A 72,089-nucleotide genomic window follows, 5' to 3' on the forward strand; every position below is an offset into this window, starting at 1 on the left:
GCTAGCCAGGGAGATGTCTCAGATTTACTAGGGTCTTTATTGTCCCTTTAAATAAATAGCAATTAATACTAAAACATTTAATTAAGGTTTAAGAGCCAGCGGAGGTATTTATCTCTCATGCATCACTGTGAAGACTCTCCGAATGCATTTTTAATGATGATGTGGCCATTTGCTGTTTCACCGTCCCTCGGCTTTTCACGCTGACCTGTGTGCACCTGTGGGACGGACTGTGACTGCGGCCAAGACCCTCCCCTGTGGGCAAGGCGTCTGCCACGCCCGCAGTTACTGGGCAGCCTTGCGCTGGCCTCTCCGGATCCAGCCCCCGAGGTGGATTCTAGCGAGCTCCTGCCTTAGGCTGCCACACGGCTCTGGACAGACGCTGAAGGACACACGTCTCCTCTGCTCCCACGAAGGGGCCTCCAGCTGCGCATCTGTCAACTGGCTTCTGGACCCATGGCTTCCCTGTCGTTTTTCGTAGAACCGAGAAAGCTCAGAGAACCTCGTTAGAACTCATTCTGCTCTTCCCATCCGCCAAAGTTGCCCCATCCTGCCCGGAGCCCCCTCAAAGCCATACAGGCGCTTGAATATGGAACAAGTGAGAAATAAACCACTGTTATTATTTTCAAACTCACACCGAAGGCATATCTAATAAAGAGGGGAAAAAAAAGAAAAAGAAATCCACCTGAGCCTTCCCACGTTTTTTTTTTTTTTAATGCAGCGATAGACTATCAAGCTTTTGTAATTCAAAGAAACACTTTTTCAAAGTAGCATACCGAGGCTTCTCAACTGACCCTGTGCTCTCTGAAATCCAGCACCAAGGAAAACTCAAGAGCAAAGTCACCCTTTCAGGCTGTAGAAGAACTTATAGTAAGAAAGGCCCCAGGGTGGCAGGGGGACATAGCTGTAGCACTCTTGTTCTCTGGATTCCACAGAACCAGATACCACCGAGTGTCACACCCCGCGAGCCTGGGGATATTTACTGCTCGAGTCTCCTTCCAGGCAGCAGAGGGCAGAATTTATCCCAGCTCTCCATCTGGAAGATGGCTTGGCTGCACCACCCAGCTTCCGTGCCCCTGCCGCCGGAGTTGGTTTTTGTTTGTTGTTTTTGTTTTGTTTTTTACCAGACAGAGCATCCAGGGTGCCTCCTGCATCCTTCCCACCTGGCTTGGTCTCCTCCTTCTCTGTCCTTCGTGCCAGGCTGAGAGGCTCTTGCATGGAGCCTTTTGAAAATTCCCAAGCATCCCTGGGAGCCAAATTTGGAGCAGCAGTTGGACAAGGACTTGGGGAAGGCCTGGGAGGTGCCAGTGGCAGACAGCTGGGAGGCTGTCTGTCCTTGCTGGAAACCCCTGACGGCCTGCAAGGAACTGCCACTGCCTTTAAAGGGGGCCGTTCCAGAAACAGGCTAAAGCCATCTCTCTCCTGTCTTTCTCTTTCTTTTCCACTCTCTCTTTTTCTTCATCCAGAGACACTAGGGTAGAGATGCCCGTGGATCTGGAAGGGACTCCCTTTCCCACGTGGCTGGAGATGCGAGGCACTTGGGGACCCTCGCTCCCCTGCGATGGGGCCCTCTATCAGCAGTCACCTGCACACAGCACCTGCAGGCTTCAGGCTGTGCGGAGTCTGTCTCGGGCACCCTGGCTCCGGCTCCTTTAGAGCCATGCCTCTTCTCTTAGCTTCTGCCTGTCGGCATTCTTTCCCACTTTGGCAAGTGCAGGGCTGGACCTTGAGGGAGCCAAAGACAACCTGGATGGAGATTGGGTTGTTCTCATGGAGCATCCAGCTAGCTGGGGACGCGCTGTCGGCTAAAAATCACCGCAGATCATCCCACGGCCCGGGAGTAACAGCACAGGGCATGAGCGCTCAGGAATGATATCAGAACTCTCAGGAAGGGAGAGGGGTCCCAGGAGGCCTCCCCAGGGAGGCTGGCTGGCCAGCGGGAAGCCAGGGACACCCGGTTGGGGATCTGCCATCTGAGGTCAGGGTACCAGGTGGGATGTGTCCAGCAGGGACCTGTGAGTTAGGAGAGCGCCGCATGTGTCCACCTGGGAAGGCTGCCTGGAGGAGGCTGGCCAGGGAAGCAGCGCAGCTCTTCCTCTGCCTTCACTTCTGGAAGGTCAGGATCCAGGACCAGGAAACCTCTCTCATGAAGGTGGATGACATAAGACTTAAGCCCTAACCCTAGAAACACAGCGCAGAAGGTTGTTGCTGTCAGTTATAACCCGGGGGGGCAGGGACGCCAGCCTCCACCATAACCCAGGGGGCAGGGACGCCAGCCTCCACCATAACCCGGGGAACAGGGACGCCAGCCTCCACCATAACCAGGGGGGCAGGGACGCCAGCCTCCACCATAACCAGGGGAACAGGGACACCAGCCTCCACCATAACCAGGGGACAGGGACGCCAGCCTCCACCATAACCAGGTGGGAAGGGATGCCAGCCTCCACCATAACCAAGGGGGCAGGGACAACAGCCTCCATCATAATCAGAGGACAGGGATGCCAGCCTCCACCATAACCCAGGGTGCAGGGACGCCAGCCTCCACCATAACCAGGGGGGCAGGGATGCCAGCCTCCAACATAACAAGGGGGCAGGGACGCCAGCCTCCACCATAACCAGGGGGGCAGGGACGCCAGCCTCCACCATAGACAGTCTTGGAGACACCTGTTAGTGACCCTATCTTTTGTTTTTTATTTTTGTATTGGGGACAGAACCCAGGGACGTTCTATCTTAAAGTTACACCCCTAGCCCTATTTTCTTTCTCTCTCTCTCTCTCTCTCTCTCTCTCTCTCTCTCTCTCTCTCTCTCTCTCTCTCTCTCTCTCTCCTCCCAGACCTATTTTATACTTTATTTGGAAACAGGTTCTCACTAAGTTGCTGAGAGCCTCACTAAGTAGCTGAGGCTGGCTTCGAACCTGTGGATCCTCTTGTCTCAGCCTCCCAAGGGCTGGGATTACAAGCGTGCGCCACCACGCCCGGCTTTATTCTTTATTTTAAAACAAGGTCTCACTAAGTTGCAGAGAGCCTCACTAAGTAGCTTTGGCTGGCTTTGAACCTGCGACCCTCCTGTCTCAGCCTTCCAAGTGCTGGGATTACAAGCATGTGCTACCACGTCCCGGCTAGCCATTTTCATCTTTTTAAAAAAATACTCCTAGTTACAGAAAATATGCATAACCCAAGGTTTGCCGTTTTATCCTTTTTTAGGGGCACAGCTCTGTGACCCTAGGGACTTTCTCACTTCTGTGCAGCCATTAGCACTGGCCTTCCGCAGAACTCCGTTCACCCCCATGTTAGAACGCACCACACTGGGTGCTCACTCCCCCACTGGCCCTGGCACCTCCACTCTCCTGTCTGTGACTGTGCACGTGGCCACTCCAGGTCCCTCACCTGAGCCGAATCACACAGTAGGTTTTGACTTTCAAAAAATTTGAATGAAGATAGGTACACAAGGGGGACATTTCTTTCTGTGTTAAATTACTTCATTTTTTGAAACACTTTTCCCAAATCCTCGAATTGTGGTGGAGGTGGGCAGGTGCGGGACCTAGCTAAAGTAAGGATGCCAGAGGGTCAAAGCTGCTCCCACTGGGCATTCTGTGTCTCTTCTGCCTTCTCTTCCCTTCCCCTTCCCTTCTTCCTTTCTTCTTCCTTCCCTCCTTTTCCTTCTTCCTTCCCTTCCTCCCTTCCTTCTTTTCTTTCTGGAACTGGATATTGAACACAGAGGCATTTTACCTCCAAACTATAACCCCAACTCTTTGTGTTTTTCTTTTCTTCTTCTTTTATTTTCTGTAACAGGCTCTAAGTTTCTGAGGGTCTTGCTAATTTGCTGAAGCTGGCCTCAAACCTGCAATCCTCCTGTTTCAGCCTCCCAATTACTATAGTGGGATTAGAGAGATGTCTAAAGCCTGGCCTCCTTTATGTAGATTAGTAGGGGTCCTAGGGAAGGAGCCAGTGCCCTCCCCACCCAATCCCCCTTGGCTAGCCCAGTGGGCTGAGGCTCTGGCCACAGGCAAGGAAGCTATGCTGAGCAGGAGCAGCTGTCCCGGGTCCTCCCGCCTCACCGGCCACTCTCAGTACATGTCCCGCATCCTGCAGGTGCATCTCACCTGGTACCCATCACCCCTCGGTCCTGCCAGAGTCACAGGAATGGGAGAAAGAACTCCAAACCCAAGTCCATTGAGGAGAAGCTGACAGCAGGTGTGCTGTCATTGAACCCACCTGGGGAGCTCTTAGAGACCCCTATCCACAGGGCTAGTGGTAGAACACTGGCTTAGTTAGCATCACATAAAGCCATAGCCACCAGCCCTTCCCAGATGACCTGCTTCTGGGCTTCCAGAGGTCGCCCAGGAATCAGTGTTTTGGCAAAATTCCATTGGGGGCAAAGACCAAGTGGGTCTGGCTCCCCACTGGGCAGGGAATTACTGGGAAAAATGCCAGGCGGCTGCTTTACCAACATCACCAGGGTTACTGAGGACCCCCAATGGTGTGTGTCATCTGCATAGACCCAGAGGCAGCAACTTCCCTTCCTGTCTGAGAGTCCTAATCGCCTGTGGGTGTAGGGGTGCTGGTGGGGGTTCTGAGTGACAGAGCACCCTCAGAACACAAATAGCACCCACACAAATAGCAGCCGCTCCGCTCCCTACAACAGAGCGGCAGCCGCCCGCGGCTTCTGCATTTCCTCCCACGTGTGGCTGGGCAGATAGTGCTGCTTTTTCATAGACCCGAGATTGACTGACTCTCCCGGGCTGGGAAGATTCGGCTGCCCACTTTCTGAAATGCAAAGGGAAGCTGGAATGGGTCTCCCCTCCCTTGACCACAGCCAGGCTGACTCACCTGCTTCCTCTTTCTGCAAGATCCCCTCTTGGAGAGGCCCGGGAGGGGTTTCTGATGAGATCCATTGGTCTCTGCTGAATCCTGGCTCAGCCTTTGGGGGGCAGGTTGAAAGGGACCCCATTTATCATCACAGGCCAGAGCTGGACAGGCTGTGATCACAAGGTGGGCCAATCACCATGGACACTTGGAATGTAGTGCCCCCCATGAGTTAGTGGAAGAAGTGGGTCCAGGGCCTTCCTAGGAATCCTAGAGCTGCCTAGACTATGTCATTAACTCAAGGGTGGGACCCTGGGGTCAGAGCCCCAGGACGGCCTGTATTTGTTGCAGTTCTTGATGACCTATTCTCATGAGACAGCCTTCACATCCTGAAGCTACTCTGGTGTCTGTGGACTGAGAACACAGCTGGGCTTTGCGTCGTGGTTGGGGGAGGGAGGATCCCCAGCCTCACCATGCCTGGGCCCGCTGTCATCTAATCTCTTCTTGTTTTTTTTTTCCCCCCACACAGGATTCCGTTGGTGAACCTGTAAAAACAAAACAAAACAAAACAAATTACAAAATCTAAAACTAAACTATCCAAGGGGGAGGGTCCCCGCACCTGCCACCTCTGTTTGCCGGTGGGAAACTCGCAGAGCAGGACGCTCAAGGCCAAATATATTTTTGTAAAAATTGCTCGTGCCTATGGGCGACCACCTTCTCCCAGAGTTTTCTTTGGAGAACAGAAAGAAGAAACGCAAGAAGAGGGACTGGAGACAGAGAGAAAAGGAGACCAAGCAAAATGGACAGGAGGAGGCATCCAACGCCTGGGAGTTGTACCACGATTCTGAACCTGTGCCAATAATACCATTATGTGCCAAGTACTGACCGAAGAGGCTCGGCTGCAGAGCCGGGGCCGTGCAAACCACGCGTAGAAATCTTACAGAAAACAGGGGTGGGAACCTTGTCCGATAGAGTCACTATTTCTGGTTAATATATATATATATATACATATATAAATATATAAATACCAACAGACACACACACACACACACACACACATACACACACACACTTTTTTGTACTGTAGCAATTTTTGAAGATCTTCAATGTTCCTTTTTAAAAAAAACAACACCAACAAAGAATTGTGTTATAGGTTACAGATTCTGATTTATTTAACATGCTTAGTATGAACAGAATAAACCAGTATTTTCTACTTGGGCAACCTCACACACCACACACATTCACATCCGCACACAAACACACACACACGCATATATATGCATATATTGGAAATACGGTTCCACAGGTGAGCATATTCTTTATTCTTCCTGGTCATCTGGTCTTACATCACTGTCCACCCCGGGGTGGGGGGCGAGGACAGCCTCAACCCAGACGACGAGGCCCTTACATGATGACAGCCTGCATTCCCCAGGTGTTTGCCGATTGGCGCCAATTGTGTGATTTGTTATCTTGGGCCAGAATCAAGACCGCCGTGGTTTTTTCTATATATATATGTATACACACGCGTGCATAAGCGTCATCTTTCTTCATCCGATTGTATGAAAAAGCTACCTAACAGCCGTGCGCCCGTCGACGTGGTGGCGACTGAGAAGAGGGGTGGACCAGCTTGGGCGGGTGGCTGATTCTCCGATGTGTGGGTTATACAAGCAGAGACTGAATTAAAGAGATTTTCCAGTTCCAAAATGCAAAGGGATATATCCTTACAACCCGTGCGCGTGTGTCAGCAGGGTGGCGTTCTGCAGTGTACCGGGGCTCCGGTGTGGAAATTAAACGCAGTCGCTCCCAGTGTGGGCAGCCCGTGAGTCCTGCATTCCCTCCTGCGCCTGGCTGGGCAAACGTTGCTACTTTTGCTCGGGCTCACCGGTGACTGAATGGCCACGGAAACTGTACGAAGACACAGCTCTGTTGTTGGGCTCCCATGGGCCCACCATTGGGTTTTGTGGTTAAGAATCCTACTATGCAGTTTCCCAGGGGCTATAAGGATCCCAGATGTCACCTCATTACAGAGAATGCCCGCCGCACCCACTGTGTTAGAAATACCAAGCCCCATACCAAAGGTTCCCTGTGCCCCAGACTTGCTGGCATTCGGGGCTCAGTGCGGCATCTGGGATCCATCTCTAGGCCCCACACTTAGAGGAAGAAACGGGATCAGAAGCGAGGGGTCTGTCATCAGAGAAGGTTTCCTACACACATGGCTGAAGTGTGACTTTACTGTCCCTAGTAGAGCTTGTTGACCAGTGGAGGGAAGCCTGACCATCAGGTGAAAAGCCAGACAACTGAGCTCGCCCCCCACTTGCTGGCCAGGCTGCCCAGCCTCTGATCTGATTCTTCCCTGGCTCGGTTTCCCTCTGAAACACCTTGGGACGTGCTTGAAAAGTTTCTCTTTGTACCTGTGGAGCTATTGGCCGTAGAAGGGGCTGCCTGGGAGGGGCGTGTTTCTGTGCCACCCTCATGTGACAGTTGTATCCATGGCCCTGCTCAAAAATTAGGGGCAGTCTTTTGTGTTTGTTTTTGTTCTGTCCTTTCCCCCGGAGGCTTTGGCCCATACAGAGACAACACAAGCATCTGCCCCTGACATTTGAACGTCTCCGCGTGGTCTCATCTGCGTGGTCCTCGACCCATGCCCCTCTCTGTATCATGAGCCTCATCTATCCCATTGCCCTGGAACCCCTCTGTCGCTGGGGCCTCCCTGACTCCAGGTGAGCACAACTAGGTGTGAGTGCAGGTGAGGATCTGGAAGAGGGTGGCAGGTGTGTATTTGGGGAGGGGTTGATCTGGACTTGGATGTTTTGTGCTCCAGAGCCAGCCTGTTTGGGAAAGTGAAGGCCATGACTGGGGGCTTATTTATTCAGGTGCCCACCCTGTCCTTTCTGACTGCTGCTTGGCCTCGTGCTGTACTCTGGAGACCTGAACTCTTTGCAAAGTTCCTAGACGTTGAAGTCTGAAGGGAAGGTTAAGATAAAACCCTTCCCCACCATGGCAGCAGCTGTGAGGGCCACACAGATGCAAGCCCTGGGTGTAAATGCATGCACAGTCCATGCCAGAGTCTATAGACACCCTTGCTAGGGTCCCTCACCCCATCGAGGCTGCTGTTTGCTGCTGATGGAAGGAGAGAATGGAAAGATGCTTTATTTTTAAATGGTTACCTTATCTCTCTGACCCCTTGACTGGAAACGTCTGTGGGCGAGGAGATACACATGGAAATGTTCAGCCCTGCTGGGTCCAGTAAAGCACACATGGCTGACGCTCAGTGGCTGCGTCCTCGGGCCATGTGGGCTCACCCCAGAGTTTCCTTAAATGGTGAGGTGGGTTAGAGTGGAGCTTCTGCAGCCCGGGGCAATGCTCTGAGTCCTGGGTCCCCTCTGCTTGCCTTGAACTCTAGAACTCAGGGTTCACAAGCAGACACCCTCCCCCAAGACCTTGCCTTTGCTCAATCTCTCTTTTCTCATAAAAAAGACCTGAAAGACTGAGACATGGTTCCGGCGAGCTTCCCAATCTTTTGGTTCACTATGTTGTATCCCTTTATGGTGTGGCCACGTGGAGACACATTGGGGTCATGGGGCTGTTGGTGTTCCCATTTGGTATTGTCCTGCGAGGGAAAGCAGGAGCTCTGGATTCCTCTCCTTTGTTTATGGTCCTTCCAAGTCTTGAGTCTGAGCAGATTTCTGAGCTTCTGAGTTCAGATCTCAGATGTGTCCTCCTTCTTCCCAGAGCATTTTACTCTTGAAAACTGTACTTACCAGAAACTCACCACCTCCCTGAATTGAACTACCAGGAAATCAGCCATTACTACTGTGATCTTAAGTGCTTCTCAAAACTGTACCATCTCCTTGCAGCCATATTTCAGCATTAGGCAGAGTCTTCCCTGTAGGTTTCAGTCTTTAGGCATCTTGTGTGTGGCCATCTGGTCTGCCAGTCAAGTCATAAAATGAACACCTTCTCCTTGGATGGTCTCTATTTTGACTCTTAGGTCCATGGAGTGAGATTCCATCCTTTTGTTTCTTATCTCACATGACTCAGGTTCTTGCAAAGCTCAAGAAACTGACTCCAGTCTCTTGGAAGACAAGACAGGGAAACGGCTGAAGTTGGGACCCACAGCTCTCTCATGGCCAGGCTGGGTCTTCGCAATCCTCCATTTCAAAATGGCACCAGAATGCATCTTTTCTTTTGAAACTCACTGGGGCCACCACTTCCTTTTACTAAAAAGATCTCAGTGTAAACAGGTCACTGGGCTGCCCTGGCCTGTCTCTTACATAAACACCTCCCTCCGGTCATGATGGGGAAACATATCCAGACTCTTGCTGTCTGGAGCCACTCTTGTTTTGGCTTGTGGGTTCCTTGAGATGATGTCACTCACATAAACAAAAGGAAGGGGAATGAGTTTCTGTCTTACCACAATTGGTGGTTGGACATCCATCTGCTTATCCAACAAGTCCCTGTGTTGGCCACAAAGTTGAAAGCAACAGGAAGCTGGGCCTGCCTCTGTGGGTGAATTCTACTGTGGGATGTCATATAACCATCAGAGAAATATACACACCGAGATAGAACTGGTAGAGGAGAGTGGAAGAGGGTGATAGGAGAGAGCAAGTAGGTGGCGGTGCCTCTTCCTTCTGTCATCTTCTCCTGGGAAATCACTCTCCACTGAGGGTTGGTCTAGGATTGGATGGGGCAAGAAAGCTTAGTCTTACATCTTGGGTAAGAATGCAATGCCAAGGGTAAGATGTCTAACAGTCACGGGCTCTGCCTGGCTCTCTACCCAGGTCCTCGATAGTTCCAGCTAGGGTGGTACTGCAGGGGAAGCAGAGAGGCAGGACCAGGATGAGCGATATTGCCCTGGTGATGAACTTGCCCTCATCCCTGAGCACCATCTGTCCTGCACCCCTCCTCATGCATCCTACCTGCCAAGACACCATCAGGTCCACCAGGTCTCAAGGGAGACAAGGAGCTGAATGACAGACTCAGCCTACAGGGAGCATCTCTCCTGGTACCAGAAAGCAGCTGCCTTTTTGAAGACTCCCCCCAACACGAAGCCCACTTAACTTCATCCTTCTTAAACGACATCTGCCTTTAAGTATAAGCAGTTATTCCCAAAACATGCCGTGATTCATGTAATTCTGAAATGGTTACTTGGGTGCAGTTTGTCAATTTGCTCTGCCATACTGTTTTCTGATTGTTTGTTTGTTTTCCTGTGCAAATAGCACAGCCCACATAAATGAGCCAAACTCTCATCATCCGAGAATCTTGGATTATTCTTCTCTCTTATTTTACACTGATGCGCCGCCTATGATGAAGATTGGCCCCTTCTTTTCTCTGAGCAAGATTTGTGCGTTAGTTACTCTCAGCATAATCTTCGAGGTGTTCAGGGAGGTCTTAAATGATTGTTTGGCATTTAGAAATATGCTAGCAGCCCTTCCTTCCAACGAGTATGAAGCACGGCTGTGTGCAGTTGCATATTTCCTGGTTTAGAGCTTGCATTCAGGAGTAAGGAGTGGGTGAAGAGGCTTAGACAGGGCGACATCTTCTTTTCAGCTACCCTGGCCATCAAATAAATAAAAGAATGGACTTCTGCTGCCCTCAAATCATTTCAGAGAGTTCTCAGCTAGCAAGCTTGCAGGAGCCCATCTGCAGAGTTCACATCGGTCACTGAATGCCCAGGCAATCCTGAACTAGGAAGTTTGACTCTGTGCACAGCTCACAAAGGAGCAACATCACTCCACCCTCTCACTGGAAACACAGCAGCCCCAGCAGAACAGCCAGCCAGGTGTGAAAGATCTTTGGTTGCAGGGGGCTGGACATGGGGCCTAGAGTTGACTCAGAAAGCTGTGTGACTGTAGCATCCAGATGTAGAACAAGCTGGGAGCTGGTCCTGAGTTGTTGCTTTTTTAAGTCACTAATGCATGGACAGCAGTAGGCAGGGGCTTCTCTCCATGGATGATAAGCACTCCAGTGACAGATTCATGGTCCACACCTGTAAAAGCACAGCCACACCTAGGGATAAAAGCAGCCCAAGAGAGCAGTCGAATAGTGTGAAAGTGTGTTTGTGTCATTGCTTACGCTGGAAATTAATCTTTCCAGTATCTTCATTGTCTTCTTCTATTGATGGTTCCCTCCTCAATGTTCTAAGGGTTGTTCTGTATAGAGTCAAGAGAGTCATCTTGAATGAACCTGTGAATCTAAGTCACATATGGGACACAGGGAATAAACAGGGTTGCATTGTCCGTCCACATCACTTAAGATGGAGAGTTTAAGCCATTGGTGAGAAGAAAATGCATAATAAGAGTGAATGAATAATTAGCCGTGTTATGTTTTCTCCTGCAGGTTGGAATCAGAACACACATGTGCCACAGATAATATTCAATTAAATGGGTTAATAAACTGAGCCAAGAGAGTTGTTGTGACATTCCTGTGGGGCCGAGCTTGCTCTTGTCAGTAACTTGAATTCCACAGTCCCACATCTGTCGAGGAACATGTGGCAGGTGTGGAAGCAGATAGCATCAGATTTCAGGAAATTTCCCTTTTATAAAGTTAATTAGTTCTGTCTCAGGTGGTCTTTTCTTTAAAAGCAAAATCCCCTAGAGACTTGAGTTTCCATGTAGAATTTTAGATACCCTCAGATATGAGCCACACTAAAGAACAGCTTCCTAGAAATTTTATCCTGATGTGACCTAACCTAGCCGATCGCACAGTTAGCCTTTGCCCTATTCCTGAAATTCTGCAGTGGAATTCTTTAGTGGTGATGTTTACAGCTTTGGGTTGGTGTGTCAGTTATTACTGAATCGGGCAACTTATTGCTTCCAGAGATAGGGAGAGATTTGGCCATGGGAGAAGAAAGAGCTCTGCAGTCCTGAGTTCTACTTTTTGGCACCAATATTTTCTATGAAATAGGAGAGAGAGAGAGAGAGAGGGTTTTTTTTTTCTTCTGAAGTCTTAGGCTGTTAAAAAAAATCACCTAAGGTATCATCAAGGCAGTAGCACTGGACAATGTTTGTAACATGGCAGTAGCCACGTCCAGAGAGAGGGAAAAGGAACTCTCCCTCTGCCTCCAACGTCTATGTTGGTTGAGAATTCTACTCTGTCATTTCTCCTGCATGCAGATAGATTCCTAATATAGAGTCATGCGACCACCTACAACTTAGGGTCTGCAAAGCAGCATGGGAACTTTTCACGAGTGAACAGCAAGTCAGCATGATCCTAGAACGTTCTAGAGAGGCAAATCCTCTATGGTGCTCCTAGATACCATGTCAATTCCACATGCAAGCACAATAATTCTCAGTTAAGGGCCTTGAAGATGAGAAGCGGGCACTGCTTGGGAAAGTCGGAGGGAGCGACAGCTCAGGCATGAGACACATCCTCCTTGAACTTCACGGGCAACATCTACAGGCAGGTTCTGATGTACTCTCTGTATTACATTCACTCACATCTGCATCTGGATTACTCCCTCTGATGCCAGAGAGGGAAAGGGCCCTAGGAAGGTTATTTCTCAGGCAAGTGATGATAGATAACTCGGTTCTTAAAGATGGACTTCCAACCTGGGTGATACACAAAGCTTTCGTAGATGTCCCAAGGTCTGTCACCTGTCCCAGTGGTTGGTATGAAGTCAGAGGGTACAGTCCATGGTACCTGAAACAGGGTGGTAAAAGAGAGAGGAGGACGTTGGAGAAGCTTTATCAGGAAACATTAAGATTTGGAAGAAACATAGGACCCACTTTTGATGTCAGGTACTTGTTATTTTAAAACACTGGAGAGTTTTAGTGTTCTGAACTTCCTCTCCTCTGGCAGACCCATTAGGACAACTTATCCTTAATTTTCTCAAGAAGCAGGATGGTGGGTATTGGAGGCCGGGGCAGGGTTATCCTCCAATTAAAAGAATAGAGAGGAGACCAGCAACCACAACGCCTCACATGAACTTTAGTGACCTTGTTGATTATGTTGGGTTAACTTATTGATACTTGGATCAGCGAGAAATGAATGGGTGTAAAACTGAATTTGCTGTCACTCCACACCGCTTCAGTGTTATCTCTAGAAAGTGTTGAATTGGATGTTGGAGAAAGCACATGAATGATATTTTCTAAGTCTTTATGTATGTTTATTTAAAAAATCAGAAAATGCCAGTAACTAGACAGAAGGGAAACATCTGAAACCCTTACATTATTGTTTATTAATAATTGCATTATTGTTTAACTGTTTGTTAAATGCTGAAAACGTGGGGACAAATCCCAGAGCTCTCTCCGTGGTTAGCACAGCTGACTCTGTACACTGAATCTGGCTCCAAGGAATGTTTTTCAGAAGGATTCCAATGAGCCTTCAAGCGCATCTTGGCTGGTTAAACTTGTCACTGACTACCCTTGTCATTGATTCTGAGTGTGTCCCTGTGATTTGGTTGGAAAGGCCACCATTCTGATGTTTGGCTTTCAAATTGCCAGGCATTGGCCATAGAGCACATCTGGGCATTGGGCTGGAATAAAGAGAATGTTTAGAGAAACATCTCAGTTATCATCTGGGCTTTTCAGAGGGGCCATCTATCTGAGAATGACAGATGAGGAGCAGGAGATCCAGGTCCATTCCTACCCTCCTGGTGTGTTTGAGTGATGCTTGGATTCGCTAGGTCATACTCCATAAATCTCAAGCCAGAGCCACTGTCCCCACCTCCCCAGCTCACCATGGAACTAGAAACCCACAGACCATGAACCTCAACCGCAGGACAAGAAGCTGAGTAGTGATGGTCACCGGGGTCACCGGGACCGTTTCCACAGGTTTTCAGTCGGATATGTCAGGGCTTTATTTTCTCTCCTCTGTTCATGTACAGCAAAACTGGGTTTATTTTGATTTTCCTAAATTATTTTCTGATACAATAAACTGTTAACTGTTTATTTATACTTTGACATGGCGCACTGTTCTTTTTCGAAAGAAAAACAAGCCCCTCTGTTTCCATGCCCTTCGTACATCTATATCACGGCTGTCTCTCTCTCGACCTGTTTACATGTCATTTTCTCAAAAGGGTTAAACTCTGTGGTTTAATGTTGTGTTTTTCCTTAAATGCATATCATGATCATGTTAATAAACAGAAGTGACACAATGGGTGGTGGGGGGGGAACGGGCTGGGTGAACTTTTATTCCAGATTTTTTTAAGTTGTTTCTGTATTTCAAATCTATGTATTTGGAAAACATTGTAAATGCAACACATATATATTAACTTTCCTGTGTATATTTAGTACTCTGATATTGCTATTAAAAACATAATATAAAAAAAGAAAAATGAATCACCATGAGTTCAGGCCATGACCTCAAAAAGATTTTTTAAATGATACTTGTTTACTTGATTTTTAATGATATTATTGAATACTTCCTCTAAGAATTCCTGTTTCTACACTCTGGATTACAATCTAAGATTTCCTCCCTATAGGTGAATTGCTTATAAACCAGTGCTCTTCCCACTTAAACAACTAGGCTAAAATTCCCAAGCCTTGCTTTTGGGGCCCTAGGGTTGGTTCTAATAGGATCATTGGGTCAATGAGAAGTTTCTTCAATGTCCTACTTTAGACCAGGAGCATCCCCAGACGCAGGGCTAGGGAGCTCCTATGGTTCTGTTATGAACAATGTGAAGTCAGATTGTGCCCACAAAAATCTTTGCTGAGGAAATCACTCCCGGGGGGAAAGGTTATCCCCAGGTTTAAAAGTGTGCACTAGCTCCTGGGCAAGCAATCCCAAAAGGCCTACATTATCAGAGTCAGGAGACAGGTTGTGCTCATACAGAATTTGCAGAGGGCTCTGGCCACTTCCACATTGCTCAGATCATGAGGATCCTGTGTGAGTGAGGTCTTTGCCTCTGGATCAGTGGTGTTCAATGGGATGTGATCCACCCCTGCCCCCCCCACACCCAGTCAATAGCTGGCACTGCCTGAGACATTGATGGTCGTTTCAACTGGGCAAAGGGTATGACTGCCATTGAGTAGGTAGGGATGCTGCTAAATATCCCCATGGCACAGGATGATCCCCACCAAAGAATTAACCAGTGGAAAGGGGACAGGGCCAAGAATGAGAACTGCTCTAGACCCTGAAGGGCTGCCATGTTTCTTTCTGCTGTGGCTGGGAGGCAGGATTTCTACCCTAATGTGGATGCTAAGGGCAACGCTCACCTGAGCTGCAAAGGATCTCTGCCCCTGGCCAGTGGGAGCTAAGTTTTAGTCTAAGAGCTCAGAACTGATGGGGAAGCCATGCTGCCTAGCTTAGGTGGGTTCTACCTCTGCTAAATACCTTTTCATGTGGCTGAGACAACAGATCTCCAAGGTCAGGATCTCCATTGTCCCATTTGCTGAAGAGACACACCAAGATACAAAGAGATCACCTGGCTCCTGAAGGCCCCATCACCAGGAAGGGGGATACCGAGCAGGACCCAGAACCTCTTCAAATGTGCCCCAACTCCAGCCACGGGGCACACACCTCTAGGGACATCGTCCCGGAGTGATTCACCTGATACTGGGTTTGCAAGCTCTTCTTTCTTAGCCGGGCTGAGGACCACGGGGACTGGAGGGCAGTGCCACAGTCAAAGAGTCAGCCACACACGTGAGGAAGGACCCAAAGCAAAGGTCCGCAGAGCCGCGCAGGTGCGGCCACAGCCATCTTCCCTCTCTCTTTCTAAAATTTGTCTTGATACCTATTTTTTGTACTTTTATTGGTGCACTGTAACGTTACATCATAGTAAGATTCAAAGTGACACAGCAATAGATGCACACAGGACTCGACTCTGCCACCCCCAGGCCACACCAACCTCTGGTAAAAGGAAAACACATGAAAGAATACAGAAGTGCGGGCAACCGGAAGCCGCGGGTAGAGCCTTTGTAAGAACTTGGATGGCCCATCATTTTCTTCTAATTAGCTCATGGGAGGCGCATCTGTCCCTGGCCCCACCTCACATCCTCTACAGAATCGACAGACATTGTGCTTGGTGCCTCTTCCCACTAGGGCCCTGACTCAGGTCCAGCTCCCGTGCCCACTGGCCCCGCTTCCTGCGGCGTTCTTGTCTGGCTTTGTATACACCCGCCCAGAGCTCCATGTGTCGGTGAGGCTTTGAGCTGGCAGATGGCTTCAGTGACCACTGGCTCCCCGGGGAAAGCTCTCCTGCGTCAGAGAGGGGCTTAATGCCCCCAGACACGTTGATGAATGGGATACATAACTGCCTTTAACAAGCTGAAAAAACAATGCCACTTTGGTCATTTAACTGATTTAAACAAATCAACAGCCTGGATGCCATTAAAATAAACTCAATTTGCTCACCAGTGAGAGGGGGAAATTGGGTTTCTAGTATCCATTTGCCAGTGCATAGTGCTCTTGCCTTTGAACCGAAGCCAAGAAAATAAACACGGGGGCCCGATATGGCAGAGGACATTTGGAAGAGTGGCCCATAGCGGGTTTCCAAACATGTGAGCATAGCCAAAACACTGAGGCCCAGGTGATAACCAAGAAGACAATCCCCATGCAAGAAAGAGATGGTTGCATGTTGTAGAGTCTCCTAACAAGAGTCCCTACCATTCACAGGAAGCAAAGAAGGCAGGGAAGTATGCTTTCCTGGAGCAAGGAACTCCCCACACCCCTTCCCTAGAGAGAAAACCATTCAAGAATTGAAAAATCAAAGTACATTTTGGGTCAGCTACAAAAACCAGCAAGCTGGGCTGAAGTCAAGCTAGAAAGGACCCAGGATCCCAGACGCTGCAAGTGTACAGGTGCATTCCGCTCTGTGAGCTCACCAGCCGTTCCTGGGAGGTGGTGATCTTTCTGATCCATCTTCTGCTGGGATTTACTGGTGGTGTTCACTTCAGAGCCAAGCCCTTGGGTTCCAAGATGATACGATGATATGAAGGCAGATTCTCTTAGGACAGTGGTTTTGAAGGTTGATTCTATACCCCCAATACTCCTCCCATTCCTGCAGAAACATCTGGCACCGTCTGGAGACAGTTTTCATTAATGCGACTGCTGTGGGAATGTAAAAATTCAAGGCTGGCTGAGAGTGCTGCTCAACATTCTAGTGTGCATGACACAGCCCCGCTGCAGAAATCTCCAGCCCCAAATGCCACGGTGCTGCATTTAAGGGAAGTTGAGGCTCATCCGTTTCCTGCAGAGGCCGTTGTGAGGGGCAGAATGCTTCTCCAAGGCATCCAGTCAGACATTGGCCGCTTCCAGGACTGACCATGGCGTCCCCTGCAGCCAGCAGTCCCATCGGGAGACAGGGGTGGCACCCCAGGAACAAAGTGTGCACCCTGCTTTCTCAGTTTTGTTTCATTTTAGCCTGGGTTTATTAGTGTGCCAGGGTTGCTGTAGCACAGTGCCACAAAATGGGTGGCTTAGTGGCACACATTTACCACTCCTCAGTTCTGTAGGCAGAGTCTGCGAGAGGCTGTCGCAGGGCCCTGGGCCCTCTGACGGGTGCAGAGGAGGATCTGTCCCAGGCTCTCTCCCAACTTCTGTCTTGTGATAGCAGCATTCCAAACGGCACACAGTATTTCCCCTGTGTGCACCCGGGTCCAATTTTCCTCTTTGTATAAGGACACAGTTGTATTGGATCGGGTCCCACTGTATTCTGATATAATTTTTCTGAAATTGTTATATCTGCAATGATCTGACTTTCCAATAAGGTCATGTCAGGGGCACTGGAGGTGAAAACTTCCACACTTAAAGGGTGGGCTGAATTGCAAACCCTGGGGGTCTGAATGCGGGCCTGCCACTAGTCCTGGAACCTACCTGAGGGTTTTTTTTTTTGGGGGGGGCTATATATTCTGAGAAAAAGTGGGCAAACTGGGAGTGGAAGAGCCCCAAAGAGAGAGGTTCAAGCTTCTCTCTGAAGACAGGGACCATCCCAGGAAATGCTGGAGACAGCAGCGGTCTCACCTCAACCCCAGGGTACCTGGGTTTCTGGTTGGAGGTCCAGCTGGGCTTTGAAAGGGTAAACGGCTTCCTTTACAGGACTATCCCTAGGATAGTGTTTGTGCTGTGGCTTCAGGTTATCAATTAAAGGGAAGCAGCTGCTGTGGCTATGTTCTGCAATAAAACCTGGGGAGGGGAGAGGGTGCTGAGTACGTAACTCCTCGCACAGAAAGCAGCTGCAAACGCAGAGATGTTGCCGCTTTAATTTTTTTCTTTATTTGCATCTGTGATTTCTTATTTCTGTTCCCCATCCTCTCTGAATTTCCAGGCTTCCTGTCTGGTTGTGCCTTGCAGCGAGGCGATACATACTCTATGGGGTAGGAGGGGGGGGTCGCGCTGCTGAGACACACTTAGCAACTTCGCTGTGTGTCCTGGTGGTCTCTTCCCCACCCGCTCACCTCTGATAAGATGTTCTGGCCTGGAAAGGGGCCCCTCTGTTTGTCCTGACCCATTTCTCCACGCTCCCTCCTCTCCGAAGCTCTCCGTGGGTTTCCTAACTCTTCAACCTAGAACTTGGTGGAAATGATACAGCAGAATCCCTGGCCTCCAGAGAGGCTGTGCTTTCCCAGATTTGCAGCATTTCTGGGAGGGAGGTTGGTGCTGCCAGAGCTGGAGGCAAGGGTGAGGGGAAGTCAGGCCGCAGGAGCTGGCCACAGCCCAGAGGGCTGGGGGCCCAGAGCTCTCCATGGTGCTGGAGATGGGAGGCTCTCTTCGCTTGTTCTCTTCAGAACCAATATGTAGACATCCTGCTGATAGTTTTATACACCATCACCCAGAGCACAGTGGCTGAGAATCATTCCACACAAGCAATAGCTTCTGGAAAGCTACAAGATAATGAGGTTTTGATAACGACGTTGAATGAGCCCTGGACACAGGCTAGACCTTCCCAGGGCCACGAACCATCTCCGATGGACTGGTCCCGTTAATACCAGCAGGCTTCTGAAGGCTTGTCATCACCAGAGACAGCTGAGCACACCCCAAAAGTTATGGGAATGAGTCCCCTGTATTTTGTTACAGTCATGTATCATGGTGGTTCAAAGGCCTGAGTTAGCTCGATTCCTCTCCAAGTCAGCAAGAGAGTACTCATTATACTGGGTTTCTCTGGATCATGGAGGAAAAACAATGATAAAACATTGTTTGTGGGGATCTGGCTGAGCTTTGTTCTTCCCCTGAGAAGGAGATCATACTACAGTTGCTCCAGGAATGAGGCAGACACCTGATCCCCCAAACCAGACTCTCGCTGGGCTTAGAGACCATCCCCTGTGGTTGATAACGGTTGGGGTGTGTGCGTCTCTCGGCCCACATCCTTACGCATGATAGCATTATGCAGAAAAGTAATGAGAACCATTGAAAGATGCGGTTCACTTTGAGATTGAATTACCACTTAAATCAAACTGACAGTGGGCAGGGGGCTTGTGGAATGAAATTAAGCAGGAAGCAGTATTTCAATTGGGAAGCCCTGGGTGCTTTCCAGGAGAGCAGGGGCTCCTCTAAATGAAATATAACCCTGAGCTTCCATTCCACCCTCTGTGATTTATCTGAGCTGAAGAGACTCATCTCAATGGTTCCGAATGTTATTTTCAAAGAGCTAATGAACATCTCATTCTGGAGTCAGTGGCACAGGAAACCAACTCGGAAGGCTCTGCGCTGGAGAGAGGCAGGAGACAGCTTTGACTTCTGCGGTCTTCTATATTTAAACTCCAGTTCGAGGCAGACTGGAGGGGCACGTGGAGGAGGGAGACCCAGGGGCCTTGATGCAGTGGGAAATGTGAGTCCTGATGCTTTTCCTACCAACAATGCCCGTTGTCAGAATGGGGTGGGGAAAGTGACCAGGGACTGGCAGACGAAGGAGACACACCCACAGTAATACAAGAGACACCAGCTCAACTCAGCAGCATCCTTCCCAGATGGGCTGCACTGGCCCCCAGGCCCTCTCCTTCCTGCCTGTCCAATTGTGGGTGCCAGACACTCCTGAAAACAAATTAGAATCCTCCCCTTGTTCTTCAAAGCAGAGCAAAGCTGATACTGTTTAGTTCTATCTACTGGAGGCTCTTTTATGCATGTGGTACTGGGGACTGAACCTTGAGACATTCTACCTCTGAGCTACACCTTCAGCCATTTTTCACTTTTTATTTGGCGGGGGGGGGGTACTGGGGTTCCTGGAAACCTTTCTACTTCTGGGCTACACTCCAAGACCTATTTTTTATACTATTTTATTTGGAAACAGGGTCTCTTAAGCCAGCGCGGCTGGCTTCGAACCTGCATGATCCTCTTGTCTCTGCCTCCCAAGCACAAGGGTTACAAGCATGTGCCACCATGCCCGGCTTTCACTTTTTATTTTGAAACAGGGTCTCATTAAGTTGCTGGGAGAGGGGAGTCTCGCTATATTGTGAAAGCTGGCCTCAAACCTGAACTGTGACCTTCCTGTCTCAGCCTTCCAAGTACTGAGATTAAGGGTGTGTACCACCACCCATGGCCTGGGGGTTGTTTTCGACTGGTTCATTCAAGTTTCTGCCAATACTCTGAAGACTATTGCTCCCAACATTGGCAGCATCTTTCAGGGTATTCGTTAACTTTTATCATATAATATTGCCTCTAAAGACCCAGGATGAGGGAAATCCACACAGGTACCAGCCACCACTCATCCACCCTGTGTCACTCTGAGCCCATCTTGATAGCTGCAGAAATACAGATCTCTTTGGAGCAGTGGCTGACAGGTTTGCTCCAGAATAGTCGCATGATTATTGTAACTTTTCCACCATTGACAGTGAATTGCAACACAACTATTTTGCTGGAATAAGAGTTCATCTCCTGTCCTGAAGAAAGGACAGATCAAGAGTCTGAGATGCAGCTTCCAGCTCCACTTGGTGCCTAGATCAGGAGCACCAGGTGATTCTCATCCATGGACCATTCACATCCAAAACTGGAGTGGGTGGGGGGGCTTCCTCCAAATACACTTCCTGCATGCACTTCCTCCATTCCCTCTCCTCTCTTCTTCCCACCCCTCACTGACCAGCATGCTGTTTTCCTTGGCTTGCAAGGTGTCTGCCTTTTGCAGCTTAAGAAAGAGGAACTTTCATCCCTCCTTGGGTTGAACCTTTCTTCTTCCCTTCTGGGCTTTCCAAAGAAGGCGAAATGTCCCCCAGGACCACCTGCTTTAGATAAGAAGAAATACATGAATGCCTTGAAGCCAAAGCACCTGCAACTCTTCAAGAACTGTGAGCCTCTTCTTCCTGCCTCCCGATGGATGACGAGTGGTCCAGAGTCTTCCTCTCCAAGCTCTCTGTGCCCAGTACACCTCTCCATTGCCCTCCTGCCATGTTATGAAGCAAGCTTTGGTGTCATCTCAGCTTCACAGACAAGGGAACAGAGGCAGAGGGAGGTTGAGTGACACACCCAAGGTCACACAGCCTGACTTAGACTAAAATGGCCCAATTCCAGCACCTGTGCGCTCCACGCTCCACTAAACCACCCGCCCACAGGCCACGCTTGCTTTCCCACCTTTATCCATGTGAGCTCACAGCACACTGGCCCTCACTGGACAACAGATTCCAGTGCCTGACCCCGGATTCTCAGCCTCCAGACACTTCGTCTGTCCACTCTGTCACTTCTTCTTTATCCCCTTCCCTCTCGCCTCCTCTACTACCTGGCCAGCACAAATGTGACCTTCAAGATTTTCAACACAACATTCTCCGGTTGGCCCACATGCTATGATATAGCCTCTGAACAATTCATTTCCTGTCTTTATGGCAATCCTGGGGGCGATCTGGGTCTTTATTTTACCTGGTTTCTTAGGAGATGGATATCTTTGCCTAGAAAAAGCAGTCCCTTGGAAGTTGACAACTAGGAAAGGTTTTATTTTATTTGATGAGAGATAAAGCAAAATTCTACTTGACAGTAGATTCTGACTTCTCGGTTCCAATCAGGGCTCTGGGGCCACTTCAGTTATGGTTAAGCCAAGGGCTTTCTCCCAGGGCTCCACTCTGTATATCCCCTGTCATCTAGGCACAGTTTAAGAACTAACCAGGATGAAACCCATCTTTCAAAGGGCTTTCTTATTTCTTCTATTACCATTTGGGTTCTGCTTTATGATGGGTTTAAGAATATCAAACACCACAGGAAGTATGCAAATCAGACCCCAGAGGCATTGTGAGGCCCTTTACGGGTTCCTGAGAGAGGGTTCCTTGTCCCTCCCCAGCTGCATTCCAGAAACCCAGACGTGTACTTATAGCACCTTACCCAAAGTCAGGGATGTAGCTGAGCACAGAAGAGCTGGAGGGGCGCCTGCCCAAGCAACACCTCCCAATTGCGAGTCCCAGAAATATAAATGGCCAAATCAGGATCATGTCTTTTATAATCACAGACCTTCTGTTAGATCTAATATATCCTTGATCACTCCTGAGATAGGATGGCAGGACTATTATTCTTGTTTTCGACACCTGGGTAAGATAACCTGCACTGGCTAGGACACCAGAGGATGGAGACAGAATTTCCTAGAGCCTGGCTGGTTTCTGCCATGGGAGGTTACCTTCCCTCTCAAATGACATCAGTTTGAATGGGGTCCTCCCCTCCCATTCTTCTTGGCCCTTATACCCACACATCCCACATTTCAAATGAAGGACCAGAGGACTGGTCCCCAGATATGGCTTGTTCTTTGGGGCCCACACTTGAGATGTTTGCTTAGCCTGAATTGTCCTTCCTTCTTTAGGCAAAGTATTTCATATGCCAGCTTCAACGTGACTTGCTTTTTTCTCCTTCCAGAATGCTTATTTCTAACCTCTCGAATGTCCTGATACTTGGGGGTCACTCAGCCAAGCTCTGTGTTGGTTACATCTGTAGCACAGTGCCCACCATGGTGGCTGCCCTATGGAAGTTAGTGGTAGCAATGGCCATGGCCAGCAGTCTTTACCTCATAAATATCCAGAGCACTGTCTTCCTGAACTTTGGCCCAAATGGACAGTAGGAATTGAGGTTAGTGGTCTCATTACTGTGAGGCAAAGCTGTCACAAATTAAGTGCTGTAAAATAAAAGTAAACATTTTTTTTTTAAATCTCCAACTCAGCCGGGCGTGGTGGCGCATGCTTGTAATCCCAGCATTTGGGAGGCTGAGACCAGAGGTTCGCGGTTCGCAGACAGCCTCAGCTACTTAGAGAGGCCCTTTGCAACTCAATGAGACTCAGTTTCAAAATAAATAATGAAAAATAGGGCAGGGGGTGTAGCTCGGAGGTCGAATATCCCTGGGTTCCATCCCCAGACCCGCAAAAATAAATAAATAAATAAATAAATAAATAAACAAACAAACAATCTCCACCTCTTCTGTTGCTGTCTGGGCTCAGCTGTCTCTCTCAGGGTCTCTCCTGTGGTTACAGTAGAATAGTGGTTGGAATTCGATGGTGGCTGAAATCCATGTCTGGGCTGTATAGGCACAAAAACTCAAGATTCCTCAGGCTTTTCTCTTTATTCCTAGGTGCTGCCCCTGTGAGCTTCCGTTTCCTCATCTCTAGGATAGTGATGAGAATATCAGCTCTCTCACAGGACTGTTGTAAAATTCAAGTGAGCAGATAATCTTGCGCATGTTAGCTGACATGGTGACAGCTGCTTTCAGGATAAGGAAGACTCAGGTTCTTCAGACAGTACTCAGACACTTAAGAGCTGTCATTGGGATAAAGGGCAGTACTCGTCTACATGGGTTCAGAGAAAAGACAAAGGGATGCAAGTCGTGCAGTGTCTAGTGACTAAATAGTTTAGAAAAGCAACAGTTGGCTGTGACAAGGAGTAAGTGTCTAATTATTGAGTGAACTGAACATAGTCCAGTTGCCTTTGACTGTGGAGCCAAGAAGAGGATGGACTCTTAGACCAAGTGAGCTGTAGGTCTTTTCTGGCTTCACACGAGTCTCTGATTCTGTTTTGCATTTATTAATAGGACCACGTACCTGCAATGTACCCACCTCTCTTACTTCTTTATCCAGACACTCAGTGTTGGATGACTACTTGTGCGCACGAGGCGCTGGTGATAGGGTGGTGACTGGTAGCACCTGGGGAGCAGGGACCTCAGGAATCTGGTGGTGGACATAGACAGCCACAAGCCATGTGATATGAGAAGCGCTCCACTGAATCCCAAGGGAGGCCATTCCACTCACATATAGAAAAAATAAAGAAAGGGAACTTTTTCAGAAAGAAGGGACTATTTAATTTAAGAACTGGACGATTAGTAGACATTTGGAGACAAGTGTGGTGAGGAGATGGGAAAGACAGTGAGTTCGGAAGAGGGAATACTATGCAGAAAGATTCGGAGGGAAAGCGATTCTGGTGTGAGGTTAATATAGCCTTTAAAGTGCTCAAGTACAGGATATGGAGCGGACTGAGTATGTTTGAGAGAGCCTTGTTGATCACTGAGAGGCATTCTCCAGTCTGTCATGTATATACCATCAGCCAGCCTCCCCCACTCTCTCCTATTTAGAAAGCTATTATTGAATTTATGAGGCCTTGTCCCCATAAAGTTACAGTAAAAATATAGAGAAGGGAGTAAAAATTGGTTAAAAAATAGGAAATGGACAATTACGTTAATGTTTAAAGATGATCGAGATTGTGAGCTTGTCAGACGCCGCCGAGGAGCTGGAAGGAAGAGTTGATGGCCAGGGAAAGGTAAGAAATTCACTCTGGAACATAGTGCCTCAGAGATAATGACAGGGCAAGAAATGTCCTCCAGGTAATTACAGATGCGAGGCCAGACAGTGAGTGAAAGGCCGGGCTGTATTTACTACTCAGGAGCCATCAGGGAGATAGATCTCTGCTTCTCTTCTCACAGAATAAATGGTACCAGACTTGTACCACCATCATAATCAACCAGGAAACTGGGTAAAACATAAAAAACACACCAGCCATCTGGAAATAGAGGACTGTAATGTCTAGGAACAGGGGAATAAGTTAGACAATTGCCTTCTGTACTGTGGTGTGGAGAGAGGAAGCCCAAGGAGACAACAGCAGTCTCACTGAGCTGAGAAACTGAGTGAAAAGGCTGAAACTGGAAGCTCCAGAATCTAATCCTAAATAGAAGAGGGTCCGGTTGAAGAACAAGGGCTCTAGAAAGGTTCTCAGGAGGCTGTAGCTAAATGCTAAGCAAAAATCACATATGACAAAACTTCTTAACAGTTCATAAAGAGCCACCAAGGAGCCGGAAGATGATCCAAATGGGATTCCTGGAGTCCTGAGTTGTGACCACCCATAGTGGATATCCTTTGTTCAATACCTTGTTCAATACCTGCCACAAGTAGGGGAACCAATGGGTGTGTTCTTTGGCAATAACGTTAAATCACCATAGCTTAAAGGCCTCTTTAGACTTCCCTGGGGTATGAAAAACAGGTCTCAAACTAAGCAACCTGGTCTTCAATAATATAACTGCAGCTAGAACAAAACTCAATGTAATCTAAGAGATAACAAAATGTGGAGACTGAACAATGTAATATTAAAATGATGGAATGTTCAACAATATTGAAAATGTCTAGCATCAAATAAAAAATTACTATAAATGAAAAAGACAATGTGACCAGTTATATGAAGAAAACTTACTTAATAGAAATAAACCCACACATCAGAGAGATGACGGAATTAACAGACAAGGTCTTAAAACTGCAACAGTGATGTGTACATGTCTATACACACAAGTTTTTTACCCCGATACAATGTATGAATATAAAACACCAATAAAAATTTAAAAAAATAAAGAAAATATTTGTTCAAGTATAAAAAAACTGCAACAATAAGTATATTCAATGCTTTCAGGAAAAATATGACAATGATGATAAAATAGAGGATATTAAAAATCCTGTAAGTTTCAATAGAACTTCTACACTTGAAAAATAGAAGTATCTGAGATGAAAATTCCCTGATCAGTTTAACAGCAGATTGAAATGCTTAAGAAGAAAAAAAAATCAGTGAACTTGGAGGTATAGAAATATAAGTTAAGCAACTGAAACATTGAAAAAAAAGAGCAAAATATATATATAAAGCTTTAGTTACCTATAGGGAAAAATCAAGCAGTATAACATATGTGCAATTGGAGGTTCAAAAAGGAGGAAAGTACAAAAAATACTTGAATAAATAATAAACTTCCCAATTTGATAAAACGAAAACACACAAATACAAGAGGAAACTTAATAAATCCTATCAGGATAAACACGAAGAAATCCACACAAAGGTACAACATGATCCCTAAATGCTGAAAAATGGTGATAAGGAACAAAGCTTAAAAATATTCAGAATAAGAAAAGGTACCTCCTATGTAGTGAACAAGAAAAAAACTTGGTAGAGATGTCTTATCAAAACCATTTAAGACATAAGACAATAAAATGATATCTCTAACATTAAAGAAAAAGGCTCTCATCTAAAAACCATACTCAGAAAAAAATGTTCTTAAAAAGACAATGAGGTTGTTGAACATGGTGGCCCAGGCTCTCATATCAGTTCTTGGGAGGCTGCGGCAGGAGGATCACAAGTTCAAGGACAACGTGTACTAACTTAATGAGCTCCTGTTTCCAAAAAGTAAATAAAAAATAAGCATGAAAAGTGTGAGAGTGTAGCTCAGAGGTAGGACATCCTGGGTTTAACCCCCCATTATCCTCTGACTCTAAATAAAACAGAGAGGGCAGTAAATACTTTGAAAGATAACAAAAGCTGAGAGAATGCTTGGCCCATAAATTACAAAGAAATCAAAGAAATGCTTAAACTTTTCTGGCTGAAAGAAAATGATACCAGAAGGAAATTGAAAAGCACCAGAAATGACCAATGTGTCAATAAATGTAAATTTTTTTCGTCCTTGCTTTCTTTTTTTTTTTTTTTTTTTGGTGGTACTGGGGTTCCTGGAAGCCCTTCTACCTCTGGGCTACACTCCCAGACCTATTTTATATTTTTGAAACAGGGTCTCTTACGCCAGCGCAGCTGGCTTCAAACCTGCGCAATCCTCCTGTCTCCGCCTCCCAAGCGCGGGGATTACAAGCGTGCGCCACCATGCCCGGCTAAATAATTCTTTCTAAATTATACCTTATCCTGCATAAGCTATGCCATCTGCACAGATCAAACACATGAGTGTCTTTCCAAAATGCCAGAGTTTTTTTTTTTTTTTGTGGTACATCCCCAGTCCTATTTTTTATTTTTATTTTTAAAATTTAATTTAATTTTTAATTTTTATTTTGAAACAGGGTCCCACTAAGTTACAGAACTTATTAAATAACAACACATTCACAATTTACACCACTTTCCCAGGTTGCAATTCACCGAGTACTGAAAGGTCATCTCTCAGTCACAAGCAAGGCAGTCCCACGTTCTTTCACCCCATTCCAACTTAAATTTGTCCTATGTATAAAATTCAGGTTGCACACCATGCTCCTGCAGTGCTACATATAGGTTATAGACAGGCTAAGAAAAAGTGGAGGTGGTCCTGGGGTCCCAGTGTCTGACCACAGAGCAAAGGCAGAGAGCAGAACGGATGCAGCCAAGAATCACTGCAGGTGGCGAGCTAAAATTTTTACTAGAAGAACTGACTGGAGTTATAGTTCTGTCAGAGCCTGGGACTTTTCCTTGGCCAAAGTCCAGATGACCGGAAGTTTCAAAGTGGGCATCTCAGCTGGCAATTAAGAGCCAGGCCATAGCCCTTGCATGCTTATGAAGGAAGGGTTTCAGCCAAGGACTCACCTATGGAGACTTGTTTTCTGTACTCAAGTTTGACACTTAGATGGCCTCGTCCACACAGCAGAGGGACCTTCTTTTCCCACTATAGCATCACAAGACTCTACAGGCTGCAGGTGTCCCTGGGGCTTCAGGGATGTGCCATCTGCTTCTGAGGCTTGTCTTTGGAATACCAGGCAAAAATTGAACAGTGACTTTGCAAATGGCTCCTTGAGGACAGAGCAACCAATCAAGTATTGATTGTTCAACCACTTTGCAACAGAGTTGAGCATGCCTATTCCTTGCGACCTGTTGGTTTCCCTCCCGGTATCACCTCCGGGTCACCCACCTGGACATGTGCACAAATGTATTCACAGCAATATCAACCAGGGCAGCCCTGGACTAAGGCACACCAGAGTTGTGCCATCACTGGTAGAAAAGATTCGTGAATTACGGTGGAGTCTTATAGTGAAATATGCGTGCAGCAATGGAGAGGAATGAAGGACGTCTACACACATGGGTGACTCTCACAAACGTAATGTTGAGTGAGAGAGAAGCCTGATGCAAAATAAGGCACATGATACGATTTGACATCTATTAAGTTCTGCAGTAGGTGCAGCTAGCATATGGTGATTGGGGACACACACTGGAGCGGCAATGAAAGCAATGACATGGTCACCATGAAGCCCAAGGCAGGGGCCACCTCTGAGAAAGTTCCCCGAGGTCCTTGTGCAGTGGTGGTAATAGTCTATGTCTCCACTGAAGTGTTGGTTACATGGGTATGTGTTTTCATGTGATTTATCAATGAGAGAAGTGTACTTCAGGCAATCTCTTTTTGGGGGGGCACTGGGGATGAAACCCAGGGGCATTCTACCTCTGAGCTAATTTTTATTAATTTTACCCCCAGCCCTAATTTTTATACTTTACTTTGAAACAGGGTCTCACTGAGTTGCAAAGGGCCTCACTAAGTAGCTAAGGCTGCCTGTGAACCGCGATCCTCCTGTCTCAGCCTCCCAAATGCTGAGATTGTAAGCGTGCACCAGCACGCCCGGCTTTCACACAATTTTTTTTATGCATGGTACTCTTCACAACTCAAAAGTCCCCCAAAGATCAGCAGAACATGTGTGTTTGTAGAAGGCCACGTGCGTTGCCCACAAGGCCAGGAGGCGCCACTCAAGGATACCGCTGATCCTAAAAAGGAGTCAAAAGAGAAATCAGCCCCTCGCCTGGCGCTTGGACTCCTGCTTAGCAGAAGAAGAATGAAAAGTTGGGGGGAGACCAAGAAGGATGACCCAGAGGCAGGTGGCCAAGCGGAGAAGTGCAGAGATGGAGAGAAGGCCCTGAAGGAGCATCTCTCCTCCGCAGGAACCGCCCGGCTCTGTGGCCCCCTAAGGGCCCCCAGCTTCCCAAGAAACCATCTGGCTTTCCCAAGGACCCTCTCAGGGGCAGCCATATTCAAAGCTGCAGGGAGCTGGAGCTCAGGCCCCTCCCAGAGGGGGAGGATTTGCTGCATAAAAGACCAGAGCTTAAGAGGTGAGCAGCGCCTTGTCCCACCAAAGGCCACGCTGGCCAGCAGGGTTCTCCCATGCTAACCTGTTCATTTTGTGGACCTGAAAGCGGGGGCCTTAAATAAACACACTCCACTCACAGTGAAGAGACAGCTTGAGGGCTAAGAGGAAGGTGGAGGCTTTCTCCACTTAGAAGCCAAGCCATTCCCAGGATCCAGGTTCCCGTAGATGATTCCTGATGGGAGGAAATGTTACTTTATTAACCTATTTGCATATAACATAAGGTCAGGGTATTAATAGGGATGACACCCAGGGCTTTCTACCTCTGAGCTACAACCCTAGCCCTATTATTTATTCTTTTATTTTTGAAACAGGGTCTCACTGTATTGCAGAGGGCCTCAATAATTAGCTGAGGCTGTCTGCAAACCTTGATCCTCCTGTCTCAGCCTCCCAAATGCTGGGGTTACCCTGCTTCTAGGAAGGCGGTGGGACAGGGGCTGGCCAGTCTTTGGAAGGGTCTTACTCTGTTAATTTGAGAAAAGTCCTGGTCCCCTTCTTCAGAGAAGGTGACCTGGGTCAGATGAATCCTCTCAGGTCCAGAGGGTCTCAGACTCCTCTGCCCTGCCATGCCCCTGTGGCTCATCCTGCTGGAGGCAGCCTGCCCTGGCTTTGGCCCCAGTGACAGGGCAGGGTTGAAAGGAACCTTTCTAGAGTGCAGAGGTGCTTTTCTGACACTGATTAATAACAATAACGCCATTTGCTTGCAAGCATATGCTTGCAGCCATGAGCCAGGCCCTGTTCTCAGCCCAGAGCAGAAAACAACCGACAATCAGGTGTTCACGTGAGGGGCCCCCGAGGGCTCTCCTAGTAGACACTGTGGCATTGGCGCCCACAGTCCTCAGGCTAGGACAGACGTTAGCCTCAGCACCTCTGGCCAGGTGGGCTCGAGGCATTCCACTTGGCTACAGCCCAGACAAAAAGTAAACAGTAAAAACGTTCATTCTACATGGCTATTACTTCAGATGAGCGGCTGTCTTTAGGAGAGGGGGTGCCTGGGATATTTTGCCAGGGCAGCACAATCTTCCTTATCTCTCCTTCAGCCCCCTTGCAATCATACCCTCTGGCCACTCAATCCCCAGATCAGCTGCAAGTCCTTTTTCTGTGTGGCAAGCCCGATGCCACACCAGCGTTTCTTTCTGAAGGTTGCACAGGATGCCCGGCAGGACCAGGGCGCTGTGGAGCCTGCCATCCCTCGCCCCAGCCCCCCTGTAGGCCAGTTCTACCTTGGTCTGACATCTAGGGTCACACAGGAAACCAAGCTGAGCTGTTCCGAGCAGGTTCTGCACACCTCCTGAAGCTCTCGGTCACACACTTGCCCGCTCCATACACACAGGAGACGCTGGGCTGTACTGTGTTGACTCAGAAGGGAGCCCCACCCCGCAGCACGCATCACACAGGCTGGACAACCAGACCTGCCCAGGATGCACCCTCAACTCCCCCCCCCAGTACCCACCCAGCACTCAGCCTCCTGCTACCCACCCACAGCCCACAGGTGGGCTCAACCGTTAGCTCAGGAGCCGGGCGACACCGGGTGACACCCCTGGGCCCCTTTCACGTAGGAGCTGGGGTCCTCAAGTTGCCGCCTGCTTTTCAGTGCACCCTGCTCATGCACCTTTGCTACAGCAGGGGCTGGGGAGGGGGACTCACGTCCCAAGGGGCCTCTGCCAGCCAGGAGCAGATAACATCGGCCTGACACCTACTGGGCAAAGAACGTCAGTGCAGAGATGCTAAGGGCTGGACTGCGCCTGCTCCTAGCTCCCAAAGAAGCTGCCATTTGGGGTGAGACTGTGGGGAAGAAAAGGGAGTTAGTTAGTTAGTTAGTTAGCCACAGCAAGTAGGTCTCCCGTGAGCCGGGAGGGTGCGCCCAGCATGTGTGGGTGTGCGAGGTGTGGGGTGGGCGGGAGGGCAGCGGCGGGTCCATGTGCAGCTGTCCTTGTGGGTGTGTGGGAGAGAGTGGCAGAGACTTCTGTCTGAGACACGGTGTCTAGCGCAGTTGCCTGGGGCCTCGGGACATCTGTGTCTATCACTAACGAGCAGGTCTGTGGGTGGCAGCACCGGGAGCGCGTCTCCCTGGGGAATCGCCTGTGTGATGTGTGACAGGCGGCCAGCGTTCCCGGTCGGAATGTTGGGAGGGTCGTCATGTTTTCACTGGGAGTCCTTTCTAGAACTTGAACTCTCTCGACCCTTGCCTTCTGTCAGCCAGATAGACATCACACACACACACACACACACACACACACACACACACACACACACTCCTTTTACAGTTCAGACTTAAAGAGAAAACCAACTCCAGGGTGTCCAGGGAAAAGCCCTGGGGGGACAGGGATCTGAGGAAGCCTCCCCTCTTCCTCTCCACACCGGGCGTTAGCATGATGAGCGATCCACGTGTCTTTCTGGTTCTGGGCTTTATTTGCAAAGAGTGTTCATTAGGGTTTTCTCTAACGCAATGGTGCTAGAGAAAGATGCTGGTGGGGAAGACACGGCAGGGCAGCGGGCGCCGTGCTCAGAGTCCTGCGTGGGTGAGCTTGCCTCAGCCTTTTATTTTTTACTTACTTATTTTTGAGTTGGGGATCAAACCTAGGGACATTCTACCTCCGAGCTACACCGACTGACCCTTTCTATGTTTTATTTTGAAACAGGATCTCGCTACATTGCTGAGGCTGGCCTTGAATCTGTGATGCTCCCGTCTCAGCCTCCCAAGCACCAGGATTGCAGGTGTGCACCGCCATGCCCAGCTGCGCTCAGCTAATCTTCACACAGCCCTTAGTTTGTGCTGCTCTCGCCTGGAGGGAAGAGACAGGGAGACCGCAGGCAAAACAGAGGGCTACCAAACGCCCTTATGCTGAGAGCAAAACTGCCTCCCGGCCCCAGCTTGGGTGTCCTGAAAGCCCAAACTGGTGTGTCCCCTAGGAGGCAGTGTAGCCTGGCCAAGTCTGGGTGCAAATACACCTGGAAGCTGAGTGTGGTGGCGCACGCTTGTAATCCTAGCATTTGGGAGGCGGAGACAGGAGGACTCCAGTTCACAGACAGCCTCGGCTACTTAGTGAGACCCTTTGCAACTCAATGAGACCCTGTATCAAAATAAAGAATTAGAAAAAAAAATAAGGCCGAGGGTGTAGCTCAGAGGTAGAATGCCCTGGATTCCATCCCCAGTACGGTTAAAAAAAAAAAAAAATCACCTGGCTATGGTTTCTCCAAACCGTAATGTCTTTTGCAGGACCGGAAGAGAACCCGTTCTCCCTGTGGTTTGATGCCCCAGTTTATTAAACTGCACACAATCCATTTCCCTTCTACCTCATCTGCCCAGTTCTTATCTGGGTGGCTGGGATCCAGGCGAGGTCCCCGGCTTAGCTGCTGGTAACAAGGAGAGGAGACAGGACTCACCTGCGACACCTGGGAAGACTGCTGCCAACTCCCCCCTCTCGGCGCCTGGTCTTCCTCAGGAGGGGATTCTGCCGGGCAGGTGGAGGCTGCACCGGTGGTGCCAAGGTCACATGGCTTTAGTTCAGGACAAGGTGCGTGAGAGCCAGGCCTGCTACTTACAGGGGGGTCTTCCTTCCCCAGGACCAGCTGCCCTTCCACTAGCAGCGAGCTGGCTGGAGCTGACACATGCCCAGGGCCACAGGAAATGAGCTAAGCTTGGATGGCACCCTGCCGTCCAGGGGCAGCTGGGTCTGAGCCAGGACAGGAGAGAGGACGCTCTGTCATGGTGCACCTGGGCCCCTGGTGACAGCGCTGCAGGCTCTTCTCTCATTGAAGAAGGAGCAGGTCGCAAAACTGGGAACTGCCATGCTGAAAGAGAAGGAATGCAGGACCTGGCCGGCAGTGGGCTGCGAGGACTGTGGCCACTGCTGGGAGCCTGGCTCCTTCAACACACCTGGGTGCAATTCCAAGATGCAGAAACTCCAGTGAGCCTTGGGCACACGTTGGAGAAAAACTCTTTTTTTTTTCCTTTCTTTTTGGTGGTACTGGGAATGGAACCCTTTTACCTCCGGGCTACACTCCCAGACCTACTTTTATATTTTTTATTTGGAAACAGGATCTCTTAAGACAGTGAGGCTGGCTTCGAACCTGCACGATCCTCCTGTCTCCGCCTCCCAAGCGTGGGGATTACAAGCGTGCGCCACCACATCTGGCTTGGAGAAGAACTCTTGGCAGCCTCTTGGTGGTGGCACCAGAGTGTCGAGCACAGAGCGCACTGCTAGCAGGTGGCTGAAGGGAGAGGATGGCTCTGTTCAGGGAAGCTCTCTCTGCCGATGCCCAAGCCCAGTGGATGGAGGGCTCGGAAGTCAAGGCCCTGCAGCTCGAGACAGTCAGCTTTTTGTGAGCACTGGTGTATAAGCCTGGGGGGCTCAGCCTTGCACAAGTGCCCCACGAAGACCCCTGGACTGGCAGCAGAACCAGTACTAGGGAGGCTGAGACAGGAGGATCGCAGGTTTGAGTCCAGCCTCAGCAACTAAGGGAGACTCTCGGTACCTAACTCTCAGAAACCCAAAAGCAAGGCGCTCTTAACGTACAAAAAGAAGTAAGAAATTAGATTCTGGGAAGAATATTTATAGAATAAAGAAAACATTTGCAACTGCCTCAAAGTTTAACAAGCTACTGGGTATAAGCATTTTTTTTTTTTTGGTTGGTTTATATTTTTGGCTTCCATTAGGATACTTCTTCCCTTTGTATTTGAATTTGGCTATGATCCATAATTCTGAAAGATTCTTTTTCTTAAAAAAAAGGTCAGAAATCAATGCATTTTAGAGGTGGCTGTGTTGTATCGAGCTATAGCCCTATATAATCAAATTATTCCCTCACACCACGGATTAACTTGTGGGTAAATGTGTGTAGTTTTGTCACTGAAATATTTACTTCTTCAAGTTCTGTCTCTACGTGGGTGGCCACACGTGCTACTCCAGCTGAGATGCGATCCTTGGGACGAGACACTGTCCACACCCGAGGCTCTCTCTAGAGCGCTGGGTCCTTCCCACCTGGATTGCACAGGCAGAGATTCCACACAGCTCTCTTTCCTGCCACTGCCACTCTGAACAAGTCCACTTTGCAATTTCCACCATGACGAGGAGGCAGAGTGAATTTATTTCTGTCCACAGGACCGAGGAGCAGATTCCTGGCAGCTCTTGTCCTCACTGGGGCCGGTAAGCGCCTCCTCTTTCCTATGACTAGACTAGCCCATCCCACTCGCTAGCCTCGCTTCTGTGAGCTTCAACCTAGTTCTCCTCCCTACACACATAATTCCAGTGCTGGGCATGCGGAGACGTCTGCGTGTTAGGACATAGGCACTGCTTCTGCAAGCGTAGGTCTCTGCTCCTGCTGATTTAGGGGCACAGAGTTCCCAGAAACCACTGGGGTATCCTATAGCCAGGGAAGACCTGCACACAAAAGCACACCCCACTACTTATACCAATTTAGCCAGTGGTGCTCCAGTGGCCCTGGACAGGAGACCAATGTAATGGGGGAACACTGGACTAGAAGACACAGAGGTCTAGAAATCACAGTCACGACGCCCTCTGGATTGTTAAAAGAGCCCATCTCAACACAGGCTTCATGAAACCCAGGCCTGTCATTTTGTTTCATTTGATTTTTAGTACTTGTGATGGAACCTAGTGCCTCATACATGCTAGGCAAGCACTCCACCACTGAGCCTCACTCTTAGTCCTACTCAAAAATTATTTAAGACTGGAGACAGAAGAGTAAGAAACACCTTGATGTCACAGTGGTGGCTGTAGCTGTCACTTTGGTTGCCAGAGGAGGTGTCTACTGATGTGGTGGCTGTGGTCATTGTGGCTGATGCTATTGTCATTGTGTCTGGGATCCAGGTGGTGTTTATTGATGTTGTCACAGTGGTGGCTGTGCCTGTCACTTTGGTTGTCATGGTGGCTGTGGTTTGGGTGGTGGTTACTGTAGCTGTGGTAGTTGATGTTTTGTTGGCTTTTGTTACTGTGGCTGTTGAGAATGCCCCTGTGGTTTCAGTTGAGGTAGTTAATGATGTCACTGTGGTTGTGATTGAGCTGCTGAATGAGGTTGTCATGGCGACCGTTGTTACTGTGGTTATGTTGATAATGTAACTGTGGCTGTCACCGAGGTGTCTGATATTTTAGTTGTGCGAAGTGGTGGTGTCACAGTGGTTGGTTTTAATGATGTCGTGGTGGTGGTGGTGGCTATCGGTGGTTGGCATTAAGTTGATGATGATGTCACTGTGGCTGTTGTGAGGTGTCTGAGGTTTCAGCTGTGCTGGGCGGTGTTGGTTGTTGTCACTGGGATTATTGCTGCTGCTGATGTGGTTGTGGTTGTGGTGCTGGCTGTTGGGTGACTGTCACTGTAGTGGATGATGATGTCACTCTGGCTGTTGTGAGGTGTCTGAGGTTTCAGCTGTGCTGGGCGGTGTCGTCAGGGTGGTTGTCGTCATTGTGGTGTTGCTGCTGATGTGGCTGTGGTCGTTACTCTTGGCAGATGAGCCTTATCTGTCTTCCCACAGATGCCCACGATGGTCCTTTTTCCCCTCTCTTAGTCATTAATTGTGAAGTTGATTACAACAAGGGAATTCCAGAGCTGCTGTCAATGCTCAGTTCTTGTCATTTACCAAGACCCTCTGTTTACACACAGCGATCCAGACTTCAAACTTGGTGACAATGTTCCAATTCCAGCCAATTTAAATAATCCTGCCAGTAAATATTCCATGAGACGCTATCAAACATTTTATAGTCTAAATATACAGCACCAAAATTGTATCTAATAATCTTTGTTTTTTTTTTTTCTTTTTAATTCCCACTGGGAGGAAAAAAGCAATAAAGAGTGTCTGGCATGATATGTTCTCATGAGCCCCCTCTTATTAGTGTGTGGGATCCCAGAATCTTCCATTTCCTCTTCTCATTTTTCCATTATTTTATTTACTCGACAATACTCTGTGAGTAATTTCTGAGCCCAGCTCTGTTCCACATTGCAGAAGCTGGAGAATCTTTCCTTCTGGTACTTTTCTTTTTTTTTTTTTTAACCAGCCAGCGTGGGCTTGTGGAACCTGTCCTCTCAGCCTTGAGGACCACACCAGGAGGTGCTGCAGCTGCTGACTCATGTTCCGGTATGGCTCTCAGCCACTTGTCCTTGGGCTGGGGGCGTAATTGCCGATTTTCAGTTCCTCCATCAATAACATGGTGATCATAATAACAACCTACAAGGCCACTCTAAGGATCAAGAACAGCCCATCCAAGGAGGCACAATCTCTGCTATGACAGCCCAAGTGGCCACTCTGCAAGCATGCTTGCCAACTGGCTCCTGCAGCTAACTCTTCAGCACATCTGTTTGGACCAGGCACCAGTTGGGATATCCTCTGGGCACGTGTGTGATTTCTTCCCTCCTTATTCATTCCTAGGGTCTTGGTTGCTCAGGCCCTGACAAGTTAGAAACTTGAACAATGAGGGTATACACAATGGCCACAAGACAATTCTTCCTCAGAGGAAAAGAGAGGAGAGAGAGAGAGGGAGAGAGAGAGAGAGAGAGGGCCCATTTTCAGGAGAAAAAAACAGGACTGGCTAGGTTAATCATTTTCAGGGTCCAATGTAGAAGGCAAAGACCTGATGGCATTACCTCAGGAGCAGGTTTAACCTAGAAAATTGAAGGAAATCACAAGCCTCAGACCACAGAAGCCCTACAGCCCCCAGGCTCTTGTCCCATAGTCCCCATGGCATGGGATGATTTCAAGACGAAGGCTGCAGATCACAGGTCACAAGCCTGGGGTTGTCGCAGATCCCGGGGGGTGATTTTGCTATCTTCTCCTCAGGCTTCTTCATGAACACATGCTTTTATGGACTCTGAGTTTGGTAGGGGAAGAACTGACTATTATTTTCTTTCTCTAATTCTGGATCTGGTGTGCGATGTGGCTCACATTGCTGGAGGGACGTTGAGTTGGGAGGGAAGAAGTGTGGGCTGAATTTTGTCCCCCAAAGACGTATTCAAGTCCTAGCCCCCTGTACCTATGGATGTGACCTTATTGGGAAATAGGATCTGTACGGAGGTGGCCGAGTTAGGATGGCGCTGCAGGCAGCCCCTAGTGTTGTTACAAAAAGGGAGATTGGAACTGTTATTGTTTAGACTTGTAATATTCCCCGCAAAAGCTCGTGTGTGGTAAACATGATCTCCAGTACAGCAACATTCACAGGTGAAAAGACTGGGTCCTGAGGGCCCTGACTTTGTGAATGGATTAATCCACTTGATGGGTTGATTTGAAAGGACTTACTGGGAAGCAGCTGGAAGTGATAGACAGTTAGGGTTGTACCTGTTAATGTCAATCAACAATTCCACTGGCCTAGACTAAGAACATGCACACACGCACAGCACACACATGCACACCTGTGTATTGCACTATTACATGTGTGCTTGCTTTTCTGTACGTGCATGCATACACATCTGTGAGTGTGCACGTAGGTGAGCAGTGGTCCACATCACTGATCCGGAGCCCTCTTTGAGAGCCGCCGGCCCACCTGCGTGTGCCCGGGGACCAGTGCGTGCACGGGTTCACGCAGCCTGGAGTTGCTGAGTCTGAGGGATGGTGGGTGTCTACGTGGAGGCAGCGCTCTCCCGCTCTGGATCCGAAGAGCTGCTCACCTGGGGCCGAGGTGAGCACCTCAGAGAGAGCTAATGTTGTGAGAGAGTGGATGTCAAGGTAATTTGTTGTAATAAGCCTTTCCCACCCGCAATCTCCCTTAGCTGAGGCTTAAAATATGGCAGGATCTCATTTAAGACAGAAAGATGATAACAGGCCCAGCGCTCAAGAAACCAGCTACTTAGGAGCAAAATCAGTCTTCATCAGAACCAACCCATTTTTTAAATAAAAAGTATGACTGGTTTTATACAGACCATTTGCATATTTTCAAGTTCCTAACAGAGAAAAATTTCAAGGTGTCAGGATGGGAAACCTCCAGACGGCTCTTATTCCCTTCAAAATAAACGAGAGGTGTCATTTTTAATGAAGGAAGAGAAGGGATGCCTTTAATCCCCTAGCCACTCTTCCTTCCCCTCCCAAAGATAGGGAACCCTCTCGGCAAGCTTCAAGGGGAAAAGGAAAATGTAAACGAGCCAGGGAGGTCTGAGTGGGGCTTATTAGTCTTTTCAACTCAAGCACCAATTGTCTCTTGAACTCCAGCTTGTGTGGCTGGCCGGCACGATTTTACGGGTGGTGGCAGGTGCACCTCAGTAGGAATCCCAGGGGGTCAGAGGCTCTTTCAAATATTCCCACACCAGCCTGCACCCTTGAAAGCCCACAGTATAATGGCAGAGCGAGCTGTCACTCCCCTGGGATGGGGCGGGGGGTTGGCAGGTGCCCCCATCTGCCTGCTGCAGGAGGTCTTTGGAATCTTCCCGAAGGTGTGGAGCTTGGGAACTGGAGTCTGCACAGGGCTGATTCTGCATATCTGTTCACAAAGGACGGTGCTGGGCTGTCCTTGATCAGAGTCTGCAGATGAGGACCCAGGGAGCTGAGTGCCAAGCTGCAAGTTTGTGCAGATCCCACCCTTCCTACAACCAACCTGACTTCAAGTGCCCGTGCTCCATCATGACTCACCCAGAAAGCTTCCTCTGAGTGGGGCTCCTTTATGGAAAGAAAAACAAGAAAACAGTTAATTTTAAGCCACAATCCATTCACCAGCTTCCCGTGGTATACAGGGTCATGGCAGGCAGCATTGAAAGACGGCCTTTAAGATTCCTCACCCTGGCTCACATGCCCCGGGCAACTGTTCCCCTCGAGTATAGCAGGCCTGACCTAATCAGGAAAACTCTTTATAAGTGTCCAGGGAGGAAGTTGGGGAGATACAAAGCCACTGTCATGATGGTCGTGAAAGGAGCAAACTGCTGTGTCAGGGGGCCACGTGGACCCGCAGGTGGCCTCTAGGAGCTGAGCCTACCACCACTGTCAGTCATCAAGAAAGCAGGGCCCTTGGCTCACACTGCGAGGACGTGAGTTCTGGTCCCAACTGAGGCTCAGAAAAGGACCTTGAGCTCTCAAAAGGCTGCAGCCTGCTCTGCACCTGACGCGGCTGTGAGACCCTGAAGGAGAACCCAGCTCTGTGCTGCCTCACCCCTGACCTATGGAAACAGAGGAGAAGGGAAACCGGTGTTTCAAGCCACTGAGAGTGTATGTTGCACACCACACACAGCTGACCTGGACTGACACGGACAGTCCACTTAGAACTGGTGGGGGGCACATATCTATACTTCTCAGGAGCCACAGACTCACAGTCCCCAACTGGAGGCTCTTGTCAAGGCTTATGCATGACCTTGTGTTTCCTGTAAGAAGACAGTTTGTCACCCAGGAAGCTGGGGGACTGGGTCCATCCCAGCACCCAGGTTTCGTCCAGCAGGGTGACACAGCTGTAACACTCGAAAAGTTCAAGCAATGGAAAATAATAGTATAACTCACCACTCAAAAAACCAGTTAGGAAGCCGGGCGTGGTGGCGCACGCTTGTAATCCCTGCGCTTGGGAGGCAGAGACAGGAGGATCGCGCAGGTTCGAAGCCAGCCGCGCACCCTGGCTTAGGAGACCCTGTTTCCAAATAAAAATGTAAAAATAGGTCTGGGAGTGTAGCCCGTAGGTAAAAGGGCTTCCAGGAACCCCAGTACCAAAAAAAAAAAAAAAACCAGTTAGGAGTTAAAGAATAAAATACATGTGTCGGCACTACCAGTGGATCAGGTAGCAAAGGTGAAAGGATTTTGTTGGAGCAATGAAATCCCCTTATGACTTGCCTTGAGATAAACAAATGGGAGATTAAGTTGGGTATCCACAGAGGAATAAATATGGATGGATGAATAAATGGGCAGATGGATATATAAATAAATGAAGATGCAGATGAGTAGATGGATGTCTGTATCTTTTATCTATCATCTATATGATATATCCATCCATCCATCCACCCATCCACTTATGTACACAACTATGTATATATTTCTGCATCTATCTATCCATCCATCCCATCCATCCACCCATTTATCCATTTATCTATGAAACTATGTATCTATCTTTGTATTTATCTATCCATCCATCATCCATTCATCATGCGAACACCCAACATATCCTCCCTTTTGATTCGCCCCTCTCAAGTGATAAGTGACCTTCACTGCCCTTGCGGAGTCCCTTCACCTTTGCCATCCAATGGAACCAGTCCTGGGTGTGGTTGCTGCCATACTGTCATATTCTTATGAAGTGGCTGTTTAGGCATCTCCAGTGACTGGCTTATGCTAGACCCTCTCTCCCCACACACTGGCCCCTGGGGTTCTAAACAGCCTCGACAACTGCTCCTTGTCTTATTTTTACAGATGGGGTCACTGACACTCAAGATTATGTGACTTGCTAATGTGTCAAGGCCAGATTCCACATGTGCCACCTTGAACTCTAGTTCTTTCGTTAACGGAAGAGAAGCCAGCAGCGCAGTTGAGAGAAAGCCAGGGCGGCTTGAGTTCTGGCTTGGTTATGGGATTTGGACTGAGTGGCATTAGCCTCCTGTGCTCTGCTTCCCCCACAGTCAGGAGGAGAGATTTGTTGTAAGGATTAAAGCTGATATTAGGTGTGACGTGCCCAGAATGCAGCCCGGCGTGAGCTGGTCAGTCATGGTCCCTTCTTTCGATTAGTCTTGCTGTGATTGCCACCACTGCTGACACTGTCCACGGGTCACGGGCAGGTGCACAGGAGGACGCTGTGGCAGCCCGGCAAGCTGATGAACCTGGCCGGCCCCGACTTCCCTACTTCCTTCTACTTCCTGTTTCCTTCCAAACCTTTCTGAAATTGTAAACATCACGGGGCTCATGTCACTCTATCTGTGTGTCCCAACCCCCAAAGCTAGGTCTAACTAGCTAGTCGTAATTGGTACTAAGATAAATAACTTTTCAAATTATTTTTCACTGTGAAATTGAGACTTATTGGTGGGCAGCCGTCTCTAATTTAAATCAATGAATTAAAACAAATGTGATTTAGTGGTGGCTGAAAGGAGAGGGAAAATGTTAATGTGCTAATCAACTCATCCGTGTTGATAGTTGGGGGAAAATTCTCAAACGCATTAATCAGCTGTGGATTAAACACTTCAGAGACAGCGTCGTGTTGTCAGGGGAATAAATAAGCAGTGACGATTTAAGGACAAGCGGCACTGGGCTTTTAGTCCTGCAGGAAGGGCTCTCTCTCCACCACCACTTCATTATCTCTCACAGTTGAAAAGGCTGGGCTTCAAGCATGGTGCCCAGGCTATAAAAAGTGCACTTTGATGCTTATTTTTTTAATTTTTATTTATTTATTTTATTTTTTTTAATGGTACTGGGGTTCCTGGAAGCCCTTCTACCTCCGGGCTACACTCCCAGACCTATTTTTACATTTTTATTTGGAAGCAGGGTCTCCTAAGCCAGCGCGCGCGGCTGGCTTCGAACCTGCGTGATCCTTCTGTCTCTCCCTCCCAAGCGCGGGGATTACAAGCGTGCGCCACCACGCCCGGCCTTTATTTTTATTTTTATTTTGCTGCCTGTTTCTCATTCATCCTATCTCTTTTCTTGTTTCAGACCCCTGCTGACCTCCACATCTCAAGTTCTAAAATATATCCAAGAGATTTTTTTACCCCACATTTGTTTGAGCAGTGATACCGGAGGTCACAGACTCCGACATGGGGATGAGAACATGAGAATGGCAGCTCACATCCGGCACACTGGCTTGTCCCAAAGCTGACACCAGAGGCAAAGGCATAGCACAAATCCCAGGCTGTGGGCAGGGGCCACACGACCTGCCCCTGCGGTTGTAAAGGCTGCTCGGAAATGCCGCACGTGATCTTCCTTCCTTTTCATTGGTGTTTTGTTTTGCTCTCAGCTTCTGTCTTCATTTTGTAAATGCTAACTTTATCTTTAGATTTCATGTTCGACGCGCGTTGTGGAAAATGAGGAAGTAAGGAATCAGTTATGATTCTTTCTATTGAAAGTGACAAAACTTGACACAAACTGTCTTAAGCAAAAAATAAGAATTTATTGGCTCATGCGATTGCAAATCTTGGAATGGATTCAGCTTAAGGCAGAACTGTAACCAGTAGCGCAAACCAAGCTTTCAGAACTTTGGGCCCTTAGCTTTGAAAAGACCACCCCACTACATCTGCATAGCCTTCCTCTGTGGGCTCCAGCCGGCACCTCTGCCTCTCCCCTCACAGCGGCAGGGGAATGAGCCAGCTACAGCCTTGCACCATCTCACACTGAGCAAGAGGAACAGGATCTCCTCTAGGACTCTGCCTTTCACTGCTTCCTGGAGCCTGGGGAAACTGCCCTGGAGCGCGGTATGGTAAAGAGCTCAAATGCTAAATAATTTCCTGGTGCAACCTCTCTGGACTTCATCAGTAGAGATAGTCCTATGCCTAGGGATACTGTGAGGCTGCCACGGGCTCCTGCCAACCAGGGCAGAGAGCACTGTATTTGTCTCAGAGCAGAAGCTCAGCAGATGTTAACCACTGCTGCTAGAGCCTGCCTTGAGTCAGTCCGGGGCCAGAGGAATGGTGTAGAATAACAGAGAGGCCTGGGCCTGCACCCGGGCAGATGGTCTGGACAGAGACGTGGGGAAGAAAAGACCATCACGCTGCATTCGCACTCTTCTCAGGGAAGGCCAACCTGTGTTGTGCTGTGGGTAGGACATCATGAGAGCCCCCTTTCTCCTCCTGCCAATGGGGACTCTCCATAAGTCTGCCACCACAGGGAGTCAGCTCAGCTCACCCTGTAATGTGCCGATTCCCTCTTACTCTCACGCTAGATGAAAGAGTGGCGCTGTACTCGCCTATACGTGACAGCTGGCCGGAGGAAGCAGGAAGGTCACAGTAACCCCAGTGTCGCTCGCAGGCTCAGGGGCGTTCATAGAGTCCACCATGGTGCTGGAATCGAAGCAACTGCCGCCCTCCATTCATAACTGCAGAGTCTCCCCAGAAGGAGGCTCACAGCCGGCTCCAGCTAGGATTTAAGTGAGTCCTCCATTCTCCCTTACAGTGGCCTGGATAAAATTCATGGTTTTGACCTCTGTGACATGGGGATTCAGGATGGAAATGGGGCTGAGGGAGACACAGGATCTGCTCCTGAAATGAGAAGCTCTGGGAGGAAGGTTATACGGCAGCTCTGAGCTTCAGCCTCCTCATCTGTGAAGGAGGAGAATAACCTCACCAGACTGATAGAGGTGATGGGTGCCGGCACCTGGGCAGAGAGACGATGCTCGCACGTTGTAACCACCTATAATCCCATCACTTCCCTGAGCTCAAGTAAGGAATAATCTTGACATCGCCATCCATTCATTCAAAGTGACAGTGTCTCTGTCTTCATAGGAGTTGGACCACTTGCAAATGATGTATCTTTTCCCCTTTCAAGTCCTCTCTTATGGGATGGGTTTGGATGGCCCCCAAAGGCTTATGTGTTATATATCCCAGCACAACAGTATTTAGAGATGAAACAACTGAATCAGGAAAATAATCTCATCAGTGGTTACACCCTCTAAAGAATTCACAATTTTTCTTGGGTGTGTATGATACTAGGGATTAAATCCAGGGGTGTTCTACCTCTACGCTATACCCTGAGGCCTATTCAATTTTTTTAAATTTTGAAACAGAATCTTAGCTACGTTGCTGAGAATCTTTCTGAGTTGCTGAGGCTGGCCTTGAACATGTGATCCTCCTGTCTCAGCCTTCTAAGTCCTGGGATTATGGGCATGCACCATCATACCCAGCCAAAGATTAATAACTTGAGTGGGTTTACTGGGTGGTGACGTTGGCAGGAAGGGCATGGCTAGAGGAGGAGATTCACTGGGGTACGAGTTTGGGGTCTTAATCTGTCACTGGTAAGAGCTTTCTGTCTCTCTCTGCTTCTGGCCACCACTGACTTGAATGGCCCCCACACCAATGTAATCCACCATCATATCTGCCTTAAAGACATATGTCTTGAACCTAGCCAACTATGGACTACACCTCTGAAACCACGAGCCCAATACAATTTTCTCCTTTATGCTGTTCATATTAGGCATCTTGGTCACGGCAACAGAAAAGATGGACTAAAACATCCTCAGATTGCATTGTCCTGAGGGTCATTTACAAATTAACCTTAAGATCTCTCTCCACGGAGGGCTTTACATATAGGAAAAAGAATATTCATAAAACTCTCCCAAAGAGGCCAGATTACAAAAGAAGCCATAAAAATAATCCAAAAATAATTCTCTTCTAGTCGGCAGACTAGATCAGCAAAAGGGGATCACCCAGGCCCTCTGGACAAACTTGCGTATTGTTTTTTATCCAGAGTACCACTGCTGCTCTCAGGTCTGTGAGTTCATCACCTACCGGCAGGATAATCTTAGAGCAAGCCCTGGCTCTGCTCCCCAGAGGGGTTCCTTTCTGGATGCGCTAGTCTAGTCTAGTCTAGTCTCAAAATATCTTGGACAAGCTAGCTAAGCCCGCCAGGCCTCCCCTCCTCACTCTGAAAATGGGGAGCGAGTCAAAGCCACCTCTTGGAGTTTTTGGTACAGCAACTGAGGCCAGGCAAGAGAGACCTAGGGCTGGAGATGGCCTTCTCCTCTTCCTCTTCTTCCTCCTCCTTCTCCTCTTCTACCTCTCCTACCTCTCTCTCCTCCTCTACCTCTTCCTTCTCCTCTTCCTCTACCTTGTTCTCCTCCTTTAACTCTTCCTTCTCCTCCTCCCCTATGGGAGGGACTTAGAAGTTAAGCTAAGTAACACAAGTGACAGATATCCACAAGGCACAGAGTTCCATGATGTCCCCCACGTCAGAATTAGATTCTCGTGCTACATCAGTGAGCTACGGATTCTCTCCCAGCTACAATCAAACTCCAAGGAAAGCGGGCGGCAATTGTGTTTCCCCCTGTCACCTCCATTGATGGATACTCTATTTCCTAATCTTTACTTTTCCATTAAAAAAAAAGATTAATCCCAGTACTTGGGAGGATGAGACAGGAAGATCGCAGGTTCGAGGTCAACCTCAGCTTCTTAGTGAGGCTCTCTATAAACTAGTGAGACCCTGTTTCAAAATAAAGAATAAAAAAAATAGAACTGAGGGTATAGCTTGGAGGTATAATGCCCCTGGGGCCAATCTTTAATACTGCAAAAAAAAAAATTTGCCCCAAAGCCTCACTCCAACACTTTGAAAATATACTCAATCTCTGTGTACCTCAGAAGCAGGGTCTGTGTGTACCGGTTCCTGGTGAAACAATCAGCAGTTATGCAATGGTGGTGGAAATTCGCAGCTCATTAAGCCAGCCACATTAAACATTACAAGACCAAAGGCCCCCTGAGGATCCCAGTTGGTGGGGAATAAGGGAATAGTGGCTGAATCAGACCAAACGCCTCCTCTGGAGCCACTGAGCTACGGGCTGCCTGCTGTGGATGGAGGCACAGATGACGGTGTGTGTGCTGATGTTGGAGTGATTCTGTTGCTGATAGAGCAGGCGTCCTCACCCCCGTGGCTATCCGTTCCCCATCTGAGCATCCACAGATGCTCGCAGGCTTCTCCTTGACACTTATTAGGGGCACGATGCACCGGCAGGTTCAAGTTTAGGGTAACAACCACACACTTTTATCCTACCCTGGTAAGATGTGTTACCCAGAGACATGGAGTCCTAACAAGTCTTTTCAGATGTAAAATATTGTAGCAGGAAAGTGTGTTCCTGGTGGGGTTTCGCAGAGATTGACAATAATTAGAAGGCCCGGTGACCCTGATTAATGCATGTTTGTAAACACAGGCGAGGTACCTAACTCCCACTATGCAGCTGGAAGGGCACAGTCTTAGGAAACCGCCTGGGTGGGAAGTCCGAGGTATCCTCTGAGAGGAGGCTGGTCCTGGACCCTCCTGGTCTGTGGCAGGGCTGATGCTCAGCAGAGGGAAGCCAGAAAGGCACCTGGGACTCAAAGTGGACAACTGCAGACTCACAGAAGTCTGAGAGTTTCATCCTGGATCCGACTTCACCTTCAACAAGGAAAAAGGCACAAAGAGTACGGGAGACCTTCCCAATTTTCTGAGCTTGGAAGAGTTCACTGACTTTTGATCCTGTAAGGGTCGAGCAGAGAAGCAAAACCACCAAGAGATCTGAGTCTACTTCTGCGACCTTATCTCCATGTCTACAGATACTTAATGTACACTTCCATCATATCTGTATTGACACACTATATGTCTAGAGGTAGGGATAAACTGATCAACATTATCCATATAATCTGATAAAGACAGATAGATATATAGAGAGTCACATTCATAACTAAATCTACATTCATACCTATATAACCAAATACATCTCTATGCACATATGTTTATATCTATATCCACATATACAAGATAGATATCGCTCCACACCCTTGTATGGAGACACATCTGTCTTTATAACTGTATATACACCTGGAGAGAGAGAGATTTCTATTTCTATAGGTATAGATAGATGTGGATATAGATATAAACAATGTGGCCATAAAGACACATAGACATCTCTTAAGAGACACATAGCGCATAGACGTCCGTTAAGAGATTCATTGCAAAGAACTGGCTTCTGTGACTGGCACTGGCCAGTGGTAAATTGGCAGGCTGACTATCAACAGGGGCAGGCTGGACACTCTCAGGCGTAAAGTGTGCAGATATGTTTTCGCAGACTCTAAGTGCTATGCAGATGGGAGGACATTTTTTCCCCTTAATTTCTCACGTGCATAATTTTACCAGCTATGTGTCGGCGTTCAGCTTGGCTAATGAATGGCCCTGTGTATTAGGCAGGAATCACTTCACCGCATGTGAGAGGGGATTTAAAAATGGCATTTCTAAAATGCATTCATTTCCAGCCTCTTTCCCACCAACACTGGAGAGAAGTCCACGTTCACCCTCTTTTTTCTGTTAACTCTTTCTCCCTCTCTGATGTCTCCTAGAGGCAGGGGCTCCAGTCTCTGAGGCAGAACCTGGGCTCTGTCTGTGGCTGATGGAAGCCCCTGTTACCCCTTGTCCAGGCTCAAAGCCCCTTTGGGAGCCGTATGTACCCAAGCTTAGCCACGACACCTCTCAGAGGATCCAGGGACCAGTACCCAGAGCCTGACCACCCCAGACACCTATCTTGGGGTCCTGTCTAGCACATAAACATGCAAGCTTTGAACCCCCTGACTCTTTCTTCTAGTCACAGAACCTAAGACCTTCCCCTCCAGGATGGTGCATCTCTTGAAATAGCTCCTGACAGCAGTGCCCATATGTCCTTCCTGGGAATGCTGCCCTGGGAACTCAGGAGCCTAGGTCTTTAGAAAGAACAGGCATGTCTCCTGAGGGAGGTAGAAGGAGCCTTTCTCCTCCTCTCCTCCTCTTCTTCCCTCTCCTCTATTGTCCCTCCTCTTCCTCTTCCTCCTCTTCCTCTTTCCTTTCTTCCCTCCTTCTTGTTTTTGTTTTCCTTTTCTACTTCTTCCTTTTTTCCTGCTTAGTCCAGAGCTGTGATTACAGAGTGCTCATTATTGTTGTATTGTTACTGGCCAGCAGCTCACTCCGTCTGTCTGTCTGTCTGTCTGTCTGTCTGTCTGTCTGTATGTCTGGGGATGTGAGCAAACAGGCCTGGATGGCAGGGGAAGCAGGAGATTTGGATGCTGGAGGCATGGCTTCCCCTCGAAGCATCTCGCCCCCACAGCATTTTGGGTGGAACCTGAAAGTGAAGGAGAAGCCCATTCGGAGTTCAACTGGAGGAAGGAGGAAGCCTGTTGCTATGGAAACTCCGGCTTGGCACCATATGCAAATACCTGTCTCCCTTGACACCTGCCTGACAGTGATGCTAAGCAGAAAATACAGAACACGGCAAAGCAGGTTTTTAACTTTTATTAGGGACTGTGGGAGCCGTGCAGCTAATTAATTATGCACAAGCACTCCGAGAGGCAACCTGGTAGGAACGTCTGCAGGTAATGGCCTTTTGACAAATTCCCTTCCACTCTTAATTTTTTAAAGGGGATATTTTCTTCAGTAAATAGAATGAGAAAAAGAGTCCGTTCCTCTGAGCCCTCTTTCTGGACCCCCGTCAGCTGTGTCCTCACCTTCCTGGCTTCTCTTCTGCTCGCAGTGGGCATGAACAGGGCAGCCGAGGGGCTGGCCACGGACACCATCTGTCCTGTGGTGCGTGCTTGGGCACAATCCTATAAGTGGGGTCTCAAATGAAGGTGATGTCCCCCCAGTGCTCATGCATGCTGCCGTCCCTGTGTCTGCCCTGTGAGTCCTCACTTGTGATCCTGGGAGTGGATCCTAATTCCAGTCTCCTGGGGCCAGATGCTGCAGGACTTGGATTCAGGTTCCTTGGGCTCAATCAGGGCCTGAGCCCTCTGAGGTTTCCAAGGAAACAGAGCAGAGATACCCAGGCCTGGAGCTGTTCCTGGGACAGGTACTGAAGTTTGTTACTAAGGAGAGAACTGAAACCTCTGGAGAGAGAATAGGAAATTGGGCAGCCGGATGGACAAGCTTTTAGAGCCATTTCTGGTGCGTCCCCGCCAGGGTTGTCTTCCTGTCTGTGGATTCAGGCAGTCGCCACCATCAGGACTTGGTGAAACCTGGTGGAGGAAGTGTCTCAGGAACCTTCCAGAAGTACGCTTGGAATTACTGGCTGCAGGAGTTCTCCCTGGGCAGCAGCTGGGGGACCTAGAGGTGAAGGTGAAGCAGGAGCCAGGCACAGGGGTGCAGCTGGAGGGACTACCCCACGGCGAGGACGATGGCACTGGATCTGAAGGGGCTGAGGACAGAGGAGCTGCAGACACGTGGCTGGGCAGCGAATCCTCCTGGAGATGGGGAAGCAGACTCCAAGGCAAAGCCACGTGCCCCGGTCGAACTACAGGGTGACTCTTTCGCCCCCTTTAAGGATGAGGACACTGAGGCCCAGAGGGGCAGGTGATTGGCAGGCACCATAAATGGAGCAGCTCTGGTTACTATGTCTGGGGTCTTTCTGCTCCATGCAGCGTGGCTGCCCTCCTGGCTGACTTTGTTCAAGCCCTGCCTTCCAGCTCTGCTGTCTGCTGTGGACCTGGTGTTGTGTGTGCTTGCATACACTGCTAGGTCATCCTTTGGGGCAGGTGTGTGATGGACACTGTGCACGGAAGAGGTAGGAAGTGCTGTACCGGTACGGTTGAGTGAAGGGCTGTCCTTTGGTGTCCACTGGAGTCAGGATGGAGGTGGGCAGTGGGGGAGCCGGTGTCCAGGAAAGGGGAGGTGCAACCCTCTGTGAAGAGTGAGCAGATGGGGCGCACCCACCGCTGACCCATTTCCCGAGTCTTCCAGAGGCACCTCCGTGGAGCATGAATGCCGGGAGAGCGGGTTCTGTTGGGGTCGCTTCGTCTCCTCCACAACGTCCACATCTGCACGCTGAGGTCCTGCTCGGGACCTGAGACTGTGATGCCGCTTGGAAGTGGGTCCTGACAGATGGGGTCAGACAAGACAGGGTCGTCCTGGACCTCAGTCAGACAAGACAGGTTCCTCCTGGAGCTCAGTGGGCCCCTAGCGATAGGCCTGGTATCCTAAGAACAGAGGGAAACCCAGGCATGGGCACAGGAGTATTTGGGAGGTCGGGCAGGAGGGGCAGATGGGAGCCAAGCCCCCCTACAAGCCCGGCCTGCCAACAAATACCCCACCATGGGAGGGGAGAAAATGGAGCCTCAGCAGGAGCCAACCCTCGCCCACACTCAGGCTCCTGGTCTCCAAGCTGGAGAAAGTACATTCCTCAGGGTTAAGCCCCCAGGCGGTGGTGCTTCAAATGGTAGCTGCAGGCCACCCCTGAGAGCCTCTCCACACAGGGGTGATCTGGCTCCCAGTGCCTGGATGGACAGTTGAGGCATCAGGAGGGGCCTGGGGCAGGCTGGTGGGCAGGTGGCCAGGGGAACCGGGTGAGGAGGAAATGGCCAGTCAGCGCTGCAGGGGTTTAGTGGGGTCGTCTCACTGTCACCCCCTTTACGGGTGACGCTGCTCTTTGGAAGAGCTCCTCTCTTTCAATTCCAATGGCAATGGGGCAAGATATGGAGCACATCCTCCTAAGGAGCCGGCAAGAGCCTTGACCCCCAGCTGGTGGGGGGCCGGGTTCTAGGCACAGGTCTCGGGCAGCGAGCCGCTCCCTCCTGCTCCCAGGCCCCAGGGTCTCCATTTGGAGGTAATAGCAGCAAGTTGGTAATATTTCTCCAGGGGACTTTCAGCTGATGAATTGTTTAGTAGGTAAAATTCACTTCCTCCATAATTGGGAATGCAAACAGAAGTGATTATAGACTGATTTGTAGCAATTTGGCAGATTTGAGGAGCGCACTGTTCCTTTGAAACATGGAAGCCACGGGAGTGCCTCGCCTGCTTCCTGCCCCTCTTCAGGACGGGGGCTCCAGCCCGCTGTGGCCCGCCTGCGTGGGGCCGGCTCCCTCCCCAGCCTGTGGCCAACACCCCGATTCCGTCCAGGGAGTCACTTTGAACTCCAAGCCCAGGCTGCAGTTATGGCCAGCACTCGGAGAGGCCGCCTTTCACTGCACTGGGTGGGTGTGCCTCTGCACCTCCCTCTATACCATGCACACGTGCATCACACACACACACACACACACACACACACACACACACACACACCTTAAGCCACATGCACATGCACACAGGTATATTCACTCACACGCACACACAACTCCACGCCATGAACGTGCACAGGCTCACTGCACAATCCCTATCACAGACATGCAGGACCCTTATCACATACAACTGCCTCATACTCCATACTACACATGCACACACACACATAACCCCACCATGCACAACTACTCCATGTGATGCATGTGCACAGACACACACAACTCTCATTGCACACACACAACCCTAACACACACAACTACTCTGCACTACACACACACCCCTTTCTCCCAACATACATGGGACCCCATACATCTTACGTACCTCTTTTGTGACCTCCCCCTTGCCCAGGACCTGCTGGCCCAGAGCTGGGTACCTCCTTACTGCAGAGCCAGGGTCTTGGTCAGCTGGGGCCACACAGGGTCTCCCTCCACTCCCAGCTTGCTCTGTCCCCAGAGAACATCTGCCAATAAACAGACTCTGGCTCTGGCCCTGGGTCCTGCTGGGTCTTGCCTCTCAGGAGTGCAGGAAGCGCAGTCTGGGGGGCAGAGGGCAGAGGCTGCTGCCTGGCCACCCTCCCCTTTCACATTCCTCCTGAAGAATGAGGCCAGGAGCTGCTTGACTGCCTCACAAGGCGCAGCCGTGGCTTATCTATGTGCCTATTGGGCTCCAGTAGCTTCTAGCAAGATTGTAATGTGTACATGTCTGAAGCGGAGGTCAGTGTTTAAACCCAAGTAATTGGTCTTTCCGAATACTTAAGTTCTAAGTATGTTTGTTAAAATGTTTAGATGACAGTGTTTTGTTTAAGGACAGCACTCGTTCTTGCCTCCTGCACCGACTGACCTACTGACCTGTCTCCTCCTGAAGTTTAAAACTGCGCCCTCCTCCCAGCCCAGGGTCTCTGCAAGCTGCTGGATTCAGTACTGCATTCCTGTCTGTGTATTTCCTGACTCAATCCACCTTCCAGCCTAAAGTGTGGCTCTCTTCTCCAGCCATGTCCTTCCCGGGACCAAGGACGCCACTGGAAGCCGCCACACACAGAGGCAAGCCTGCTTGTCCGCCATTTAGATAACAGGGGACTAAGCGAGTGTCAACTGAAGTTGGAGACATGATTAAGAAAAGGAAATTGAAGTGAAATGATGTTTAAGAGCTCTGTTACTAAGCCTTTCTGTGCTGTCTTTCTAGTTTTATCTCGAGTATATATTATGCAGTCTCCTCTCTCTCTCTCTCTCTCTCTCTCTCTCTCTCTCTCTCTCTCTCTCTCTCTCTCGCTCATGGAGAAGCCTCACTGGGCTTCTTCAGATTTTTAAAGTAGAAATTTAAATACAATATCTGAAGCTTTTAACCTTACTTATGGCAACACAAAAATCCAATTATCAATTAGAACTGATAATGTTTTATAGACTGTTCTCTTTATTAGTACCATATTGCAGCTAATTCCAGAGAACAATTTCTGGGAAATGTCCCTGGGTTATGGTCTTGCTGACTCCATTTTACTGAAGATTTAAGATTCTGCGAGCGCCTGCCTGGGTGTGCAGAAGCCCTGATACTGTCCCCTCCCGTGTGGTGGTGGGGTGTGGCCTCCTCCAGTGCTGGGAAGGCAGCCGTACGCAGACACCCGTGCAGAGCCTGCTCCTCGGCTGGGAAACTGGCCATCGCTCTGGCAAGGCTTTGGTTTAGAACTCTGATCCCTGCCCAGCTCATCTGTCAGAACCTGTAGGCCGTTAGCAAAGCCAGAGGAGGCCGCATCCCTCAGCGTCTTCACTCCAGCACCGTGTCTGTTAGAGCCCAGGAGCTACTGCTGGACAGGAACCCTGAGCCAGGCTCCCTGAGACAGGCCCACGAGCCCCTGCAAAGCTCACATCCTCAGGTGAGAACACACACACACATACACACACACACACACACACACACACACACACACACACACACAGCATACTCTGTTTCCGTCTTGCAACCTCTTATCTCCTCTTCCAGCTGTGCCCACCCTCCTGTCCACAGCTGCACCCAGAGCCAGAAGCAGTCTGGTTTTCTGGGCTATCTTTCCCTGGGAAGCTACAGAGCAGAACACATAGATTTTGCCTCAAAGCACAGCCCAGTCGATCCAGTGGGCAGAGGCAAATTCGAAGGACCTGGGGCCCAGGGTAATTTCTTCTAGAAATACCACATCCGCCAACGTATCGTATTGGGTGCTTGGTACAGGAAGGCCATGCCAAGCTTTTTAATGGAGAAGCCAACGGCAGGGACCAGTAACTTGCTGTGAAGGTGTGCAGCTCAGACTTGAAGTCACAAGCTCTGGGTGCCTCCTCTGCCCTGGTGCCAAGGAAGCACTGCCCACTTTCCTTCTCTTTGCCCCTTGTGGGCCTTGGTCACTACACACTTGTCCAGTCTCGGCTTCTGGGCTGTGTCCCTGGGCCACTTGGAACCCTGTCCACATGTTATCACAGGTGGCTGTTGAAGGCTTCGGGTCCCTCTCCTTACATGGTTGTTAGTAACGAGGACTGAGTCAGATTAACTCCTTCTCCCCAGAACCCAGCCTGAAGACACCCCCACGAGGCATCTTGCTCACTGGGGGGTGGGTGGAAGATGAACGACCATCTTAGGGTATTCTGAGCTCCTAAAACAAAATGCCATAAACTGGATGGCTTATAATGACAGAAGTTTACGTCTCACACTCTGGAGGCTGGGGTCTGGAATCAGACACTGGCACCCTTGGGTTCAAGTTAGGGTCCTCTTCCTGGCTGCAAACTTTCCTTTCTTGTTGTACCCTCCCATGTTAGAGCAAGGATGCTCTGGGTGTCTTCTCAGAGGGACACTGGTCCCGTACACAAGGAACACTCTCATGAACTATGCACCTCTTATTACCACTTTGCTAGTGGTTTAGAACTCAACATATGAATTTGGGAGGAGTGCAGATATTCATCTAGAATAATGAGTGAGTCAGCTGTTGAGTGAAGGTGGAAAACATTGCTCATTCAGACATTCAATCCTGCATTTTCGTTGAGTGCTGGATTGACATAGCCACTGCTATTAGGACCCTTCGAATGAGGCTGCAGAATTGTTCTGTCCTTGGGGCATCTGAGAAATAAAGTCCCGGTCTGGATCTTTCCCCTCCTCTGACCTTCACACCCTCTAGATGGCTTGATGCTATCTCTCAACCTAGTAGAAAATCCCATTTCCTATTGTAGAAAAAAGGTCAATTGTCAGAAACGGCCAATATGATAGGAAGATCTAAGCCTGAAAAAGTCAAGGTCAAATGTTCCTCTCTCTCCAGGAGGAAGGCTCAGGGACTGTTTCTCTGGTCCAGTGACGCCGAGCTGTGGGGCCTTCCCTGTGGGACTTCCACCATAAGGTGATGGAAAGATCCAGGAACCCAATTCAACTGTTTGCAAGGGCTTCTGGGAGCTCAAAGCTATTCTACATGCCTGGAAAGGACCTTTTCTACTTTGTGTTCCCAACCCTCCTCTGTGCATGGTTTGTGGGTCTCCTTACTAGGAAACCTGGAGGAGATTCTTAGAGAATTATTGCCAGTCATTCAGAGAACCTACAGTCTTAGCTCAAAAGGGATATAAGTGGAAGGAAGAACTGAGTTTGGTGATGAATCAGAGGCCCAGAGGTGGCTGTCCAGGTTGAGTGCCACCTCTCTCATTATAGAGTGTGTGCCATTCTGCTCGATGCTGGGAGTGGGCTGGTCTCCTTGGTAACTGGGTTGGCTTCCTCCCCAAGGCCAATGGAGAGGGAGGATCTCTCTCTCTCTTGGCATGAACAGAAAGGCTCTGTGCGCCTTGACCAGGATGCTGGATGCAATCACACCATCAGACTTCCATAGAGCCAGATGGTGAGGTCAAGGGAGGTTGGTCCAAAGAGGTCATTTCTCCCAAATTCCAGAGCCCTCTTTAGGATGTGGGGGCAATCAGATGCCCGATGCCGATCCTGTGCTGTCTGTGAACCTGGAGTGAAATCCTTCTGAATATTTCCCAAACCCTTCAGACAGCCTTGTTTCATCCCAAAGATCTCAGTGGAAATCTGTGTCCTGAGTGATCCAGAGGTCTCTGCACTAAGCAACCTCTGGAATGAGGGAGTCAAGATTGTGCTGCCCCTAAAGAGAAAAAGCTTTTAAGCTGAAGACAACCGAGAAGGAGCAAGTGCAGGAAGTCCTTCTGTTTTCCTTCTGCTTGCACCAAATTAAGATATTTACAAAGACACAGGTACCCTGGCCAGCCTTCCCCAGAGAGAACAAAGGATGCCTGTTGGTCTGAGATGTACCAGAGGAATCTACATTAACAAGTTGTTATTATTCAGTATAGAATGCCCCCTTGAAGAGCTCACAAATTGGTTTGATGTTGAAACAATTGAGTCATGAGGCTTGTAATAGCAGCAGTGGATACATCTATTGTAGTGGCTTTACCTGGATGGTGGCTTAGGCAGTAGGGTGTGTCTGGAGAAGGTGGGTCCCTGAGAGTGCAGCATTGGGATTCTCCGTGGTTCCTCCCCCTCGTTGCCCCCTTGCTTCTGGCTCCATGATGTGAAGATCACACCCCATGTGCTAACTGACCATGTAACTTAGAGAAAAGGAGATTATATTCTCATGGTTTGGGGCTCAGTACATGTGAGGCCAGGGGCCATAGATCTCAGGACGTGGCGGCAGGGAGCCGAGACAGGAAGAGCACATGGGATGTGGTCTTCACATCATGGAGTCAGAAGCAAGGGAGAGGACATTGAAAATCATATATTATAGCTGGGAGAATGCGAACCAGAACACAGGTGCTGCTAACCAGCCTGTCTTTGCCGTTTACCCCCCCCCCCGCCCTCAATTGCTGCCACTAGAGATGTGATGTCCTCTCCCTTTGTCTAGTTGCTTCTCTACGAATTTTCTGTTCTTTGTTGAAGATACCACATGAGCTGCAACCCAAGGGCACCTCTCCTAGAACAATTCAGTTTTAGATGTTGGCCACATGTGTGTGAATATGCATGTTAATAAATATCTGTTTCTGTCTCTTGTGAATCTGCCTCTTGTGATAGGGGTTCGTTCCAACTAGAAAGTGATGAGGAGTAGAAGAAGATATTTACTGTGTCATGATAAAACATCAAGATCACACACAGAATGAAGCCCTGGTTTGAACAGTGCTCCTCTCTCTGTTCAGCCTGGGCCTTTTACAGTGTGGAAACTACAAACAGTGAATATCTCTCTTTCCTCTCAACATGTATCAACATAATAAAGAAACAACTGGAATTGCAAGAGGAAGTGACCTTCAAATAGCACAAAAGACTCAGGTAGCTTCTGGGCACAGGTATAAACCAAGAAGAGCTAAGAGGGAGGTAATTTCCCAAGGCTGGAAGAAGAGTGGAGGGCACCCTAGCTCCTAGAAGTGTCCACGCAGATTGAGATGCTGCAGTGGGAGGGAAGTAAAGTGCCACCTCAAAATCTCTCATTATAACTCAGCAGTTACAGTGGCTCTCACATCAGCTGGTAGAGGCTGAAAATGACAGGAATGAAAGTTTCTGATTAAGACTCCGGGGTTGTCAGTTGCAGGAGTGGGGATGAAATTTGGGAGGCCAGAGAAGAGCATCTCCACCTGGATTCTTGTCCTGCAAATCCCAAGGCCAAATACATCAGATCTGCTCACTGTCATTTTGAGACAGTTTCAGAAGTCAGATCCTCAGAGCTAAGCTATAAAGATGCCCTTCAGGGACTCACTAACGATGGCTCAGTACGGTGTTTCTGTTTAGATTTGAGACTTGTGATCCAGCCATGGAGAGCCCTGAGCAATGCTGACATGGAAGCATTGCCCTCCAATTAGTGGCTTCTTCTTTTTAAGTTGAAAGACCCAGGACCAGAGACCAAGAACTGGCATTCCAGTAAAGGCTCAGAACCTCGTCCCAGCTACTCAGTCCCTAGAGCTGCCCAGAACTAGCTGGGGCAACAGGAAACTCTACTGGACATTTTTGTTCTGATTGCTTTAGTCTTTTTAAATTCACCAGGAGCACAAGGCGTTTTCTCCTCTGCTTCAAGCGAGGGTGATTTAAAGCTTGTTTTGCTTGCCCCTCCAACAGCACTCTGAGATGTCCCACAGACTGGGTTGTCCAGATTCCAGGGACCTTTGGCTGACTTTTCTGATCAGAGGTGCATCCCGGTGTGTGGTCAGCATGGCTGTTTAGCCTGGGGACACGGGGATGTCTGCAAGACGACTGAACATGGAAGGGGCTAGTGGAGACTTCTCAGTGTTCATCCAAGAGGTTGGAGGAAGCCTGTGCAGACCAAAAGAGGAGAGTGAGACCCTTTACTAATAGAGCCCCAGGACATCTAACCTAGAGATGAACAGGGAGTCAGGTACACCTTGCCCTCCCCACGTGGCCTTTGTGGACATCAGTGTAGAACTTTGTGGCAAAGGAGGATCAGAGAGACCCATTCAGACCCATTCAGATAGGGCAGGGGAGAGAAACATGCTCAAGAAGGCAGGAATTTGAATGCGGGCACCAGGCAGTGACTGGTGTTTGAGGCACAACATATTCCTGCCGGTCCTGGACCAAACCCATCACTGCATCATAGGAGGTGGAGAGGCTGGCTCCCAAGGCATGGTTATTCATGTCTACTTTGCTCTTTAATTTTGCTGTATAAAAAGTGTGGACTGTGCATTCTTACCCAGTGGAAATTTATTCTGATATAGTATTTAGGTGGCAATCTCCAAAAGCCCAGAGACATGTCTGTTCCCACAGCTTGTGTTGGCTACCATACTTGATCAAGAACCTGGATGGAACTTCTTGTTCTGAGAGTGGTGGCCAGGGCCATAGGCAGGTTACAGGGCTCAGATATAAAAGCCAACCCATAGGCAGCTACACAGGTGCATCCTGGCCAGCTTCTGACTGCCCAATGATGGTGGGCAGGTGGCTGAACTCTTTTTTATCTTTATGATTACACATTTAGTGTGGGGACTGATGGGGAATGTGCTGTGCTGGTATTGGAAAATTGCTTTGATATTAATTTCAAAATATAAAAAATTGTCAGGGCCTGTTGCAAAGACACTCAGGCAACTTACTGTGATGCAGAGTTCCCTTAACCAAAAGTGATTACCAAGTAGGTAAGAGTTGTAGACCAGTTCCTTCATATTTTAAAGACAAGTTAACATAATAAATAACTTCTAGCAGATAAGCTAAAACTCTCCAAGGATGCAGGAAGATGCTACAGGTCTTCACCAAAGAGGGCATATACCATGTGACCCCTGACTGTCTTAACCAAGTAACACATCTTGGTAATAACAAAGGCTACAGCAGAGATAATGGGCAGGCCCACACCTAGTCAGGTCAGGAAGAGATAGAAAGACTATTGGTTAAGCAGGATGTGAGATAATGAATCTTTATACAAACTGTTCTATATTAAAAAAAAACTTCAGTGTTTTACTTTTAAGGCACTCCACTACATTCCTCTGATGTAGTGCTTTATTATTCTCTCCCTTCTTCCTACCTTTGTAATGATAAAAATTGCTTAAGCTTACAGCAGTATAGTTCTGGCTATATTGTCTAAATTAGCTAAGAACAAGAACCCATGTAACCATCTCACACCATTACAGGGACCAACATGCTCCACATCTCATGGGGCTTGATAGGTTTAGGAGTGAATCGGAGCTACAGGAGGAGGTTAGAGTCTAGGAAGACTAGGCATGGGTTCTTGCTTGGGTCTGGGACTGGGCAAAGTTTTATTAATTATTTTAGAAACAACTGATACAGTAAAAGAGGACTCTGAGTAGTCTTGTTTCTGAGTGTGTCCTGCAGGGTTTAATTCTCAAGACTCTTAGGCACCTACTACATTCATACACAGCAGAAGTTCTTCCTATGCACACACATTCCTGACATTAGCCTCTTGCCTCTCCACACCTCCTTCATCCCACAGAAGGGCTGCATCAACCTGTGCTCTGCTGTTTTGTGGAAGACTGAGGTCAGCAAGGTTAATTAACCTTAGAAAGAAGCAGACCCAAGACTCTAGAGATCCCAGGTCCCTCCTGCCTTGAAAATCAGATAGTATAAAGACTTCCTCCTGCTGACCTTGTCAAATGAGATGCAGTAAGGGAGGGGGAAGTATTCAATGACACTTGTCAAACAATGGACAGGGGGACTTTATTCAGCACCATGGAGAGCGGCACAGGAATCTGCAGTAGGGCTTTGTGGTGGGAAGAGAGACAGATGAGGCTGGAGTCTGGACTCCAAACACAGTGCAGGAAAGTGGTGATTTAGAGCCCAGGAGCAGGGTGGGGTCCAAGGATGGAAAATGACTAACAGCAGACACAAGAGGCAGGGGAATGCTGGTTAAACCAACCTACCAGGATTCTTGCTAAAAAACAAAACCAAACAGCAAAACAGACCAAGTATCTCAGACCCCACCTGGGAGTGGTGAAGGATGAGAAAGCTGATGAGATATTACAGGGAATCAGATATCAAGGGTGGGGGTTCTATCTCTCTCTCTCTCTCTCTCTTTTTTTTTTTTTGGTGGTACTGGGGTTCCTGGAAACCCTTCTACCTCCAGGCTACACTCCCAGACCTATTTTTATACTTTTTTTAAAATTTGGAAACAGGGTCTCTTAAGCCAGTGTGGCTGGCTTCGATCCTGCCCAATCCTCCTGTCTTCGCCTCCCAAGTGTGGGGATTACCGGCATGTGCCACCACACCTGGCCAGGGGATGGGGGTTCTTGTTATTGAATTTGCGAGGTTCTTGATAGAGGTGGTTTTTATAAGGAGATACACAGATGGGCCTGGTAGAAGGTTCTGGAAGCTAATTTTTATCCAGCAGAGAATCTTTGTTAAAAGAATGCATCTTCACAGCTTCCCATAGATACAAATAGAGCAAAGAGAAATTTATGGGACCCAATCCTTGTGCCAAATGCTAGACTAAAGAAAATCCTTTGAATCTGAGGACTTTGCTGGTCTTTATTATGCTAATGTGCTCTGAGAATGGCTTGCCACTTACAGAGTTCCCAGGTGGACTTGACCAGAAATATTATTTTTATGGGATCATGTTTTTACTAGATTCCAAAGAAATACCACTGAGAAATATTCTCCCAGTTGCCCTCTAAGGCCTTTTTGCAGTTATAAAACCTCCCTGATCTGCTAACTATGCATGGCTGGGCTGCAACGTGTACTTAAGAAAATACACTTAAAAATAATAGAAAGAAATATCAGCTCTTCTTCCCCATAAATGGCACAGAGAGGATGAAATAAACTGCTCTCTTCCTCATTCCCTCTTGCGTTTCATCTGGCCAAAGGCTCCCTGCAAAGGAATTGCCCTGTGTCAGCTGGATGGGATCTGTCAGCGATGGCATTTCAACCTTTCTGCTGGGTCTCTGCTTTCCAGCCGGCATTAATTGTCAGAGGCTGGGCTTCTGTCCTCTTCCCGCAAGCCAAAGACAAGGCCCGCTGCCTTCCTTCCCTGCAATTGTTGTCAAAGAGAAAGACAGCTCTCCCTCGGAACACTTCCTCGGCTTCTCCGGCCCTGTGAGTTTTCATCTACAAGAACAGCTCAAAGCCATTTGGCAGCTGAGTGCCTGGAATCTCACAGAGAGAATCTGCTCAAGATTTGCCTGATGGAAAGAGTTTTATCATCTCGGCAGGAGCCCTATTATGGAGACCAAGAGGGGCTCTGCCCAGCCTCAGTGCATACACGCCTGGCCAGAAGCATCCTAAGTGAGTAGCCCATGCTGTTTCTTACACTACTGAAGGTCAATGGTGCCCCCATGTTGTCTACAGAACCCTGCTTAAACACAATCTTTCTGCTGCCCTGGGTCCAGGCTACCCCAGAGGTTTGGACCTCTGGGATCCAAGAGGCATGAGGTGGGGTCCATGGACAGCGAGCTCTGCCCTGCAGGGAAGTTTACCTTGAGCAGTGTCAGCCAGAGAATGCCAACCTCTAGGAAACAAAAGACATGAGCAGGGAGTAGACAATCACAGCTACACAACTTAAAGAGACAATCACAGACACACAACTTCAAAGCAAAGGGACGGGAGTCTGTCCAACAGCCCGACACCAGGACATGCACATGAAACTCTGAGCTGTGATAGGTGTGCAAATGTGCGTGTTTGTGCATCAAGGGAGAACTGACAACACGCACTCCTAGCAGACAGCCACTGAAAGGACAGGTCTAATTCTTTGCTGATAGTTAAACACACTATGATTTTATATAAATATATGTCATTATTCAGGTCCACCATGTGCCCCAAAGACCAGGCGTGGTGGGGCACGCTTGTAATCTCCGCGCTTGGGAAGTGGGGATAGGAGGATCACACAGGTTCGAAGCCAGCGCACTGGCTTAAGAGACCCTGTTTCCAAATTTCAAAAGTATAAAAATAGGTCTGAGAGTGTGGCCCAGAAGTAGAAGGGTTTCCAGGAACCCCAGTACCACCAAATAAATAAATAAATAAATAAATAAATAAATAAATAAATATGTATAAGTATATATACACACACATATACATGGGCAATATTTGTCAAAGATTTGTGAAGAATTGTTATAAAGAATAGCTAATATTTACCAGACGTCAGGACCAAATCTAAGTCCAATAATTCACTTCTAATCCATGGAGAGGACATTTCTAGACTTCCAGTGGATGCCTGAAATCTTAGAGAGTACACATCTTTTATATACTATATTTTTTAGTACACAAAGACCAATGATAAAGTTTAATTTACAGATTAGGCCTAGTAGAAGATGAACAACAGCAGTAACACAATAGGGCGATTGTTACAATATACACAATTTATGGAAATGTGGTCTCTCTGACAATATCTTGTACCGTATCGTCCTTCTTGCAATGGTGAAGATGTGGCAGTGTCTATGCTGAGACACGAGGCTGGTGACGGTTGCAGGTATGTGACGTAGCATTAGGCCATGATATACTCGTGGGTTCCTGGCATCAATGCCGCTACACTGATACCGTGACAGTGGATCTGATAACTGAGACGGCTCCTCGGTGACTAACGGTATGGAGAGATGACTCACATCCTGGGCAGATGGAGTAGGAGGGCAGAGATTGCATCACATGCTACTCAGGGGGTACACTTATAAATGTATGAACGCTTTATTTCTGGAATTTTCTACGTCATGTTTTGGGACCTCAGTTTATTGTGGGTAACCACAGAACATGGAACTGTGGGAGAACTGCTATGCTAGAGACACATTGTCACGTGCTTGCCCCCTGGCGTCCTCTCAGCAGGAGACTGTTAACTTTCTTTCCTGTTTCTTGGGTGGAGACACTAAAGGAGAAAGAGCTCAAGCAGTTGGCATAGGGCACAGCCAAGTAGGCGAAAGAGACATAATCTGAACTCAAGATGCTGAGCACAACGGCCTCCCTCTAGAGCCCTCAGTGTCTTCCTCATTTACTCCATGTCTATGAAGGAGCTAAGTACACACTCCTAGAAGGCTTTGACACTACTGTGTTGACTGCTTTATTTATAACAGTGGGAACTTGGGAATCACTCAATGGCATATGCTATGATCTAAAAATAACATCTAGGTTAGGTGCAGTGGCACATCCCAGTAATCCCAGTACTTAGGCCACGAGACAGGAGGACTGCAGTTGCCTTAGCAACTTAGAAAGACCCTGTTTCAAAATAAAAATAATAAAATAGGACTGGGGTGTAGCTCATAAACAGAATGACCATGGGTTCGATCCCTAGTACTACTACTACTACTGCTATGACTACTATTACTGATGATGGTGATGATAATGATGATGAACTAGAATCTGAGGTCATAGATGTCAAGTGTATTAACACATTTATCCTCTATTTCTACCTGAACCCTATTAAGAGTAGAGTGAATGAATTTTTTAACCAACATATCATTATTGCAAAGACAGTGAGAACAGGAAAGAAAATCATAATATTATTTTGGATGCTTAGAAGTGTAGTACACATGTTATGGCCTCACCCAGCCCGAGAAAGCAGAATCCTTCAGATTGGAACACACAGAAGACCAGTGGTATCACAGGGTCTAAGATGGACGAGGATGTAGGAGCACCTGACCGTGGGGCAGGTGTGAATGTGCAGTGAGCATGGAGGCATAGCAGAGGCCCCAGTGGGAAGCAGGGAGGCCACTCCCTTGCAGATGCCTTCTCCCACTCAGGGACCTCCCCTCCCTGGCAGGAGACGAGAGATGAATTCTTTGAAAGGCTGAAACTGAGTGTCACTAAATATATGATGGTTAAATTAATGACCAAATTAAAAGTGAGAGGGATTAGTGGAGGTCTTCCTGGGTTGGCGATCAGTATCTTTATGGCCAGATGTCTGCCTTCTGGACAGGAGACTAAAAGATTCTTTCCTGGAAAATCTGGTCAGCCCTAAAGACCTAAAGATGCTGGTAATAGAATATCCCTCAAACATCCCAGGCGGATCATCCCACCAGGATGTAACTGTTGACAATGGCTGCCATACACCTAGGGCTTCCGGGCATCTTTTTGAAGCTCAGCGTTATGGCTTGAACTTAGAATATACACCACACCTCATAGAAACAAGGCAGCCATGTCGGAGGCGGGGTTTGGTTGCTGGGGAGAGCTTCGTGGGAATGTGACTGTGAGTATTATGTTTGGTGTCTCCTCTTGTTGTTTGTTCTTTTCTTCCTCCCGCCTTCATTATGTGAGGCCAGAGCCCTTGCACGTTCTCTTTTTCTTTCTCTCTGCTTCCTGCCGCCATGACGTGAGTTCTGCAGAGCCTGCCTGACATGAACTGAACCCTTGAAATACTCAGAACTGTGAGCAAATAAGTTCTTTTTCCTCTAAGTTGTGTTGTCAAGCCTTCTCCGTCACAACAGTAAGAATGCTGACTGAAATGTTCATCTATTAAATATGAGCAAAATTTCAAGGATTACCTAACAACTCAAAGCCCGTGACACAAATTTCAAATAAGCAGAAATCTAGGGAGAAAATAATTATGTGGGAAGAAGTAAATTAAAACCAAAAAAGCAAGAAAAACATCAGTAATATTCTCAGAGCTATAAAAGGAGAGTTTACATGTATGAAACAAGAACAGATGGCATTCAAAGGGAAATTTAAAAATCAAAACACGATAGTTTTTGAATATTAAATAAATAATAGGAAAATATATAACTCAGTAGAAAGTTTCCAAAATAAAGCTAAAGATACCTCTCAGAGATTAGCAAACTGACAAAGTGAAGTAGAAAAGAATTGAAAATTGGAAGATAAGCCAAAATGAATGAACAAATTAAAGAGAGAACAGTTTACGAGTCATTTCTCTGATAGAAGAATAATATCTAAAGTATACAAAAACTTTAAAAAACTTAACACTGAAAATCCGAATAATACAGTTGGGAAATGGGCAGGCGATTTGAACAGACACTTCACAAAAGAAGAGATAGAATATATTAAACAATTACATTAAAATAAATATATTAATAAAGATATTAAAAATAAACACATTATATAATCGTTATATTACCATAAACAAATCAATTAATATAAACATATTAATTATAATTATATAAATTAACAAACATATTATTAATTATAAATATACTATTATAAATAAATTAATTAAAATGTATAAAAATTCAACATCATTAGCAACCAGAGAGCTGCAAATCAAAACTACACTGAAATTCTACCTAACCCTAATTAGAAAGGAAATCATCAAAAATACAAAAAAATAATAAATACTAAGCCAGGCATGGTGGCACACGATTTGTAATCCCAGCATTTGGGAGGTTGAGACAAAGGGGATCGTGGTTTGAGGACAGCCTCCGCTAATACTTAGTGAGGTCCTTTGCAACTCGGTGAGACCCTGTTTCAACATAAAGAATACAAGATAGGGCTGGAGGTGTAGCTTAGAGGTAGCATGCTTCTGGGTTCCATCTCCAGTACTGTAAAAAAAATAATAATAATAAATACTGGGAAGGATGTGAAGAAATAGGAACTCTTATACATTGTCTGTGGGATTGCACGTTACTGCAGCCACTTGCGAGATCACTGGGGAGGTTCCTCAGAAAACTATAAACAGAACCACAATATGATCCTGCTCTACCACGCCTGGGTATCTTTCCAAAAGGATTGAAACCAAAATATTATAGTTATAAGTAAATGCTTATGTTTCAAGTAGTGCAATTCACAATAGCCAATTTATGAAACTAGCCTAGGTATCCATCAACAGATGACTGGATTAAGAAATTATGGGATATATACACAAGAAATTATGGCACATACACACAATATATTTCTACTCAGCCATAAAATTATGTTATTTGCAGGAAAAAAGGTGGAACTAGAGAATATTATGCTAAGTGAGATGAATTAGTCACAAAAATGAAGAGTCATATCTTTCCCTCATATACAGAAGCTAGGGAAAACCTGGAATGCAAAAGAGACCCCAAACAAAGGGGCAGAAGCCAAACTGAGTGCAGTGGCGCACGTTTATAATCCCAGCGCGTGAGAGGCCGAGACAGGAGGGTCATGGCTCGTGGACAGCCTCGGCTACTTAGTGAGGCCCTTTGCAACTCAGTGAGACCCTGTTTCAAAATAAAGAATAAAAAGTAGGGCTTGGGTGTAGTTCGGAGGTAGAATGACCCTGGGTTCCATCCCCAGTACTACCAAAAAATAAAAATAAAAAATGGAGTAGAAAGCCCAGTGGAGTGACGGAGGGGAGGCAGGTGAGGAGAGGGAGGTTGGTTTAGGGAAACCCTTCAGTTGACATGATGCACATATACAAAATTATCAGTGCCAATCTCAATATCATGTATGAGGAAGGGGAGAGAATGCGGTGGGAACACGGGAGGCTCATCAAGTGCCGTGTGATTTATGTCTCTATCACTTTGAACTTCTTTGTGATGTACGATTACAAGCACCAATAAAAATTTTGAAAAAAATTATCAACAAATGGCATAGACAACTGGTGCTGATATAATCCTCTGTGCCTCTTACCATTCTAACCATTGTCCATAAATTAACTCATGAAATTCTCACATTAGTCTTGAAGTGGGCCTTCTTTTCATTCTCTTTTACAAATTAGAACACTAAGGGACAGAGAGGTGAGAAGTCTGATGGTCCAGGTCCACCAGCAGGTAAACGGCAGTGCCAAGACACTGAAACTCATATTCAAGCTCTTGACCATGATTCTATTTTTTTTTGTTGTTGTACTGGGGGCGGAACGCAGGGGCTTTTCTACCTCTGGGCTACACTCCCAGACCTATTTTCTACTTTATTTGAAAACAGGGTCTCACTAAGTTGCTGAGAGCCTCACTCAGTAGCTGAGGCTGGCTTCGAACCTGTGAGACTATCCTGTCTCAGCCTCCCAAGTGCTGGGATTACAAGTGTGCGTCACCACGCCTGGCTTGACCATGATTCTGTAAAAGACCTTCAAAAACTTCAGATGTTAATCCAAAATTTCCCTCTAAACCTGTTGGATGCGAATTTTCAAATCAAGAGGATTCTTAGAGCACAACGAATACGCCCACCCATGCACAATGGGTAAGCGATGACCCATACCTAGGCATAAAGCCACAGGACTGTGGAACGTCAGAACCCTGAGCCAAAGCAGGGCCCCTGAACTGCAGAGAGGAGAGTGGATAGGAGAATAAATTGCCTATAAAGTCAAGGTTCAAGTGACATCTGACCTTGTAATTGAAAGACTGGAAGCAAGGAGAAAATGGAATCATGCAATACCCTCCAAATTCTAAATAAAAAGCTGTCAGATGAACAGCATCTGCTGAGCCACCTGGTCAAGTGGGAGGGAGGTGTGGCACTTTGGACCCTCTAGGCTCAGGCACCTTTTCTTTAAGATCTGCTGGAGGGGTGATCCTTTAACATGAGGAAGTCAGCCAGGGAAAGGAAGATACAGTGGCAAGAAAGACTTAAACAGTGGTAGGTCCCTCGCTGATGGGGAAGGAGATGATAGAAGACTTGTGTCCCAGGACAGAGTTCAGCAGAGTGGGCGGGAAGATTAGAAGGGATATCTCCAAGGAAAGAAAACCGTCTGTATGTGTTCCAATGAACTAAGAGACTCTTGAGAGAAATGTCTTCTGAATGGAAAAGAGCAGATGAACAAATTGAAAGATGGTACCAAAGGCAATAAGCTCTACTGAGAAAGAACAATCAGTTGGTAAAGGAAAGATGGTCTCATGGTGTTCAGTGAATTCAACTCACATATACAACCGCTCACTTTGGCATGGCCGTCGCAACGTAAACACAGAGTCCCAATTTAACCAGAATGGTGACACAACTATAGGATTGTGTGAGATGGTGGAGGGGCTGGGAGTGTGCACCTATGGGTGAGAAGGTTGAAAGGAAGAAATCTAGACGTGTGTTGTCCTCAGTGGTACATCAATAAGTAAAGACTTGCATTGAATAATTAATAGGTAGAAATATGTTATTTTTAAACACAAAGGTACATACAAGAAATAACAGCCAAACAATGGGAAATGGCAGCTTACTGGGCTGGGACAAGAGCAGAAGTTTGAACAAGCTTCCGATGTTCGTGGTACAGACCTTACAGAACTCATGACTTACATAACCGTGTGCCTGGGTAGTTTTGATTGCAAATAAAACACTCAATAGAGATAAGCACTAATGATGCACAGGCAGATTGTGTAGCAAGATGAACATTGTGACCACGTGGTATTGAGTGAAGAGCAGGGTCCTGAGTGACCAGCAGTGTGACGGCAAGTGTGTGGAAAGACAGAGTCAGAGCTGAGAGAAACACATGGAGCATTGAAAGCAGCAGGCTGGTGAGATGGATGCTTCAGTGATTCTTTTTTCTTGCCCTGTAATCCATTCCACTTCTTTATACAGAAAAATAGATGGTAGCTGGGTATGTTGGTATGTGCCTGTGACTCCCAGTACTTGAGACAGGAGACCTAGAGCAGGAGATCTCACAGGTTCTAAGACAGCCTTAGCAACTTAAGAAAGCCCCCAGCAACTTAGTGAGCCCCTGTTTCAAAATAAAAAACAAAAAGAGCTCAAGGTTTATTTGGAAACCTCAAGCTTTGAGCTTTCCAAATGAAAAATAAAAAGGGCTGCAGAGATAGAGTGCCCCGGGTTCAATCCCCAGGACAAACAAAGAAACAAACGCGAAAAAAGAGTAAATCCATGCGTTTCTACAGCCATTGTGAGTGCTCACTTCAAGCATGGTGAGCAGGCGGGAAACAGGATTTTGTTCTGCTTGGGGCCATAAAGAGGGAGAGCATCCTCTTCATTATAGTCAGAGAACTCCCGACGATGATCTCTGGTGTTTGATTGGTCAGGGCACAGAGGTCAGGAAGAATGGTCACAGCCAGAGCCACGAGGAACTAGCAAAGGCCCAAAACCATCCAAGGAGCCACCGGGAAGTGGGCAGTGCATGCCATTCCGTGGCCATCCTGCCATGGACCAAGAGGAGCCAAGGGCCATGGACTGCCCTCCTTTGTGGCTGCTGGGCATATCTCTACCTCTGCAGTGGGTCCAACATGGGCCACTCAGCATGAGCCTCCCCCTCACACTGTGCCCTGCTCTCTCTCTACAGCTGTGGAGCAGCAGTCTAACAGAGATGCCACATTTGAGAGGGGCCATGGCTCCTCATTCCCACCTCTACAGTTGTAAAACCCTCTTCCCACTGCAACCTGGCCATTGCTCCAGCTCCCTGTCTCTCTTGATAAGGTGGGCTTCTTAGAGGTTCTAGTATGCTACACACATGGCAGATATTCAATATGGAAAGAGATCTTACCTCGGGGACAAAGAGGAGGCAGAGGACTTTCCCAAACAGTGCACGACAAGAAAGGGAACATCCCCAGAGTGGCAGGGGCCAGTTGCTTTGGGCAGGGACCCACAAGAAGCATCTCTTTCCAACTCTGTGTTTAGTGATGTCATGCCAAGAGCTTGGAATTATCCACAGCACAAGATTTCATACCAAGGTCATGGGCAAACACAGACTAATTGGTTTCCCTGGAGAGCTGATGGTTAATTGTTTCTTATCATGCATCTGTGGATTTGAATCTACCTTCTTCTTAGCCCTCAGTCTTTCTTCTTGGAATAATCATGATTCAGTGGTGCTAGCAATGACCCGCTCTGTTCATGTGAAGAGAATGGCAGAGATTGGACTCCAGCATCTACAAAGACTTTTTCGTTTAGGGTTGGGGTGTTAAATATCTTTGTGGTTGAGAGGATTTCAAAGCCAGGGATCTCTACCCTCTCCAACAATCACAGCACTTGCCCCTGAGGTTTTTAGACATCAGTCACCTTGGGGGTGAGGGAAGGCAGGAGCATGGGCTTCCCTACCATGGTCCAACTCGGCATGACTGAGCAGACCCTTCGCGGCAGAGGTTAAGATTTCTAGAGAACATGTTGAAGCCTTGTAATATTTTAGACATGTTTGAGTGCCTGAAAGGAAGCTGCAGATCACAAGCTATCCATCTCTGAGCCCCATTACCTGGTTTAAAAATAAAAAACGTGGTAAATGAGTCTTGGGTAGATCTGCCAACACAATATAATAAAGATTTATGCTTCGTAGAAGGCTCCATCTCAGAATGCAAATGTCGTTTCTGTGAATCCACAGTATGATCACAGCAGGTGGAGAAAAAAAATCAATGTTAGGCTTCCAGACTCTGAGTCAGAGCCAAAGGTTCACTCTGTGGGGGCTCTGAGGTCCCCGGCTAGGCCTCCCAGGAGTCTTTGGAGCCTCAGAATGGAATAAGTGAGGCTCTCAAAGACTTCTTCCCATTACCCCCTACCTTTTGTAATGATCTTACCTAAAACAGTTCTACAAGGCGGGGACCATCACACCCTTCTCACGTGGAGGAGGAGGTAGGATCTTTGAATTTGGGAAGATGCCTGCCAGACCTCCTTGCTCCTCCCGGGCACCCTCACCTCATGCACTTTCCAGAACACTCCTTTTTCTGTCTCCAATGCCTCACCCACCCTGCCCCAGGGCTTCTGGATGTGCCATTGGGCCCTTTCACACATACCTGTCTCCTAGCAGAGCACCCACTCCTGACGGCCACTCCAGGTCTGTTCCGTAGCCCTCTCTGTGCTCATGCCCCCGTCCATTAGCAGATCACAGATCCTTTCTAGTGCTTCCCCGGCCTACCTGTGAGGGGAGCCGGGAGACCCCATGTGACCCTGGTCACCACCACCATTACCACTATGGCCTCGGGTGAATTCCTCCTTGTGACGTGCTACAGGTTGGATGTTGAAAGGTTCACTAAAGGATTGGCCCCGGGTACTGTTGGGAGAGGGCAGAACCTCTAAGGAGCAGGACCCAGTGCGGGGCTTGCAGGTCACTGGGGTGTCCTAGTAGGGGACCAGGTGCCCCAGCAACCTCCTCATTACCTTTGTCCCCTGGCTCAAAACCTAAGCAGATCTTGCTCCCGCCATGACATTTGTCTTACCACGGGCTCAAAGCAGCAGCAGGTCCAGTCGAGCTTACATCAGGGCCTCCAAAATCCTGAGCCAAAAATTAACTCTATTCTCTTCATGAGCAAATTACCTCAGGTATCGTGTTTTCCTGATGAAAATCTGGCTAATATATAATGTCACCGTGACCTGAGTCTTTAATTGTCAGGGCAACTGGTTGATGTCTCAGGATTTGGAGCTCCTTGGGTCCTCTTGGATGAACCCACGCTCTGTCTGATTTGCTTTTCTTCTGTGCTAGCTCACGCTGGTCCCCCTCCGTGGTTTGTCTATCAGATCACGGGCCCTAAACTCAGTGGCTCCTCACCTTGTTTCTACTGACGAACCCTGATCCCTCATCCTGGGGTCCCACAAAATACAATTCCCCCGATCAGGGCCGATGGTGGGAAGTCCCTTTGGGGACTCTTGGGTCTGTAGGCCTGTGCTGCTGGCCTCTCCTCCCCAGGAATCACTGCTTCTGTGATGTCATGGGGCTAACTTACGTTTTTTCCAGATGATGCTTTTTAGAAATGGTGGGTAAACATTCAGTGATGGGGGCCATCCCATGCTTCAAAAGGCCAACAAGTATAAAAGAAAAGGGATGAAAGAAAGGCTTGAACACGGGAAATACATACACCTGCCTGTGCAGGTGCAGTGCTATTAACCAGAAAAATATGCCAGTGACAGCCACAGGGACATATTACAATCATGAGGACACATAAAGGTTTTATTTATTTATTATTATTATTATTTATTTTTTTTTGGTGGTACTGGGGTTCCTGGAAGCCCTTCCACCTCTGGGCTACACTCCCAGACCTATTTTTACATTTTCATTTTGGAAACAGGGTCTCCTAAGCCAGCGCGCGTGGCTGGCTTCGAACCTGCGCGATCCTCCTGTCTCCGCCTCCCAAGTGCGGGGATTACAAGCGTGCGCCACCGCGCCCGGCAAGGTTTTATTTAAAAGAAAATAGCCAGAAATGCCAAACGCTGACAAGAACACAGAACCAGCAGGGCTCTGCTACATTCTTGTGAGTAAGTACAAGGGTCCAAACGACGGGGCTCTCCAGGCTCCAGAGCTGGCACACATATGCCCTCCGTGTAACCCCACAGTTTCCCTTTTATGTGTTTATCCACGAGAACATATGTTTCAAACATATGTTTAAAAATTCAATACACAATGATTGCAGCCACCCAATTCAGAATATCCCAAGAAGGCTTGATATGGAACGTCTCCAGAGGCTGTGCTGAAGGCCTGGTCCCCGGCTGGAGGTGGCTGTACTGGGAGGTGGTGGAGCCTTTAGGAGGTGGGACCTTGTTTATGTCAGCTCTGCTCCTTGCTGTGGCCAAAACGCTTGACAAGATCAACTTAGAGGAGAAAGGAGTTATTTGACTCAAGTGTCAGAGGTTCAGTGCATGGTTGGCTGGCTCCAAGGCAGAAACAGCTGCGGCAAGGTGCATGGTGGAGGGATGCCTCTCCTGCATCATGGTGGCAGAAGCAGAAAGAGTCGTCCAGGGACATATGAACTCCCCAAGGACCAGCCCCCGTAACCTACCAGCCATGTCCTGCTTCCAAACCTGACCTCATTGCTTAGCACATGAGATCTAAGGGATCATTTTTTAATCTTTTCTTTTCTGTACTGGGAATTAATCCTACCTTCAGTCTATACTTCTAGACCTGTTTTATTTTTAATTTTGAAACAGGGTCTCACTAAGTTGCAGAGGGTCTTGCTAAGTTGCTGAGGCTGTCCTTCAACCTGCAATCCTCCTATCTCAGCCTTCTAAGTTCTGGCACCACCAAGCCCAGCTTGAGAGACACTTTAAATCCAAATCATAATATGTGTATGTGGAGAAGCTAGGTCACTGATGTGTGCCTCTGAAGGGTTTATTTATCCTTCAACCTCTGCTCTTGCCCCTTTTTTTGTCTTCTGTCCACCATGAGATGAGCTGCTTTTTCTGCTACTTACTCCCCTTCGTGATGTTCTTACACCCCACTGGCTGAGGAGCAGCAGTCAGGTGACCATGGGCTGAAGTCTCTGAAACTGCGAGCCCCATCCCCAGAAAGACTTTCTTCTTTTAAGATGTTTCTCTCAGGCGTTTTGTCATAGTAACAGAAAGCATGCCCAAACTGTAAAAATCCAAATGTCCACTGGCAAGACAATAGACAAGCCACACATTAATATACAAGAAAACTACTCA

This window comes from Muscardinus avellanarius (genome assembly GCF_963383645.1).
Source record: "Muscardinus avellanarius genome assembly, chromosome: 3".
NCBI lineage: Eukaryota > Metazoa > Chordata > Mammalia > Rodentia > Gliridae > Muscardinus > Muscardinus avellanarius.